The sequence below is a fragment of the Aotus nancymaae genome, unplaced genomic scaffold, assembly GCF_030222135.1.
Source record: "Aotus nancymaae isolate 86718 unplaced genomic scaffold, 86718_ANA_hifiasm-v0.15.2.pri h1tg000046l, whole genome shotgun sequence".
Taxonomy (NCBI): Eukaryota; Metazoa; Chordata; class Mammalia; order Primates; family Aotidae; genus Aotus; species Aotus nancymaae.
Window position 1 is genome coordinate 6,525,959 of NW_026988460.1, and position 72,089 is coordinate 6,598,047.

At 46.3% G+C, this 72,089-nt stretch overlaps 1 non-coding gene and 1 pseudogene across 1 annotated transcript; both read left to right on the forward strand.

The window, feature by feature from the left end:
* The first annotated feature begins 20,823 nt into the window (after positions 1–20,823).
* LOC135268909 (small nucleolar RNA U13) lies at positions 20,824–20,938 on the forward strand (annotated as a pseudogene).
* A 3,644-nt stretch (positions 20,939–24,582) lies between these two features.
* On the forward strand, positions 24,583–24,746 carry LOC135268912 (U1 spliceosomal RNA). Its single transcript, XR_010337255.1, has one exon. It is a non-coding gene; the product is annotated as a U1 spliceosomal RNA (small nuclear RNA).
* The last annotated feature ends 47,343 nt before the right edge of the window (positions 24,747–72,089 follow it).

The window sequence follows — 72,089 nt, forward strand, 5'->3', positions numbered from 1 at the left end:
TCCAGAGGCCTCACATCCTGTCCCGGCCACCACCTCCTCCCTCCCCATGGTAATAGCTTCCTTGCTTTGTTGAAGATACCTAAGCAGGCATCCCGAAACCACAGAGCGCTGTGCTTTGGAAAACCTCTTGATTAAAGTGTACTTGATGTACAGTACACTGCACATATTCAAGGTATGGTTTTAAGGTAGATATTATTATTGTCTTTGGTCAGATGAGGACAGTGAGGTCCAGAGAGGGGAGGCTGACTCTCCCAGTGCCCCACACCATCTGCGACGCTAATGGTGGCCTGGGCAAGGCTGGGATGGGGGCAACTGGGATGAGCTCCAATACAGCCCCGAAAATGTCTGGGAGAAGAGCAGAAAGGAAGTAAAGAAGTAAGCTCAAGCCTGGGCTTTGTTTCCCAGACACTCCCATCAGAGTGCGTTAAAACCTCCCCCTTCCCAATCTGTTTCCCTTTCCCCCTCCCTAGCGCTCCTCATGGAGATAGCTGGATAGAGTTGCTGTGAATGGAGGAGAACTCCTGTGGCTGAGAAGCCCAGGGAAGAATCATTCAGCTCCTCATTTTCCCAGCTAACAGCTTATAAAAATCTGTTAGCATTTCACTAACAGTCGAGTGTGTGGAAATGCACTGGAAGTCCAGGATCATCCCGATTCAAGGCATGCGCCCAGAGAGGCAGCAGACCACAGGGGGAAAGGGCAGTCCTTGAGGTCACATCCTGAGCCTGGCTCCGTCTTTCTAGGGTCCTTGGGCAGGGTCTTTTCCTCCCTGATCAGCGTCTCTTTCTCTTTCTAATGTGGGGTCACAGCAGGCGCATCTGCGAAGATAATGCCTGTAAAGCACTTGGTACTGCCCCTGGCACAAAAGAAGGGCTTCAAAAATATTAGCTATGGTGGTGAATAAAAAAATAACGCACATGACAGAGGTAGAAAGCCTCTGGGTCTCTGTAGAAGCTCTCAGGATGTGCCTTTGTTCTGGAGCATTTGAGGCGGGGACTCCAATGGTACCAGCTTCAGAGGGGGCCACGCAGCCCTTGGTGGGGCTCATCAGCATTTGGAGAGGGTCCCGGGGGACCTCTGCAGTGAGATGGAGGGATGCAAGGAGCAAAGAGCCGCCTGTCACCAGCGCGCCCTCCCCATGCATCCCATGTGCATGGCTTACAGCAGCCGCCCTGCTGGGAGGCATCTGGCCTCAGTCAGTGTCCCCAGGGCCAGCCTAGGGCTGCCTAGGTGCCAGGGGCTCAACCACAAGGCTGCATCCCTCACTAGGGGGCTTGCTAGGACCAGGGTGTGAGGGGCAGACACACTCAAGGAAAAGGGTGGAGAGGTAATGTCATGATAGGCACCTACGGCCAAACCCTCAGAAGAACAAGGAAGTCCAGGGGCAGGTACTCTGGGGACAAGCAGGCCGCAGTCTCTGCTCTCTCTGTGCCACTGCTTTGGTTTTCTCTCTCCTCTCCTTCCTGCTTTCACTTTTGCTTTCTTTCCTTGCCCTCCCTCCTCCTTCTCCTGTCCTTTCACTCTCTCTCAGGATGAAATAGATTCCTAGGGCTGCCATAGCAAGCCACTGCAAACTGGGTGGCTTCAAACAAAAGGATTTTGTTTTTTTATGGTTCTGGGTGCCTCAACTCCAAAATCAAGGTATTGGCTGGGTTGCTTCCTTCTGGAGGCTCTGAGAAAGAAGCCTCCGTCCGCTGCCTCCCCCAGCTTCTGGTGGCTTCAGCCATCCTCGGCATTGCTGGGCCTGTGGCCGCATCCCTCCAGTCTTGGCCTCTGTGTTCACAAGGCACCTGTCGCTGTGTCTCTGGGAGTCACATATCCCTCCTTTCACATATAACGACACCAGTCATTGGATTCGGGGCTCATCCTAAATCCAGGATCATCTCATCTCTAGATTCCAAACTCCATTACATCTGCCAAGACCCTGTTTCCAATAAGGTCTTTTTTCTTTTTAAATTCGTATTTTCTTTTATTTTCTTTCTGGTTCTTAGGAAGTGTGCACCAAGTAAGGTCTTATTCTGAGGTTCTGGGTGAACATACCTTGGTGGGGAGGAGGGCACTATTGAACCAACTAAACTCTTTCCCCTTCTCTTCACACCCCACTCTTTATTCCCGCCCCTCTCCCAGGACGTTTCTCTCCTGCTTTTCCCTCTCCTCCTTCCTTTGTCTCACCCTCTCCCCCTTTCCCTTTTCCTCTTCTTCTCTTTCTCCTCTCCTCCCTCCCCTCTTCTCTTCCTCAACTTACTTATTAAATAAACTTCTGTTTTGTGCTGCTCCATTACTTAGCTTACACTTATCATAATCCCACAACGGCTATTCTAGATTTTTTACTCTAATTTAAAACTCTGGCAAGAACAGAGTTGATTGGCTCAGCCTGGTCAAGTGTCCAACCAGCTGTGGGCAGAGGGGTGTCAGAAAGTGAATACTGGGTTAGAAGCAACCAACTGTGTCTGCTGTATCTTCTTAGGTGCATTCCTCAGTAGTGTTTTCTTTCTTTTAATTTTCATTAAAGAAATTTTCAAATATGCAGGAGAGAATAGCACAATGAACCCCATGTACCATTGCCCAGCTTCAACAACCGTATTTTGCTTTTTTTTTTTTCTTTTGAGACGGAGTTTCGCTCTTGTTACCCAGGCTGGAGTGCAATGGCGCGATCTTGGCTCACTGCAAGCTCCACCTCCTGGGTTCAGGCAATTATCCTGCCTCAGCCTCCTGAGTAGCTGGGATTACAGGCACGCGCCACCATGCCCAGCTAATTTTTTGTATCTTTAGTAGAGACGGGGTTTCACCATGTTGACCAGGATGGTCTCGATCTCTTGACCTCGTGATCCACCCGCCTCGGCCTCCCAAAGTGCTGGGATTACAGGCGTGAGCATTTTGCTATTTTTATTTCATCTCTCTCTCTCTCTCTCTTTCCCCCAACCCCTTTTGCTTCCCTCCTTGGATCATTGAAAGCAATTGTGCTGAGGCTGACAGATCACTTGAGGTCAGGAATTAGAGATCATTCGGGCCAACATGTTGAAACTCTGTCCCCACTAAAAATACATTTAAAAAATTAGCTGGAGGCCGGGCACAGTGGCTCACGCCTGTAATCCCAGCACTTCAGGAGGCCGAGGCAGGCAGATCACCTGAGGTCAGGAGTTCAAGACTAGCCTGACCAACATGGTGAAACCCCATCTCTACTAAAAATATAAAAAATTAGCTGGGCATAGTGGTGGGTGTCTGTAATCTCAGTTACAGGCTAAGGCAGGAGAATTGCTTGAACCTGAGAGGCAGAGGTTGCAGGGAGGTGGAGGTTGGAGTGAGCTGAGATTTCACCATTGCACTCCAGCCTGGGGAACAGAGTGAGAATCCATCTAAGAAACAAAACAAAATAGGTCAGATGCAGTGGCTCATGCCTGCAATCCCAGCAATTTGGGAGGCCAAGACAGGCGGATCACGAGGTCGAGAGAGCAAGACCATCCTGGCCAATATAGAGAAACCCCATCTCTACTAAAACACAAAAATTAGCTGGGCGTGGTGGCATGCACCTGTAGTCCCGCTATTTGGGAGGCTGAGGCAGGAGAATTACTTGAACCCAGGAGCTGTGAGCCGGTTGCAGTTAGCCGAGATTGCACCACTGTACTCCAGCCTGGTGCCTGGTGACAGAGCAAGACTCTGTCTCAAAACTAACTAACTAACTAACTAACTAAAAGCAATTGTATAATAGACTTTATTTTTTAGAGTAGTTTCAGGTACACAGCAAACTTGAGCAGAAAGTACAGAGAGTTCTCACGTACCCTCTGTCCCCACAGGTGCACAGCCCCCCCCACACCTCCAACTATCAACATGTACCAGAGTGGCACATTTGTTACAACTGATGAATCTACACTGACACAGTGCCATCACCCACAGCCTATTTGTGGGGCTGCCTATTGACAGGTGACCATTTCCTTTTTTTTTCCCTGAGACAGGGTCTCACTCTGTCACTCAGGCTAGAGTGAAGTGGCAAGATCATGGCCCAGTGCAACCTCAAATCCCTGGGCTCAAGCGATTCGCTCACCTCAGCCTCCCAAGTAGCTGGGACTACAAGTGTGTGCCACTGCACCAGGCTAATTTTTCTTTATTTTGTAGAGACAGAAGTCTCACTATGTTGCCCAAGCTGGTCTTGAACTCCTGGACTCAATCTATCCTTTCCACCTTGGCCTCCCAAAGTGCTGAAATTATAGGTGTGAGCCACTGCATCTGGCTCATTTCACTTCCAAATACTACAGTGTATTATCTGTGGCAGATACAACCTGATATTATGACATTAGAAACCTCCCGATGGGGTGCGACGGAAAGTACAGGGCACCATTTGTAAGGGTCTTGCCCCTAATACTGAACCCCAATCTCGTCAAGCCTCTGGAGCTCATCATTAGTTTACAGGAAATACGACAGACTCACAATAATAAAGATGCCTTCCAATTCCACAGAGCTGCTCGACTTTTTAAAGTACATTCATATGGATTATGGCCTCCTTTTATAACCATAGTCACCTAGATTTGGGTTGAGAAAATAAGTTTTCTTATTCCCATTTCAGAGACTGAATAATTAAGGTAACAAGGAAGTGCAATGAGAACTTAATTGAGCCACCTCAGCCTTGGTTCCAAGTCCTGGCTCTACCACTGATTACTTTTGTGACCACGGGGAAGGCTGGGACCCCACAAGGTTACAGTTAAATTGACCATGCATCCAGATTTGCCCAGGGCAACCCTGGTTTACACCTGCTGAACTTGTGCGGTTATCACCTGAGTCTTCTTTTCCTCTAAAATGTGTTCCAGGCCAGGAATGGTGTCTCAGTCCTGTAACCCCAGCACTTTGGGAGGTCGAGGTGGGAGGATCACTTGAGCCCAGGAGTTTGAGACCAGAGTGAGACACCCACCTCTACAAAAAAAAAAATGTAAGAGTTAACCAGGTTTGGTGACATACACCTGCAGTCCCAGCTACTCCAGAGGCTGAGGTGGGAGGATAGCTTGAGCCCAGGAGTTTGAGGCTACAGTGAGCTCTGATCTCACCACTGCACTCCAGCCTGGGCAACAGAGTGAGATCTTATCTCAGAAGAAAAAAAACAAAACAAAAAACCACCAGATTTGGGGGCTGTGCCCTAAGTTGCTGGAGAAAAAGAGGACCAGACTGAGCCTAACCCTATGGAGGCTTCCAAGTGTCAGCCTGTGTTTTATATGGTGTCACCTGAGGTCAGTTTCCAGGAAAGATACCAATGTGTACTGTAAGAAACCACCTTGATATGTGGGGGCTTATGATAAGCCTTTGTTATTGCTCTGAAGTCTATTTCTCAAATTAGGTGTGTCCACTGATCTGGGTCAAGCGGACCTGACCTCCACTGGGCTCACTCAGACTTCTAATATCAGTGACAGGTTGCCTTGGGCCGTCTAGTCTTAGATGGCCTCACTTACACATCTGGAGGCCAGCAGGCTGTTGGTTGGGATGATGGTGAGGTTTCAGCTTTGTGTCTCTCACCATCCAGCAGGCTAGCTCAGGCTTGTTCACATGGCAGCAGTGCAGTTCCAAGGGAGGGAGAAGAAACATGCAAGGCTGCCTGAACAGATGCAGTCGGCCACACTTAATCAACTGCATATTATTCATGGGGGTGCCAGCACTGACTCAAGGGGTGGGGAAATAGGCCCCATCTCTTGATAAGGACTTGCTGCAAGGAATGGGATATCATGGCCATTTCTGAAAAACAATTTACAGATTGGTTTATGGAAACAGAAATATAAAACAATAGGGACAAACAATAGATAAATACAGAGAGTAAAGGAGAGGAGGTGGGGGGAGGAAGAGATTATTTTAAATGCCAAAACACTAGTTTATTTATTTGTTTATTCTTTTAACAAATACTCAGTGAGCATCACTGTGGACCAGGCACTGTGCTGGCCCTGAAGTTATAATAGGAGGTAGACCCTGCTCTCATGGATCTTACAGTTTAGAGCAGGAGACAGAAACGGAAACCCACCCTACAATTCACAATGGTAAGTGCTATATTAGGGGAAGTGTGGGCAATTTTAGGGACTCACAGTAGGAATACCTAACCAATCTCAGATGAGAGAAGGACCAGGGAAGGCTTCAGTTATAAACTTTGAAGCAAAAACCATGGCATGAACCATGCCAAAGAGGAGCTGGGGAAGAGAGAAAAGCAACTGAGAAAATGGAATCCCAGGGACAAGAGAGCATGGCTTGTGGATTTTGTATAGCTGGAGTAAAGAGCTGGAAGATGAGTTGAGAGAGGCAGATGGAGACTTATGCAAGAGAAGCAAAGGAGGCCGGGTGTGGTGGTTCACACCTATAATCCCAGCACTTTGGGAGGCCGAGGTGGGCAGATCACTTGAGGTCAGGAGTTTGAGATCAGCCTGGCCAACATGGTAAACCCCTTTCTCTACTAAAAATACAAAAATTAGGCATGATGGTATGTGCCTGTAATGCCAGCTACTCGAGAGGCTGAGGGACAAGAATTGCTTGAACCCAGGAGGAGGAGGTTTCAGTGAGCTGAGATCACACCACTGCACTCCAGCCTGGGCAAGAGAGAGAGACTCCCTCTCAAAAAGAGAGAGAGAGAGAATCGAAGGAGTTAAGACTTCACATGGAAAGATTTTTAACTTGCCAGATTAGATTGACATGTTACAAAGACCACTTGCTCATCTTGGTGTGGAAGATGGACATTTTAGGGACAGGATTTTTGGAGGATAGGGAAAGATGAGATTCAAGAAATGCAGTTAGGAGACTCTGAGCAATTCAAGCACAAAATCATGGCTGAACTAAAAGGAGACTAAAGAATTACAGAGTGGTGAACAGATTGGAGAGAGCCTTAAAAGGAAAATGCTCCAGGATTGTGTAGGGGAGGGCAGACTTTCCCTTTGCCCTCTGGGGGCGTTGACAATTGCATCTATGAAATCAGCTGATAGTAGGCAGATGAACAGGTGATATAGTTTGGATGTGTGTCCCAGCCCAAATCTCATGTTGCATTGTAATCTCCAGTGTTGGAGGTGGGGCCTGGTGGGAGGTGATTGGATCATAAGGGCAGATTTCTCATGAATAGTTTAGTACCACCCCCTTGGTACTCTCCTCAAGATAGAGACAGTGAGTGAGTTCACGAGAGACCTGGTCGTTTAAAAGTGTATAGCACCTCCCCCCTCTCTGTCTTGCTGTTGTTTTCACCATGTGACCTGCTGACTCCCCTTTGCCTTCCACCACGATTCTAAGTTCTCTGAAGCCTCCCCAGATGCCAAGCAAACATCAGCACAATGCTTCCTGTACAGTTGCAGAATCGTGAGCCAATTAGACCTCTTTTCTTTATAAATTACCCAGTCCCAGGGTGGTGGTGGTGGTTGTTGTTTTGTGGCAGGATCTCGCTCTGTTGCCCAGGCTGGAGTGCGGTGGCACAATCTCTGCTCACTGCAAACTCCGCCTCCTGGGTTCAATCTTTTCTCGTGCCTCAGCCTCCCAAATAGTCAGGATTACAGACGTGCAAAACCACACCCAGCTAATTTTTGTATTTTTAGTAGAGATGGGGTTTCACCATGTTGGCCAGGCTGGCTCAGGTGTTTCTTTATAGCAATGTGAAAACTGACTAATACTATAGGAGAAAAGGTAAACACATTTATTACATGCACAAAGGCATTACATGAAAGAATAGTGAATACCCCAAAACCCAGTAAGAAAGATCTAGAAGCTCAGATCCTGTCTTCATGTATGACAGGGGAGGGGGGCATACGCAACTTAAGGGACAATAGATGATTTTGGGGAAAGATGAATGGGCCCTCAGCAGAATACGTGACAACCTGTGACAAAGTCTGTCTCGGTGTGGCATCGACCTCCCATCCCCTCTCCTGTGATAGGAGCCAATCTTCCCTGGTTGAGATTCCAGGGGAGGGGATCCATGACCCCTGAGTTTCTTTTGGAGGAGTTCTCTTCAGGCAGATAAAGGGAGCCCAGAGAAAGCTCTACCTGTATTGCTATTCCCCAAGTGCCCTTGTGTCAAAGCAATCAGAATACCAAGGCAGCATGTTTTGGGGTGACATGTCCTGAATGTCTTCATTTGGTAATTGCTGCAAGAAGGCAGAAAATTCTAGAATGTTGTCTGGAATTTCTAGCTTCAGTGAGACAGACAGCTGGTGGTACTATTCAGCAAGATAGAAAACCTTGCTTAAGGAAAGTCACCTTCATTGAACACAAAATTTGATTCTTAGCTTCCCAGCAGCAAAGGCAAAAGGAAAATAAGATAAATGACCTCATCTGACCTCATCACAGGGTTCTCTAAAATGAGCCACACCAGTGCACTGTAGAAACCAAACTTCCTCACACAAGGGGATTGATGGAGGGGATCTCCGTAGAAAGGACTGCGAACCAAATAAAAGACAGGCCTGTGGCAGTAGTTCAATAAAAGATGCAGAAATGTTCTTTGCAGGCCTGTTCTGTATATCAGTATCGACCCCTGATAAAAGCCAAGAGCAAGATATTAAATCACAGCTCTGTAGAGTCATTTGTTTAAAAAAAGTCAGTGTAACGGCCTCTGGGTACCTCACTTGCTAAAGAGTTTTGAGCTCCCAGCATCTAGAAAAGTGAGAGACTGGACAAATGAAAGGAACTTACACTCATTAATACATTTTAAAAACTTGAAATTAGGAGTTCAAGATCTTAGTGTGCAAATTAGTGCCCCAGGATAATTTTAAAAGGAGAAATATGAAAGTCCCAATTCTAGCAAATACCATTAACAACACAATCAAATGACTTAGGGCTTCATTTTTTAAATGTTGAAGCAATTAGAATCCATTGTGGGCCAGGCGCAGTGACTCGAGCCTGTAATCACATCACTTTCGGGAGGCCGAGGCAGACAGATCACTTGAAGTCAGGAGTTCAAGACCAGCCTGGCCAACATGGTGAAACCCCATCTCTACTAAAAATATAAAATTAGCCAGGCATGGTGGCATGCACTGTAATCTCAGTTACCTGGGGGGCTGAGGCGGGAGAATCGCTTGAACCCGGGGTGCAGAGGCTGCAGTGAACCAAGATCGTGCCACTGCACTCCAGTCTGAGCAACAGAGCGAAGCTCCATCTCAAAAAATAATAATAATAAAAAAAGAATCCATTGTGAGTTTTTTTTAATTAAATTTTTTTCTGATTACTAAAGTGGTTCAGGTTTATTATAGAAATTGGAAAATTTCAGAGAAATGGAAAGAAAAAAGTTACCTCTAATAACAGCTAAGATATCTTACTGCTGTTAATACTGTGGCATATATATATCTTTCCAATCATTTTTCTAGGCCTACATATAAGCAAATACTTTTCTCTTAAAAGAATTAGGATAAGGCTGGATCGACTGTTTTATATTCTACTTTTTTTCACTACATTTTCTAATGACAAATAGAAGCCTTTGTTTCAAAGGAATTTAATGTTCCAACGACCTCTCTCAATTTCTCAAAATTTGTGTTTCTGTCACTTGTGTGGACTTTGGTGTAGTAACTCTGCTTGTTCAACTAGCTTCCTGAAAAACAGAAGAGAGGTTGGTGAACTTGACTTTTTCTTGCCAAGGACTTAATCGTGTCATTTATAATAGAGATCTTGGGGCCTGGCATTTTAGCACATAGAGAAAGAAATATGCTAATGCACTGTCCTTCACAGAGAGCACAAGAATAATTAGCCACCCCAGGGCCACTCCTAAACAGGTTGTTGCAGCCTGCTGCCTCCCTTCCTGGGGAACTTTCCAGGGGGCAATTCTTCCCTGGTTACTATTCTACTGGCATGCAACCTCAATGCTTCCTTTCTCTTCCCTGCAATGCCATTGTGGCAGATTGTAAAAAGGGACACAATGCTACTTCTCTCATCAGAGATTAAGTTTATTTTCTTAGCCCTTGAATCAGGGCTGACCTTGTGATTTTTGTTGATCCCTAGAAGTGGCAGATGTGACAATGTGTTGGTTCAGAGCCTAGGACTTAAGAGGTCTTACTATTCTTGTTGCTCCTTTCCACCAACATGCAAACAAGCCTGGACTAGCCTGTTGGGTGAGAAAAAAAACACGTGGAGAGAGGCCCCATTCATTCCAGCCAAGACCATTATAAACCAGCAGCCCCACTGATCATGGGGAGCCCAGTGGAAACTAGCTAAACCCAGGCCAGACCAGAAGAACTGAAACTGATGACTTACTAGACTGAGAGCTAAATAAATAGTAGTTGTTTTGAATTAGTAAGCTTTAGGGTAGTTGATTACACAAGAAAGGCTGGCTGATACAATCACTGAGCATATCTGAGGTGGATGTAAGTGCATTGTTGTATGTAAGAATTTGAGAAGCTGGGTGCAGTAGTTCACATCAGTAATCCCAACACTTTGGGAGGCCAAGGCAGGAGGATTGCTTGAGCCCAGGAGTTCAAGGCCAGCCCAGGCAAGATACCAAGACCCTATCTAAAAAAAAAAGAAAAATTAGCCAGGCATGGTGGTGCATACCTGTGTTCCTAGTTACTTGGAAGGCTAAAGTGGGAGGATTGCTTGAATTCAAGAGGTTGAAGCTGTCGTGAACTGTGATTATATCACTGCACTCTAGCCTAAGCCACAGAATGAGACTCAGTATACACACACACACACACAAACACAAAGAACTTGAGAGTTGGAAAGTTTCACTGAGGACGCTGGGTAAGACACACAAAGACAAAAACTGTATCTATTTTGATTATGGGCACTAGTAGGTGATCCCTAAATGATACTAATGCCATTTGTTAAACGCTTACTATATACCTGGTGCTATGCAACATGCCTTTACACTAATTGTTACTTTATCATAAACAGAATAAAGAAACCTCTGTCCCCCACTCCCCCACAAAAATGCGCACATTTCAATCCCCAGAACCTGTGAATATGTTATTTTACATGGCAAAAGGAATTTTGAAGATGTGATTGAGTTAAGGATCTTTAAACGGAGAGATTATCTTGATAATCCAGGTGAGCCCAATGTAATCACTAGGGTCCTTATAACAGGGAGGCAGGAGATTCAAAGTCAAATAAAGGAGATGTGACTATGGAAACAGGATGGAGTGATGTGCTCTCAAGATGGAGGAAGAGGCCACAAGCCAAGGAATGCAGGCAGCCTCTGGAAGCTGTGAAAGGCGGGGAAAAGAATTCTCCCCAGAAAACTCCAGAGGGAACCATCCCTTCTAATACACTGATCTCAAATTTCATACTACTAGCACTGCAAGAAAGTAAATTTGTGTTGTGCTAAGCCACAAAATTTGTTACAGCAGCAATAGTAAGCTAATAGAGATTTAATTCCCATGAAACCTTATAAAGTACACACTGCTGTCATCATTTCCATTTTACTCATGAGAAAACGGATCCTCAGATCAGCTAAGTAACTTTCCCAGCAGTTAAGTGGCAGCACTATGTCTAAACTGCCTCCTAAAGTTTATACTCTAGAACCTCCCACTGGGTCAGAGAAAGAGTACTGGATTTGAAGTCCAGATAGGTTGCACCTCTATAAAAAATGGGAATGGGGAGTTAGATCAGATGATTTCAAATGATCCCTTCCTGTTCTAATTTTCTATGACTTTTAAACACTGGCTTATCATCTCTCAGTGCCAGATTTCCAAACTTGCAAGAGGAGCAGGTAGGACTCAGAGGGGCTCAGTCACGCGTGAAGAAGGAGTCAAAAGAAATCTCCAGAAATGGCATGGGGACCATATCAAACTAAGACTTTTAAAAAAGATAACAGCTGTCAGAATTTTAGTAGATAGTTCCACGGTCCCCTGAAATCCACAGAATGAGCACTGTGGTGGCCTCCCCACCCTCCACCTGCCCAGCTCTAATGCAGCTCAGGTTTTGCAAGGAATTGACCCAGCTCATCTCCAGGATGGGCTGTGATTGGCCCAAGCCCTTCACTGTAATCTCATCTCCCTTGCCACAGTGATGAATAAGAGTGATATTCAGGATTTCTGTTCAGTGATTGGAGAAGGAGAGCTCTCTCTTATTCCTGAGCATATAGGATGCAGATATGAGGCCTGGGACAGCTGTAGCCACTTTGTTACAATGAGGGAAGCCAGTCTGAGGATAAAGCCGGTGCACAGAGAAGGGAAGAATGGAGAAACTTACAGAGAAACTGAGCCACATCCTTGATCAAACTATTCCTGAAGTCTAACCTTCCTCTGAACCTTCAAGCAATAAAACCTAATAAATTCTCTTTATGGTTCAAGACAGTTTTAGCAGCTTTGTTTTTTATGCTTGATTTTCAAAGCAAAACTATCCTAACAGACACCGACCAGTCACCTCTAAAGTACCTAAGTAGAGAGGCAGATATAGGCAATTTTTCTCACAGTTTAGCTTCCTGGGGGGACCACTCCTGGCCATCTCTCTCCTTACACCTCTTTTCTTCCCTACAATCAACCTTAGCTTCCTGTGTCCTTAAGCACCTGGTTTGATCCTAGCTAGCTCACGCAGATAACTATTTTTCGGTTTTATTTCAGCCTATATTTCTTTGCCCTCTTCTCTACTATTGGCCTCATTGTTATCTTGAGTTTCTTTATCATAAATTCTGGTCTGTCTGATATGCCAGTCTCGTCACCCACGTATCAGTGGTCAGAAACTCTGGGCCCAATCCACCCTTCTCGGAGGACCAGGGAAGGCATAACCTTCCCACTACTTGAGCCCTCTGGGTGAGGAAATGGCCGCAGGGACAGAGGCTCCCGCTGAACTGCCCAAAGTTGGATGAAGTGTCAAGCAGCTAAAGCAGTGAAGGAAGGGTTCTGGATCTCTGATCATCACCAAGCAGAGGCTATACTGACTCACCCGGGGTGTGGTAAGGAAGGCTCCTGACCAAGGGAAAGAGCCAGAGGCGTGAAACTAAAAAGATCTGAATTCCAGTCCCAGCTCTTTCACAACAGGGCTCTGAGGCCTGACCAGTTTGCTTACCTTCTCCGGGCCTCATTTTCTTCATCTGTAAAAAGGGGTTTCAATTGGTTTAGGGATTTTGAACTTGAAATTCATGTAGGAATTTCAGGTGGCCAAAGTTTTCCAGAGAGATTGTCTGTAATTTTCATTATATTTTCCAAGGAGGATATAACACAACATTTTTAGAACTACAGGCCTACATTATCTTAAAGGTTCTTCCCAGCTTTGGCAATCTGTCATTCTAGATGCGCTACTACGGTGGATTCACCATAAAGAATGTATTCAAATGCAGGTGTGGAAGCTGCGAATCATGTAAGTCAGAATTGCCCCAAGCCTTCCAATTTTATGTAAAACTTAGAATTGTATATAAATTCTGATTGCATATTCCCTATACAAGAACTCTTACATACACTAACGTTTGAGAATCATTGAGCTAGACCAGAAGAAGACACAAAGAGAAATTCTGCAGGCTTGTATTTTGGGTACTCAAACCACTCTCCTTTAAAAGAATTATCATCTAGACCCCCAAACCAAAAACTGCACTGTAAAATAAGGTTTATGTCATTCCTAGGCTATGCAAAGCGCTGGTGGAACAGAGGAGAAGCAATCAACACTGCCTGGAAGGGACAGGGGAAGCTGAGGAAGGGTCTGAGAAGGTGATGTCAGGGCATGGCAGGGTGTCCTGGGCAGGGGGAGGGCATGTGTAGAGACCTGCAGGCTCAGGTGCCAGTGTTCAGTGTGCAGTGGGGACTGGAAGGCATGTGGAGAGGTGAAATGGTGGGAGATGGGGCTCGGGAGAAATTGGGGCTGGATTTTCCAGGCTTTGTGAGCTTTGTTAAGGGCTTAGCGCCAGCACTGGCAGGCAGGGCAGAGAGTATATACACACAGGTGGAACGTCAAACAAAGCTCTGGGCAAACACACCCCTGAGCCACATGGAAGAAGAGCCTGGCTGGGTCTCAGGTAGTCTGGGAACAGCCCCCTGGCACATTCCCTATATCTTAGCCCAGAAAACTGGCTGGAGAAAAACAAAGCCTTCTTGGGGAAGTTAAGCTCACTTTGTCCAGGGGTGGCTTATTAGGTTAATAGTGGAGCCCTGCAATAAATGAATGGAAACTGACTATTTACACATGTATTAGTTAACTATTGCTGCATAACGAACTACAGTACCCTTAGGTTCCACATTTGTGGGTTTAACCAACCAACGATGGATCAAAAATATTCAAATAATAATAATACAATACAAAGAATACAAATAAAAAGAATACAGTGTAACTATTCATACATAACATTACATTGTATTAGTAATTCAATGTATTATAAGTAATTCTATATAATTCAATTCATTGTATTATAAGTAATTCTAGAGATGATTTCTAATATACAGGAGGATGTGCATAGGTTATATGCAAATATTATACCCTTTTTAAATCAGGAACTTGAGCATCCACGGATTTTATTATCTCAAGGGGTCCTGGAACCAATCCCTGCAGGTACCAAGGAACCCTCAAATTTAGAGGCTTCAAACAACACACATTTATGATCTCACAGTTTCGTGGGTTAGAAATTTGGGAGCTGATTTGCTGCTATGTGGTTCTGGCTCAGGGTCTCTCATGAGGTTGCTCAAATATCACTGGGGCTAAAGAAAGCTCACTTGGGGTGAGTGGGGCCTCCAAGCTGCTCACTCATATGGCTGTGGGCAGGAGGCCTCAGTTTCTCACCACCTGGGCCTCTCTGGAGGGCTGATTCAGTGTCTTCACAACATGGCAGTTGACTTCCCTCAGAGCAGATGATCCAAGAGAGAGCCAGGAGGAGGTCACAACACCTTTTATGCTCTGATCTTAGATGTTACAAACTGTCAGATCCTCCACACTATTCATTCTAAGTGAGTCTCTAAGTCCAGCCCACACTTTTTAAAGATGGAGTCTTGCTCTGTCACCAAGGCTGGAGTGCAGTGGCGTGATCTCAGCTCACTGCAACCTCCACCTCCCGGGTTCAAGCGATTCTTGTGCCTCAGCCTCTTGAATAGCTGGAATTATAGGCAACCGCCACCATGCCCACCTAATTTTTGTATTTTTAGTAGAGACAGCGTTCTGCCGTGTTGGTAGGCTTTATCTTTTGAAGGGAGAAGTGTCAAAGAATATTGGACATATTTTTAAGCCACCATAAGCCAATCTAAAGTAATAATTTTAGGAATATTCTCAGGTGTCTAGGCAGGCACATTCCTAGGTTAATGATTATCAGAGTCATTGTACATACGAATCATCTGCAGGGTGCTTGGCAAAAGTAAAGATTCCTGTGCCTACTTCCAAAATATTCTATATTAGGAGCTCAGGAGTAGGGTCCAGAAATCTGCATATTTTGCTAAGTTGTCAGGGTATTCCAACACAGATTATTGAGGTCCAGGAATCTGCATTTTGACAAGTCCCCAAGGTTATTTAGTGCTGGTAATCTGTAAAAATACTCACCCTAGAATTGACAATAATTGCCAATTGGTATGGCAGAACTGGAAATTCCAATACATTTGGAAATAACTAAGTGGTTAGAAGGTCGGCCAAAGGCTAAGGCCAGAATAAAGTAGCACATAGGCACAGCTCTCCATGAACACCCACAATGGACAGAGCTCAGCAATCACAACACGTTTCTACTCTCCTTGACCAAGCCCCTGGGAGCTTCTCAACACAGCACTCCAGGCAGCCACCTCTAACCATTCAGAGTTGGCATAGGACTTGAAACCTATTTGAAATCCTTGACCTGAGGCCACACACCCGGGAATCCACTAGTTCTAACACATGACAGTGCTTTAGCGTTCTGGCCAGACAGAGATCTCTTCAGCATGCACAGAGAATGAGCTGGGCACAGCTATGATCAATTTTATAATTGAACAGGGACGATGGGGGTAGGAAGGGGTGTAGGATCTTGGTGGGCGGGAGGCTTACTTGGCTAGCACTCATCCCTGGGAAACTTTGGTCCAGTTCAAATGTTGGGACACTCAAGTAACAGGCTAAGGACAGAGACCTGTACTTCCTCCTGATGAGGAACAGGGTTTAGGAGGTGGCCCAGGGGATGGGCCTTTGTTTAGTTAGCTCTGTCTGGTTCTTCATGGAGCTTTCAGGACGATTGCCAGGAGCCTCTGTGAGTTTCCAGCCATTGTCTGGGCCCCTCTTGCCCTCTTTTTATGAGATGGTTTATGTCTGCTCCTCAGTCCTGGGAGGGAACCAGCACAAGAGTTGCTAAGCAGCTGCTGGAGCCTTTCTGTCTTAAGCCGGGACACTATTGTCTCTCTCTTTATTTCCCATAAGGAGCCGTGACCCAGGTGGTTACTGAACTGCCGCCAAGTCTGCAGTGCTATTGGTCCAGAAAAGGGCAAAGAGTGAACAGAGCCATCAAACAGCGTGAGGAGCAGGTGAGGGGTATGAGGGCCCGGCATTAATAACTGCGGTAAAGCCTGGGCCTCACGCCCTCATAGGCACACAAACGCCCTGCAAGTTCACCTCCACTGCTCAGGGTCTGATTGCCCGCAGGATGGGTGTGGCTTCTCCTGCAGGGACCCGCAGGCTCAGACGCATTTCCCCAGGGCCTTCTGTGGGCTGGAGAATCAGGAAAATGGTTCCCCAAAAGGCTTGACGTGGTATTGTGTTGAACCCCTGGAAAACTGTATCCCCCAAACCTTCCTCGCTTCTGCTGCTTGTCTCTAACTGAGCCGTTTCTAAGGCAATTGTAGCTATATAATTTTCTATTTTTTCCCCACACTTAATCATGCTCCTTGTTTTAAAATAATTTAGAAAATAAAGATGTGAATTAAAAAAACACCCTGTACCCAAAGATAACCACTGTTAGCATTCTGAGATATTCCTTCTAGACTTTTCCTCTCTCTGCATGCATGTGTATGTGAGTGTGTGAGTGTATTTATATATGTGTGTATATATATAAAATCAGGCACTATTGATATTTTGGGTGGGATAAATCTTTTTTTGCAGGGGGCTGTTCTGTGAATTGTAGAATCTTTAACAGCATTCCTGGCCTGCCTACCCACTAGGTGCCAGTAGCACTCCCCACCCCCACTTGTGATAACTAAACATATCTCTAGATATTGCCAAATGTCCCCAGAGGGACGAATCCACCCTCTGTTTAAAATCACTGCTTTGGCCAGGCATCGTGTCTCACTCCTATAATCCCGGCACTTTGGAAGGCTGAGGTGGGAGGATCACTTGAGGTCAGGGGTTCAAGACCAGCCTGGCCAACATAGTGAAACCCCATCTCTACTAAAAATACAAAAATTAGCTGGTAGTGGTGGCATGCGTGTGTAATCCCAGCTACTTGGGAGGCTGAGGCAGGAGAATTGCTTGAACCCAGGAACTGGAGGTTGCAGTGAGTCGAGATCACGCCACTGCACTTCAGCCTGGGCGACAGAGCGAGATGCCGTATGAAAAATTAAAACTAAAATTAAATAAAATCACTGCTCAGACACAGACACACACACACACACACACTCTCACTAAATGAAATCAAATTGTAAATACTTCTTTGTCTTTTAAAAAAATGTACCATGCCACCAACTCTTTCTGTTGTCAGCTATTAGGAATCTACACACCATGATTTGCAATGGCCGCAGAGCCCTCCATCAGTTGGGCTCAATGTGAAGTGATGTACATCACCAGTTCCGTTTTTGGACACTGCATATGTATACTGCACAGCCTGCCTTATAAGCTGCTTTTTAAATTTAAAATATCATGAACATGTTTCCATGTCACAGCTATGGGATGTTGACCAAGCCGTTTCACCTCTCTAAAGCTCCATTTCCTCCTCTGCGGAATGGGGGGTGTACCATGAGAATCCACGACCAGGACGAGTGTCCTGCGCTTAGCACAGACCCTGGCACGGGGGCACCCACAGTAGAGGGCCACAGCTATGTCTAATGTCCTCATTATGGTCCCTACGTCATGGTTTTCCAATGGCTTTTTATGGTCGTCTCTCTTATGCAGACACCATACATTATTAAATTAGTCCCTAATAGTTGGACTTTTAGGTGGTTTCCAAATTTCCACTATCATAAATCACTCTACCATTAATACAATTATGTATCGTTTCCACTGATGTCTGGGGAAATTAGCAAAAGTGAATAAGCCAATCCACCTATCCTAACCTGGGACTTAGGAAACAAAAGACAAATTATTTTCTTAATAATCCAGTTTTAGACAAATTGTATCCCCTTCTTCCTGTTAAGCCCCTCTAGCCCTGCATGTTTATCTGGTCCTGAGTCATGTGCTAACCAGCACCGTAGGACATGGTCCCTAGGCTAAGCCCAGTTTGGTGTTTTACTGCTCCCATGTCAAGCTCATGTCCCCTTCCTTCTGCCTTGAGACCACCCGGGGTTGTATTCAAGTGCCTGCAGGATTCCTCTTCTATTTGGTTTTTAAGTTACGGGTGTGCAATATTTGATGTATATAATGCATGTGTACAGCTTAAAGAGTGATAATAAAATTAATATCCCTGGACAGGCCTGGTGGCTCACACCTGTAATCCCAGCACTTTGGAAGGCCGAGGTGGGGGAGGATTGCTTAAGCCCAGGAGTTCAAGACCAGCCTGGGCAACATAGTGAGATCCCATCTCCTCACAAAACAAAACTAAAAAAATATTAGCCGGGTATTATGGCACATGCCTGTGGTCCCAGCTACTTGGGAGACTAATATGGCAGGATTGCTTGAACCTGGGAGGTTGAGACTGCAGTGAGCCATGATTGTGCCACTGTATTCCAACTTGGGTAACAAAGCAAGACTGTCACAAAAAAATAAATAAATAAATATATATATATATATATATATATATATATATATATATATATATATATCTCCAGGCCAAAAAATAAGAGTCAATACCCAAAACTTCCTAACAGCATGCATCTCTCCTGCTTCCTGGGCGTCTAGGATGGAAGAGGAGGGTCCACTGGGAACACTCCAGCTGGCCTCTTATTGGCTTTGTAGCCTTGGGCACAAGTTAACTCTGGGAGCTAACTGATACAGGAGTGTCCTCTCCTTGAGATGAAAGACTGACCTGCAGATTAAATGAGATGCTTCCTTTGGTAAACCCTGAACCCAGAGCTTGGCACCAAGGAGGTGTCCAAAGCACAGTAGCTAATTGTTTTTGCTATGGTGGAGAGTTTCTGGACAGGGAATTCAGGAACATGGTTATCACTGGCTATGCCAGCCCCTTCGCTGTGTGATCCCAGGGAAGGCAAGCCCTGGGCTTCAGTTTTCTCAGGTGGGAAGTGAAGGCATTGGCCTCACCAGAAAATCTCAAACTTCCTTTCCAGTGGTGACCTGTTGTACTTCTACTAACCATTAAGCTGAGGAAAATGGGTTACAATGAAGCAAGAACTTAATAGAGGGTCACTGTTTACACTGCCTTTAGCTGGCTCCTAGGAACAGACAGTGTGACTGGCCCAAGAGCACATTGCCAGAAGATAATAATCGGGTGAATAATGACAATATTTCCAGCACTTTTTCTGGAGGACCCTGTACTAAGAGCTGCATATATGTCCTTTTATTTAACTCTGAAGTTGAACAAATCGATCTGATAGATTCTATTTTTGTGCCTATTTTATGGAAGTGGAAATTGGGGCTCAGAGAGGTTCTATGGCTTCTCCAAGGTTACGGAGCCCTGGCCTTGTCCATTTGTAAGCTTGTGCTTACGCCAGCACTGCGCAGACCTTCACATGCACCTGCGTCATGCTGGGATCTTGTGGAAATGCAGATTCCAATGCCACAAGTCTGGGATGGAGCCCGAGATCCTACATTTCTAACACATTTCTGGGTGGTGCTGATGCTGGGGTCTTCTCATCACCCTTTGAGTACTGAGACTCAACCACCTATGCACTTTCTGGGAGCCAAGCTGAGCAGGGACTCAAGGTCTGAGACTCGCTGGTTTCAGTCAGCATCAACTTCCTGGCTATTTTTATCACATCCCCAGAAGAGAAAACTATGGGCATCACATACCACACAGGACTGCTTCTGGGTCAGACATACCAGAAGGGAAACGTTTCCTGTTGACAACAACGTTCTAGTTTCTCACTCTGGCAATGTTTACTTTTCCAGGCTTTTGTTGAAACCTCCGCTTCATGTAAGATATGCCCTACTGAGGACGATGACTCAAGACACAAACTCACAGCTGATTTCAGCCATATACCTTCACGCTAGGGTTGGGTGTTCAGCTCATCCCAGGTGTGCTGTCAGATCCCAATCACGGCACCACATTTCTTTTGGCTAACTCTAAGGGTCGATGCTTTATCCTGTTAGTCATGCCCATCAAGTCGGGAAGGGAATTTATATATAGACTACTCCCAGAAAGGAAGCCTTACTTGAGAGTCCAGAGGGAGACACATTTCTTTTTCTCCACAAGTCATCATTTAGTCCATAAAAATGGGCATTTGGGAACCTGGTTCTGGTCTCCCTGGATCCCCTCCTCCTGTCTCCCCAGTTCTGCTGAGGTCCTGGCATAATTTTTCCATCTCTCTGCTCTCCCCTCCCAGGGTCCTGGCTCCATGCTGAAATAGTGGCTGCCAGCCTGTCCTCCAGGATCTTCAGAGGGAAACATACAGACAGGACAATCACGTCTTTCTCTTCCAGAACTGTGATGCGTTATTCTGCCAAGTGGGGGATAGGCAATCTCATCTTCTGATTCTGCTGATACTGCGTCTGCAATGCTCCACGCGGTGTGAGGCTGAATGGGGACATCATGGGATGGGAACAGGGTCCAGCTTGCCCTGAGTAACAAGGAAGGGGAGTGGCCTCGTGTCAAACCAGCCCGAACAGAAGAGGGCGGTTACAGCACGCATGAGAATGTCTGCGTGATGCCGGTGGGAATGCCTCCCAGGTCTGACATTGTGCTGCGAGATGACAGAGTGAATATGTGACAACTGCAGATGCATTCGTAAGAACTGCAGAGATCATGAGTGTGATGATCAGGTGCTCACACACATGTGTGAGATGTGCTCCCCTCGGACCTCATTTCGAAGTCAGCACATTATCTGTCTGACATGCAAACAAACCAAAAAACTGTAGACGCTGTTCTCCTGAGGAAATAATGAGGTATAATGGTTGCTGACCAGTTTGGCCTGGGGCTAAGTCTTTCCACCTTCATTTCTTCCCATGTGCCACAAGACCAAGACTTTAGTCAATACTCGCTACTTCAAAGTTCAGAAAGGCCTTCTATGAATCCAGGCTGCACGCAAATACCCATAGAGCCAGTGTCACAGACTTATGACCCGAGAAGTCACATGCTACAATGCTCTGCCCACACCCTCTGGAAATTCACAATAAATTTTGAACGAGGGACCTACATTTTCATTTTGTATCGGGCCCGGCAAATTACATAGGCAGTCCTGAATTCCAAGGATAGCCACTGGGTTCTCAGACCTCACTTTCTCATATAATGTTGCGATTATAGGCATGAGCCACTGCACCCAGCCTTCCTTCAATTAAAACAGTTTCAAGTCTGTTGCAGTCTGCTGGTAATGGCAGAACCATTTGAAGTCAGGAATTGGACTCAGAGCTGCAAGCTTGGTCTACCTAGAGAAGGAGTTCCTCTCCCTAGGCCAGGACCCTCTGGAAACAGACTCTAGAGAAAGGAATGAGGGACTGTGGTGGGGCCCAGCTCTGCATCTTCAGCTATTTTAACTAGGAGTCAGGGAACCCTGCCATGCCCCACAGTCCGGTGGCAATATTTGTCACTCTGCCAGAAGCATGACTTAAATGTCTCTATCTTCCCATCCTAGGGAAGCTATTTCATTCTGATCAATTTGGCCTGCATTTAATGGATAGTCCCATGTTCAGAAGGGTGTTGTATGAGGCCCAGTGACAGAAGGGGCTAGCGGTAGATTGTGAAGACACATTGTCCCACAGCTCTCAGGGACATTATTGGGACAACTGGGGCAATTTCAGTATAGAATGTGTATTTGACACTATTCTTGTATCAATGTCTGTTTTCTTGGGTGTGATGATGGTGGTTGTGGTTATGTGGGAAGATGCTCCTTGTTTTGGTAGACACATTCTAAAGAATTTACAGGTGAAATTCCACAAAGTCTGCAACTTACTTTCAAATGTTCTGGAAGAAAATGACATATGTAATATATATATTTACATGAGAGTTTTCCTCTGAAATCTCTAGATTCTAAAGTCTAAATATTCTCTAATAATGGATTTAACATGAATTGTGCAACATTGGAGCTTCAAGGTTTGAGAAATCTCTATTTCATGCTGGCTCTATTCCATGTTGACTGTGGAAGTTGGCAGTCATTTCTTTATTAATGAAAACTGACAAATGGACACTATTACCACCTTGTATTGATCAGATTTTACCAGAGGAAATCCAGGATGCTTTGCATGGACAACTGTGTCAATAAAAACAAATTCCCTCTGAGAAAATAAAAATAAATAAAAAAGACTCAGGCTGGGCATCGTGGTTCACATCTATAACCAAGCAGTTTGGGACACTGAAGTAGGAGAATCACTTGATCCCAGGAGTTCGAGACCAGCCTAGATGACCAAGCAAGACTCCATCTCTACAAAATATAAAAATAATTTTTTAAAAATACTCTCTTTCTCACATAGTTCTATCTATATAATCGATCTCATCTATCTATTTATCTATCTATCTATCTATCTACCATCTGTCTATCTATAAAGAGAAAGAAGAGGAAGACAGACAAATAAAGCCAATATGGAGAAACATTATTGATTGACGAGACTGGCTGAAAGTGTATATATTTTTTTCAATATTTCTTTGGCTCGAAATCCTTCTAAATAAAATGTTGGGAGGGAAAATGCACTATCTCTCCCGATGAGGTTGTCATCACTGGGAGATAAGATGTCTATCGTCTTAGTCTGGGTTACCCCAGAAGCAGATCCGGAGATAAAGTTTCAAGTGCAACTTGCTTACTCAGTAAGTGATCCAGCAAACACCAGTGGAAAAGTGAGGTGGGAGAAGGCGGCCAATAAGGAGGATATCATCAGGTCTCTGCCATCTCTGAGAGTCAAGGGAACTTCACACCTGGGAAACTGCAGTCACATAGAATGTCTCAGGTGAGAGCTGGGGTATTTACGCCCAGTGTAGTCATAGTATGGGGGCTGCCCCCATGGGTGTGGCAGCCAGAGAAGACCCCGAGCAGTAGGCATTCAGGCCAGGCAACTAGTAAGTCCTGGCGTCTGCTCCACAATCTTCCATCCATTCATTCAACTGACTTCCACCTAGCGGACCCAGGGCCAGGCCCTCACTAGGCTCTGGGGAAATAGTCCTCATGACAGATACAACCCCTGCTCCCACAGGAGAATGAGAACAAGTAGGGAAAACAAACAAAAACCAGGTAAACAAGAATCGACAACAGAGAAGAAATTACAATTCACTTGGTCATCTAATTGTTGAACTTTTAGTAAGCACCTATTGCATGTTGGTGAGAATTCTAGACATAGGGAATATATAAATAAGAACTGTAGGTCCTCAAGCAATTCATGATTTTTTTTTTCTTTAAGGAAAACAATCTAATTAAAGTTCTCACTGCTCCAGAGGGGTGAGACACTGAAATCCAGCTGCAAGGATATTTAAAGAACAGGCCCATTGCTTACATTTAGCTAGAAAAGCCCCTTTCTTACCCCATCCACCATCCTCCCAGGGTGCTAACTCTAGCCTGAGAACTGACCTGGAGAACTGTCCTTCAATTAACTGAATTTGCTTCTGAAACAATGGCAGCAGAAGGGCACACTCTGGGCTGGGCACAGTGGCTCACGCCTGTAATCTCAGCACTTTGGGAGGCTGAGGCAGGTGGATCACTTGAGGCCAGGAGTTCGAGATCAGCCTGGCCAATATGGTGAAACCTCATCTCTACTAATACTACAAAAATTAGCTGAGGATGGTGGCACATGCCTGTAGTCATAGTTACTTGGGAGGCTGAGGCAGGAGTATCGCTTGAACCTGGGAAGTGGAGGTTGCAATGAGCCGAGATCATGCCATTGCACTCCAGCCTGGAAGACAGAGTGAGACTCTGTGTAAAAAACAAGCAAACAAAAAAAAGGATGCACTCTGTCTCTGTTCTCAAGTCCCAGGCTCTTCTGTGTTTTGTGGTGCCTGTTAGAGCCCTGATGTTCCCCAGAGGAAAGAGGGGCACCTGGGGTCCACCTGTGAAAATCACACCACCTCCCTTCTGCCTGGCTACCTTGGAGACTTTCAAGCATTGTCCCCTTGTCATTTAAAAGTAGAGACATCCACAAAATCTGGTTCAACTCCCTCCTGAACACCAAATGAATAACTGGTACAAGATTCATCATTTAACTGATGATGGCAGTTAAATATTGTGGGATTTCAGCATCAAACACATTGCACTCCCATCATCGTGCCCATCGGGCAACAAGGACAGAGATGAGGTTACATCTCATCTCACGCCTCTCAGGGGTGACACATGCATTACAAACATCAAACGCTGAGCTTTGGGTAGCTGCTGCTGTTTTTTATTTGTTTTGTTTTTAATTTCAGGCATGGTGGTTCAAGCCTGTAGTCCCAGCTACTCTGGAGGCTGAGGCAGGAGGATCTTTGAAATCCTTGAGCCCAAGAATTTGAGGCTGTAGTGAGCTATGATTGTACCACTACCCTCAAGCCTGGGCAATACGGTGAGACCCTATCTCTAAAAAAATTAACTACCTCAAAGGGGAGATACTATGATCATAAAGGTGGTTTCCCCAGGGCAAGTCTTATCCGTTGCACTCCAGATGTGCTGACTCCTGCAATTTCCCCAAATGTGGGAAATTTGACTACATAATTTGTGGTAGTGTGGGACTGTGTTCACGCTCTCCCCAACTAAAAAATAAAAAATTAAAAAAATAAATAAATAAAAATTACACTAAACTAAAAGCAAACAAACAAAAAACCCAAAAGGCAAGAATTAGAGCTTTGGGAATTGCAGACCTATGATTCTGAGCTTGTTTTTCCAATGTGGCATGGAGTGAATCCTTTCCTTTCCGTCAAGTCTCTATTGCTTTCCTGTAACTTGGGTGAGGGAGAACTCACACTTTTTAAAAGGAAACCCTAGGAAAACTATCCATCTGGGCTGTGTGTTGGTTCCTGAATGGTGCCAGGCTGGCAGTAGAAGAAGCTGCGGCCTGAAGGTTGGCTCAACCCCACTCTTCATTGGGCCAGCTCTGGGCAACCCACACCCACACACTGCATTGTTCTGTGCTCAAGAGCTTCCTTGAAGCCTCTCTTCTCTTTCTCTCTCTTGTTTTTTTTTTTTTTGAGACAGTCTTACTCTGTCACCCAGGCTGGAGGGAAGTCACACAATCTCGGCTCACTGCACCTTCCGCCTCTCAGATTCAAGTGATTCTTATGTCTCAGCCTCTGGAGTAGCTGTCTACAGGCCTGTGCCACCACACCAGGCTAATTTTTCTATTTTTTGTAAAGACAGGGTTTTGCCATGTTGGCCAGGCTGGTCTCAAACACCTGGCCTCAAGTGATCCACCTGCCTCAACCTCCTAAAGCGCTGGGATTACAGGCATGAGCCACCGCCCCCGGCCTCTTTTCTTTCTCTTTTGCAAATACTCTGTCTGAGGGCCCTGTGGGCTCTGCATCTGTCTAGGCTGTGCTCCTCATAGCTGGCCTCCAGCCTCTCCACACAGCAGTCACAGGGAGCCTCCTAAATGCACATCTACTGATGGGGGCTTCTCTGCCAAGGCCATCAGCTGCTCCCTGTGCTCCTTGGGAGGAGGGAGGAAGCCTGTCCTCCTTCACACAATGTCAAAGCCCCCACCAGGGCCCCAGCTCTCCAACCCCAGCCCCATCTCTCCCTTCCTCCAACTTTGCATCCAGGCAAAGAGAATTACCTGCTGTACCTCTAACAGTCCGAGACACCTGCAAATGCAGTTGCTTCCACCTGGAAAGGACTTCTTCCTTTTGCCTGCTCACCTTCCCAAACCCCTCTTTTCACATAACCCATTTTTCCTCCTTGCTCTAGACTTTGCTTAAATATCACCTCCTCTAGCTGGCCTTGCCTGACCCCTGATACTTGAGTGAGATGCTCCCCATAGGCTCCCCTATCACAGTAGCCAGGGATGGGTTTGCCATTTTACCTGTGCCTCACAGAGCTACTGGTGTGGAATAAATGTGTGAAGGATACGTGGATGAGTATGCGGATGGACGTTTGCTAGGCACTCGGTCAGCCACTGAAATGGGATTCCAGATCGGTGCTGTGTAAGCAGGGGCCACCAACTGGTACTGCTTGTCCACTGGCTATTACCAATTTGCAACAAATTAAGTACAGACATTAGGAGTGTTTTGAAACTTGTAAAGGACTTTGAGTGCTTTTACGTCTGCTGAATCTAATAATAAAAAACACTGAGCTTATATTTTGTATGCCTTGGTTTTATATTATTCTATTAAATTATGTCAATTGTATTTTATTGTATTGGTCTGCAATGGATTAGAAATCTCAAAAACTGGCTGGGCACAGTAGCTCGTGCCTGTAATCCTAGCACTTTGAGAGGCAGAGGAGAGTGGATCACTTGAAGTCAGGAGTTCAAGACCAGCCTGGCCAACATGGCAAAAGCCCACCTCTACTAAAAATACAAAAATTAGCTGGGCATGGTGGCGGACACCTGAAACTCCAGCTACTCGGGAGGCTGAGGCAGGAGAATCACTTGAACCCAGGAGGTGAAGGTCACAGTGAGCCAAGATTGTGCCGCTGCACTCCAGGCTGAGCGACAAAGCAAGACTGCCTCAAACAACAAAAACAGAAATCTCAAAAACTGACCCTTTACCCCCAGAAAATTTGAGAAGCACTGTTCTACACTGTTCCTAGGGCAACAACACAATCTGTGTGGGGTCTCGGTGTGTGTGTATGTGTGCATGTGGTGTTTGTGGAGTGGGGTACAACAGGAAAGCGAAGAATTAGAAGATAAACTTGGTTGAATCTGCATTTGCAGGGAAGCTTTTCCATATGATAATGTCAAAAGACTTTCTCCAAATCAAATAAGCCAGAACAAACAGCTTATAGAATGGTCTTGTGAACCTGGTGCCCCTAAAGGGAGACTAAATTGCAGCTATTAAGATCATCCTATTCATCCAACTGACCCAGACAGCCCCATGCACGAGGGGACCCATGCCATAAGTGTCCCTCTCAAGCAAACAAACAAACACCAAAATTTTAATAAATGGTTATTTATCTTGAATGCAAAATAAATAAATAAAGCACCTTTCTCACTCACTTTGGAGACATAATTTTTAAATTTGTTTCCTAACTTTCCCCAGTCTGGTTTCCATTAGAGAACTATTTCCCAAATTAACCTCTGTGCCCTCTCGAGTAAAGAATGCAAGAGATTTCTACCAGCTATTTTCTCCCATTTCGAACATGCCACGTGTGTTTAACAGGAGGCAGAGATTTCCAGGCTGGAAGTGGTAGCAAAGGGATCTTTTAGCAACTGTTCTTTGAAAATCGGCAGTTTTATTTTAATGAGAGGCACCCCTTTTCTCCCCAAAAGGTCTCTCACGTTGCTATCCTGAGGCAAATGTTTAATTGATGCTAAGGAATTTTACGTTCAATCACCTGGCAAGTGCTGAGCAAGTAGAAAAACGAGTTCAATAGGCTATGTGATGGGGGACCAGGGTAAAGACTGAACTTTAACTGTGCTCGTGAGGAGAGATCAGATAAGTCACCGGTGGCTTCAGCAACACTGAGTTATCATTCTCCACACTTGTGAAGAAAAAGGTCAGAGCACAGGGTGGTGAACATGCATTTGGGGCCCCAGAAATGGTTTTCTTAGCCATAGTTTCTGGAATCAAACACACTGGGTTATTTCTTTGAAGGCAGAGTTAAATGCATGTAGTGGAAAAGTTCAGGGTTCAAAGTGTAATCTCAAAAACAAAGAACCAAGTTTCCAACTTAAGCATCTAGGTAAATGGACATAGGCCACGAGCTGAGAAGCAAAGGCAGGCACGCCTCTTCTGCACAGACTGCCAAAATGCCGCTGAATCTGCCTCCCGAGAACCATACGCCAGGTCCACACCCTCTAGGCTCACTCTGGGCTCACTGTAAGACTTGATTCCATTGATGGGAAAGCAGCAAATATGGCCAAGGCAGAGTTTTTTTTTTTTTTTTTTTTTTTTTTTTTGAGAAAGGGTCTCACTGTGTTGCCCAGGCTGGAGTGCAGAGGCACAGTCTCGGCTCACTGCAGCCTCAACATTCCAGGCTCAAGTAATCCTCCCACCTCAGCCTTCCAAGTAGCTGGGACTATAGGTGTGGGTCACATGACCAGCTCATTTTTCTATTTTTCATAGAGATGGAGTTTCACCCTGTTGCCCAGGCTGGTCTCCAACTCCTGGGCTCAAGCGATCTGCCCACATTAGCCCCCAAAGTGCTGGGATTATAGGTATGAATCATTGTGCCCAGCCCCCCAAGCAGAGCTTTGAATAGTACCTGTACCTTGGCACTTGCCCTTGTTTGCTGCTGTTTGGAAGCCTGAGTTAGCCACCTGGAGGATGAGAGGCCACATAGAGCAGAGCTGAGTCCTCCCACCTGCAGCCCTTCAGGACCAATTAGCCTGCTCAAGGCCAGACAGGTGAGTGAGGCCATGCTAGATTGTACAGCCTCAGCTGAGCCACCAGCTGCCACAGAGATAGGTCACATACCCCAGACAAGAGGAACCACCCAATCGACCTACAGAATCATGACAAATAATAACTGTTTGTCATTTTAAGCCTATGAAGAGGTAGTTTGTTACACAGGAAAAGCCAACTGATATGCATTCATTCATTTATTCATTCATCCATTTATTTATTTAACAAATATTTATTGAGTGCCTTCTGTTGGCTCATTATACTAGGCAGAAAGGCAACTGAAAAAGGCCATGAGCTCTTTGAAGCCAAGGATATAGCTTATTTCCAAGCCTGGCACACTCTGGCATATAGGAGGTGCTCAAAAACTTTATCTAATAAACACATGAATTGGAATTAATCCCAAGGGGACAATTATAGATCTCAAGCTTTAAAAGTACAGATTGCTTGACTCAGCAATTCCACTTCTTTAATTTAATGTAAGGAAATATTTTCAGGATGTGTGCAAAAAATTTAATTACAAGAATGTTCTGTCTTAGCCTCAATTTACAGTGGCTTCATTGGATTTGGTTGAAAACACATTGGTGGCAATAACAGTGTAGTCTCTGTGACAATTTGGTTGAAAAGAACGTTGCAATCATGGGTGAGGTAATTTCCATCCCCTGTGGAGTAGCTTTATGACCTTTTGTTTCTTTAGACAAAAAAAATGTAAATACCTTTCAGAATTTGGGGGATTTTATTCTCCTCTACTTTTAAAATTTCTAATTCCCTTTTAGACAGTTAAATATGCTCTGGGCTGCTAATAAGAAGAAGCAAAAAAATTGTTTTATGTCTATCAGAGAGTTGGTTAAAGGACAGGACAAGCACACGATGGGTGTTTCCCATTTTAGGGGATCTAGGAGAGACAGGATAGAGATGTATGCCTCTGTTTACATCAAAAAGTGGTTATATGTTCATCAGCATTCTCCAGGAAAACAGAATTCAGAAAGAGAGAGAGAGACTTAAAGGAATTGGCTTATATGATTGGCGGAAACTGTGCCAAGTCTGAAATTTGTAGGGTAGGCTGGCAGGCTAGAAATTCAGACAAGAGTTGATGTTATAGTCCAGTCTGAAATCTGTAGTCTGGCAGGCTGGAAACTGAGGAAGATTTCCATGTTTCCTCCTCTCCAGGAAACCTCAGATTTGGCTCTAAGACCTTCACATGATTGGATGAAGCCCACCCACATTATCAAAGGCAATCTCCTTTATTTAAAGTCAGCTGATTGTAGATACTCATTATATCTGAATACCTTCAAAGCAGCATCTGGATTGGTGTTTGACCAAACAACTGTGCACCATAAACTAGCCAAGGTAACAGATAAAATTTAACTGTCGCTATCATAAGTTGGAAAAAAAAATCAGGCTATAAAATAGAGTAATTTTGTTCTATTTTTAAAGAGGAAAATTATATATCTATAGAAAAGAAATTAGGAAAGGTCTGCACCAATATATTAACCATGACTGTCTCTGGGAGGGTCTGACTGTTGGTCTCTCTCCTCTCTGCTGGTCTGGTTTTTCTGTTTTGCCTGAAAAGAGAAAGCCTTGCTATTGAAAGAAAACAAATAAATAAAAGGAACAAAGAATTAAAGAACCTTGTCAATGCCCTTCAGCCAAAGACCACCCAGGAACACACCTGTTGTTGAACAAGTTGGTTTTGCTACTGGTGGAAACTAGAGAGCATGAATACCATGGGGAACTGTGGGAGTTTCCGTAGAGGGTGTTAGAATCTAGTGCAAGATTTGGGCTTTGGTTTCGTAATTTGGGGGAAGACTTAAGGAAACAGGCTCACTCTAGATTCAGTGCTGTCAGAAACCAGCCATAATTCTAAAATTCAGTACCACAGTAAGTCTTAAGTATACGGAAGGCAAACTCAATCAAGGATAAAGCTGTAATTGACAAAGAAGCAGCAGTCACTCATGTTAAGTGAGAAAAAGAGATGTTTGGTATTTTATGGGTTACACAACGACCTTCTCTTCAGTTTACTTTATCCTGGTTGCAGAGTGACCTTGTCTGTGGTCTGTGAGATTGTGTCTGTCTAACAGCAGAACACTACAGCCCTGCTATGAGTATCAGATCGGTTCCCTGGGTGCCAGAGGTTACTTTTTTCTTTTCTCTACCTGAATAGGGATAATAGTAGGAACTTTACTTACACTGGAAAAAAAAAAAAAAGTTTGGAGGGGCTTTATTTTCTGTAACTGATTCTCCTTCTGTTTACTTAGCCATGTTTTCCTGAAAGTATTTATTTAGCAAATTGAACCAGGATTAGTTTTTCAATCACTGGTGCACATATCATAAATTGTGAGCATTCTATCCAAGACATGAAATGGTGAACACCAGGGTCATTTCCATCTTTTAGGCAATGGTTGCTTCAGTTGCTTCCTTCCTAGTCTAATCCCAAACCAGGGCATAATTTTTTTTTTTTTTTGACAGTCTTGCTCTGTCGCCAGGCTAGAGTGCAGTGACGCGATCTTGGCTCACTGCAAACTCTACCTCCTGGGTTCCAGCAATACTCTGCCTCAGCCTCCTGAGTAGCTGGGACTATAGGCTTGTACTGCCATGTCCAGCTAATTTTTGTAGAGACAGGGTTTCACCATGTTGGCCAGGATGGTCTCAATCTCTTGACCTCATGATCCACCCACCTCAGCCTCCCAAAGTGCTGGGATTACAGGTGTGAGCCACAGCACCTGGCCTTTGTTTTTAAGACAGCATCTCGCTCTGTTGTCCAGGCTGGAATGCAGTGGCACAATGTTGGCTCACTGCAACCTCTGCTTCCCAGGTTCAAGTGATTCTCCTGCCTCAGTCTGGCAAGTAGCTGGGATTACAGGCATGTGCCACCAAGCCTGGCCAATTTTTGTATTTTTAGTAGAGATGAGGTTTCGCCGTGTTGGCCAGGCTCATCTTGAACGCCTAGCGTCAAGTGATACACCCACCTCAGTCTCCCAGAATGCTGGGATTACAAGCGTGAACCACCGCGCCCAACCACCAGGGCATAATAGGAAGGTCTTGAAAAGAAGAAAACAAAAACTTTAGATTTTTCAAAAATGATGATTTGGATGAAAGATGCTTAAAAAGTTGGAAAATCATTCCAGGCAAAATTTCCCATTGGCAAACAAAAATTTCCTCTTTGTATAAACATAATGACTGAGAATTTTCATTATCAATGAATTCAGCATTCCGACCATACTGACAGCTTAATCAATTTGCTTTTGGCCAAATTGCTCCTGACCAAATTGTCTGCTATGATATATAACCGTAAAACATTGGAAATGACCTAAACATTCAACAAGAAGCTTACTGAAGAAAGTCAAATAAATCATGGCTCATCAATACAATAAATGTCATACATTCACTTAAAGCAACATACATATACATTTCTTTTGAAAGGAGTAAATGAATGCTTCTAAACATTTAGGGAAAGAGTTACATTTACAAATAAGCCCAATTTAGGTTTGGTTGTTGTTTTTTATTGTTTTTGAGGCAGGGTCTCATTCCATCACCCAGGCTGGCGTGATCATAGATCACTGCAGGCTTAAACTTCTAGGCTCAAGTGATTCTCCTACCTCAGCCCCTCGAGGAGCTGGGACCACAGGTGCACACCACCAAACTCAGCTAATTTTTAAATTTTTTATAAAGCCAAGGTTACACCAGGTTGCCCATGCTGCTCTCAAACTCCTGGGCTCAAGCAGTCCTCCTGCCTTGACCTCCCAAAGTGCAGGATTACAGGTGTGAGCCACCACACCAGCCCCAATTTAATTGTGACCATACAGCAAATTCCAGGAATTTGACCAATAGAGACAGATCCTCTTTTCTCTTAAATATAACCCACCTTTCACTGTTTGTTCAGTTCATCAAATAATATTTCCTAACTATCCTTTGCTTGGTTTTTCAGAACATAGGTATTAAGTGGAAAGCAAATCTACTCAGTTCTAAACTGGCAGGGGTGGCTGGGTGTGAGGTCTCACGCCTGTAATCCCAGCATTTTGGGAGATCAAAGTGGAAGGATTGCTTGAGCCCGAGTTTGAGACCAGACTGGGCAACACAGCAGACCCTGTCTTCATTTGTAAAATAAAAAATAAAATCGCAGTGGTGATCCCAACGATATAGCACCTGGTCTAATGTCTAGGAAGAAGAGGCTGAAATGTCAGCTCATGTCAACCCAAGAACAGAGCACTTTCTCCCTGAGAAAGATTTTACTCTTTAAGCCATGGTGTCTTCCTTCTCCTGGACTATAAAATGTTATTTGAACAGCTCTATTGAGGTATAATTAACATACAGTAAACTGCACATATTTAAGGCATGCAATACAATGAGTTTTGATTTACTCATATATCCATGTAATTATAATCACCATCAAGGTAATGAACATAGCCATTTCCCCCAGAAGTTTCCTTGTGCATCTTCTAATCCTTCTGATATGATTTGGCTGCGTCCCCACCCAAATCCCATCTTGAATTGTAACTCCCACAATTCCCACATGTTGTGGAAAGGACCCCCGACCCTGCAACCGTGGGAGATAATTGAATCATGGGGGCGGCTTCCTCCATACTGTTCTTGTGGTAGTGACTAAGTCTCATGAGATCTGTAGGTTTTATAAAGAGAAAGCCCCTTCACTTGGCTCTCATTCTCTTTTGCCTGCTGCCATGTAGAACCTGTTTTTCACCTTCTGCCATAGTTGTGAGGCCTCCCCAGCCACGTGGAACTGTGAGTCCATGAAACCTCTTTTTCCTTATTAATTAACCAGTCTTGAATATGTCTCTATCAACAGTGTGAGAACAGACTATACACCTTCCTTTCCTTTCTACCTCTTCCCAACCTCCCCTTTGGGCAACCACTGCTTTGTCACTATAGATTAGTTTCCATTTTTTAGAGTTTCGTATTGTTACCAGCATTGGAAACTTATTCCTTTTGACTGCTGAGTAGTAAGGCACTGTATGGATGCACACCATTTTGTTCATGCATTCAGCAGTTGATGGGCACTCAGATTGTTTTCAGTTTGGGGCAATCACACATAAAGCTGCTATAGACATTCAAACATTCTTGTGCAGGTCTTTGTATGGACGTCGACTTTCCTTTCTCTTGGGTGAATATCTAAGAGTAGCAATGGCTGGATCAAATGGTAAGTTTAACTTTTTAAGAAACTGCCAAAATGCTTTCCAAAAGTGCTTGCACCATTTAATGTTCCCATCAGCAGTGAGTGAGTGCCTGGACTTTTTCAACCCAGACAGAAGCCTAAGTTCTAAGGACCCCAGAACCTGGGTGCTTCTGAGAAGGGCCACACTTTACATAGGCATGTTTAGGAGAGGACCCTGGAAGACGTGGGAGACACAGCACTTGGGTGAGGATCAGTCACAGTCCACCAGGAAATGGGAAGACCAGTTTCATCTGAAAGCCAGTGGGCTCTGAATCTATTCCACGCTTTCTTTGTCCCAGCCTGGGGAGTAAGGGTGGAAGTAGAGGAGGTAAAGAATTTCAATGAGCTGCTTTTGACTTGACGGAATTTTGTTGGTTTCAGTAACTATTTGTTGAATTAATCTGTGCCAAAGGAGGCCAAAAAGAGAAGCATATGGCTGAGGTTTAAAGAGGAGATCCTGAAGAGTCCATAGAGGAGGAGGGAGAGTGGGAGAGGCTTGGCAGGGCAATGATTCTCATTTTACAAAATGCCTAGTATGGAGATTGCTGTAGAATTTTCAGGGTTGGGGAAACAGCATTGCTGAGCCTTGCATTCTAGATCCTGCAAAAACAAATTGCCCTTTTAAAGTCTCACTGTTAAAGAGATATTTGGTGTCTCTTGAACATGTGATCAGAGGGTTTTCTGATGGAAATCCTTGGTTGTTTTTAACAAAATAAGCCAGATGCAGAGGCTACGTGACAGGACCTGACACCTCTCAGGCTATCTTCTCACGGCTTATCTTCTTTCCTGGCCTAATTTCTAGACTCTCTGCACCTGTGGTCTTTGTCTGACTCCATCACCTCCTCAGCCTCTGCCATTAATTGCACTCATTGAATGCATTGGGCTCATGCCAGCTTCCTAGTTGCTGAATCCAATGGTCCTTTCTCATATATTGTTCTCCTGCTCTCATGGCACCATTTTGATATGGAAGGCGGGCAGGGAAGTGCTGGAAAGAGAAGGGCATGGTCCCTGTCTAGGGCTCCACGTCGGAGCCTGTTCCCACGGACCTAGGTGAGGACAGGCATTCCTGCCATCGTGCACAAATGTCGCATTTCCCAAGACCACTCTGGCTCGCCATGCCCCCACCCCGGACCTATAAAAACCCTGAGACCTTAGTGCGTATGCACAGCAGCAGCACTGGACATTGAGAGGAACACACTGGCCGAAGAACACAGAAGCAGCTGGACGTCGAGAGCATACTGGCAGGTGCTGGCAGGCCCTCCCCCAGCGCCACTACACGGAGTTTGGCTGGGGAGGTTAGAGGGGAGTCCCACCACTGAGCGGCCCGAATCCAGGGGAAAACCACCTTTCCATCTCCCTTCTGCCCCCCTCATCTGCTGAGAGCTACTTCCACTCAATAAAACCTTGCCCTCATTCTCCAAGCCCACATGTGATCCAATTCTTCCAGTACACCAAGGCAAAAAATCCTGGGATACAGAAAGCCCTCTGTCCTTGTGATAAGGCAGGGTGTCTAATACAGCTGACTAGCAAAAGCCACCTACAGATGGCAAAACAAAAAGAGCCCCCTGTAACACATGCCCACTGGGGCTTCAGGAGCTGTACGCATTCACCTCTAGATGCGGCCACAGGGCCCGAGCCCCACAGCTTGCCCATCTGCTTGCTCCCCCGAGAGGTTTGAGCAGCAGGTCACCAAAGAAGCAAGTCACACACGCCCTGTGAGAGGACAAGGGAACTTTTCCCATTTCAAGTTCGTCTTCCCACCCAGCTCCTTCTTTTGGATAGCTCTCCTGCCTAGATCTGTAGCACGCTGTTCTCCTACCTAGCTCTCCTGCTACAGGTAGATTTCCCGCAAAAGCTGTCTCTGAGATGGAGATGATCAGGGAGTGCTGTCAGCATCACTCCATGGAAGGCAGAGGGAAGCAGAACTGGGAGGGAGAAGCAGAGTTGTGAAACAGTTGCAGCAAAGGCTGCAGCCAGCTCCACAGGGACAGGCATTTGGGGCACTGAGTTGGAGCTAAAGGGTCAGGTCTTTACGCACCCCATTGATCAGTCACTGGGTATGGGCTCCTACTGAGCACAAGCTCGACCCGAGAGACCCCTGCCCAGGCAGCACCAAAGGAAGTGAGAGGCAGACACCCAGATAGAACAGCAAAGTGGATCTATCCGGGGGTCCGGCAGCTTTCCAAACTGAGAGCCTCCAGGGCTGACAGCATTCCAGGCTAGAGGCTCCAAGCAGAGGCTGATCCACGTAGTCTGTCTGCACAGGTGATTATTATTAACAAACAGGTGTTCTGTATTTTCTCAACTCAAAAAACATACCAAGCAGGCAGCTGTTGCCCACTTACCACTGATCACAAACTAAAAGGTATTCTCCACGAGGAAGCCACGGGGGCAGGGTCAGATATCTCAAAGAATTGTTGTAACCGGTGTATGATATTTATACATTGTCCTGCCACTTTGGAATGGTTTTCCACTGAGGGGACGGGTGGCCTTGTTTTCCCTGCCATCGTTCTTCCTAGCTAACAATATATTCTATCATACACTCAGTATTCATCAATATTCAGAAATTTAGTATTTCTCAACAGGCTCCTGGAATTAGGCAAGGCTTTGGGGAAGGGTGTGTTCTTTAGCCACAGCCCATTCCAACAGCGTTCCCAGCAGCTGGGGGATCAGTCCGTCCTCAAAAGGGGATCTGGGCAACACGCTAGTGTCCACCACACCTTCCTTCTCTCCAGCCGCTCCTTCCCCGGCGCAGCTGACCACTTTCCTCTGGCCTCAGGCGATGGCCTTCTGCTCTTCTCTATTTACAATCTCTTTTGTGAAACACTAACAAAGTATTTTACTTATACTTTATACAAGAACAGTAACTAACATTTATTGGGTGCCTCCTATGAGTGGATGCCAGGCACTGTGCTAGGCACTGCCGATATATTATCTCATTTAAGTTCCCAGAAACCCACTGGCATTAGGGAGTATGAAAACTCCTATCACAGCTAAGGAAAATGCCAAGAGTCTTCTCAAAAAAACAAAGTAAAACCCTCTTTCTGCCATATCACCTCCCTCCTAGCTCAAGGACATTTGATGGCTCCCAATTACTTCTGGAATAAAAGCCCAGACTCCTGACTCAGCATATGAGGGCCTCCGCAACCTGCCCCGAGCCTCCCTTTTCCACTCCTGCCGAACCGAGCCCTTCACTAGGACCTTCCCCTGGCCTGCTCCAGCCTGCTCCCAGATGAGCTCAGTTTACCTCCTAACTATGCCTGCCCCTTCCTTGAACACTCATCCATTCACATATCCACTTCTCATTTATTGCAGACCTAACATATGCCAGGTTGTGTGCTGGGCGCTGGGGATACGGCGTTGAACAGACACGGCCTGTCCTCCCCTTCAGAATCTTAAAATAGTGCAAGAAAGATGAATGTGATTCAAACTTGTCAAATTTTCAAAGAGTTATTTATTATTATTATTTGAGATGGAGTCTTGCTCTGTCACCCGGGCTGGAGTGCAGTGGAACAATCTTGGCTCACCACAGCCTCCACCTCCCTTGTTCAAGAGATCCCCTGCCTCAATCTCCCAAGTAGCTGGGATTACAGGTGCCCACCAACACGCCCAGCTAATTTTTATATTTTTAGTAGATATGGGGTCTCACCATGTTGGCCAGGCTAGTCTCCAACTCCTAACCTCAGTTGATTTGCCTGTCTTGGCCTCCCAAAGAGCTAAGATTACAGGTGTGAGCCACCTGTGCCCAGCCTCAAATAGTTATTTAATTCCAGCTTTGACTCAGTGCTAAGAGGGGAGCATCAAGGTGTGTGGAGAGCTTAAAAGGGAGTGCTGAGGACCCTCGGAGAGCCAGGGGCTCTTCCAATGCCCATGGACGTGGCTGTGTATCTCAGTCACTTCCCCTCCTTCTTTGCGGGGCCTGATGTAAGTGTTTCTCCTTTTCAGCTCTCCCCTTTCTCCTCTGAATGTCTACATTGCCTGTTGTCTAAACAATTCAGTCCTATGCAGCTTTGCTTTCTTATTGTAAGCGCTGTCTCTCTCAGGTACATTTTCAGTCTTATGAATGATAATTATCACTGATTTGAGGATGTATCCTGTGCCAGGCAGTCTCTGCTCTCACACTGTTCAGCAATTACAATATCCCCACAACCATCCCTCTTGCTCTCACCATCTCATTGCCTTAGTCCCCCCAGAAGCAATCCTGAGACAGGGATTCAGAGCACATGGTTTACTTGGCAGTCTAAAGAAACACAGGCAGGTCAGTGGGGAGGTCAGGGAAGGGAAGGTGTACTATCAGGCAAGTTCACCCTGGGGAAAACCAGAGCCCAATCCCGCTGGGGAAATTTGGGGAAATTCTGGTAAATGGCACAGGACGCAGGTCTCAGAATCACTGCACCCAGGGGGTGAGGGAGTTGGGGAGTTTATTCACCAATTCCCACTGGACACTGGTTGAGGGCTGTGTGTAGGTGGGAATGGCACTAATTCCTGGGCTCTGCTGGCACCTGCAAGGGCTGGCAAAGTGGGCATCAGCAAGTGAAGAAGTGGAGGTGCCAGGGTGCACTGACATGGTGAGGACAGAGGGCCTACTATGCCCATATTACAGATAAGTTAATTGAGGCTTTGAGAAGTCGGTCCAAGGTCATATGGCGAGGAACTATCAGAGCCAGGATGAACTGAAGTCTTTCTGGCTCTAAAACAACATAAAATGCCCCTTGAAAGGCATTATCTTATCTTATCCTTCAGTAACCCCTATAGCTCTTTGCACAGGGCTAAGAACCCAGCAAAGACCCCTGCCTCCCGGGTTCAAGCAATTGTCTTGCCTCAGCCTCCTGAGTAGCTGGGACTACAGGCGTGCACCACCATGTCCAGCTAATTTTTGTATTTTTAGTAGAGACGGGGTTTCAACATGTTGGCCAGACTGGTCTCAAACTCCTGACCGCAGGTGATCCTCCTGCCTCAGCCTCCCAAAGTGCTGGGATTATAGGTGTGAGCTGCTGTGCCGGGCCAAAACCAAGCTTTTAAATGTGCTTCCCTTCTTTATAATAGCAGGTGTGATCACCTAGTTTCTGAATGCGTTCATGTGTGTCTCAGATCCCTTTTGACCTGACCACTTCTTGGACTTGTTTGAAAAGAGGAAAACTGAGGCACACAATCAATGACGGCCGGCTTCCCGTCACGAAGCTGAAGCCAGCACTGGAGTCGCTACTCTTGGGTCTTCAGCAAAAATTCAAATGCCCATGCAATCCTTTTTTTCCTCTCCATGAAATTCCCCTAACTCGATTAAAGAAAAAAAGTCAATCAATTTACATGGTAACAGAAAAGGACAGGGCCCGGTATAAAATATTCCCCCGTCAGCACCAGAGGGCACGGCCTACATGCTTCAAGAGCACAGCAGAGGCCCCGGGGATTTGTTTTTCTTTCCCTGACCCGGGGACTCTGATCTCTCACTTAACCTCTGACCTCTTCAATTCAGATAACAGGGAACTGGCAGCTGGGCTGGGGGTAGCTCTGAATGCCACTCGATTCTGCCTGGGCTCATTCTGGCCACGGAGACAGAACAAAGGGAGGTGGCAGCCCCCATCTCCACCCCGTGAAGAGCCCCAGGGCAGCAGCCAGTCCTGTGGGGGCCCCCTGCTCAGGTGCCCACACCGGGGAGCATGCAGGGTTGCCTCATTACAGCCAATGCCATTTAGAGCCTACTTTGTGCAGAGAAAAAAAAAATTAAAGCAACATCAAGACCTTGCTTTGACTCCATTTAAAAACCTCAGACTGAAATAGGCCTCACCAAAGATCCATGCCCCTCCCCGCAGAGCAGCCTTTCTCCCCCTACCTTAGGCCTCATTTAAAACAGGGCTAGAGCCTGCATTTTAACAGCAGCTATTTAGAGGTGGGTATGAGCCACTTGTTTGAAATTGAATCAGCCATTTTTATTAAGCCATATATTTTCATTCTTACCAGTGACGCTGGGAGATGATTTTCCAGCCTCTCTGTTGTACTTTCCAGTGTATTTTCATTGGGAGGAGAGCTGCAAATCCAGGCCCTGCAACCTCCAATTACCCTGCTCCAGCCCCACGCTGCTGGGTTGGACCCAACCGTGTGCAGCAACCTCAAAAACAATGAATTTTAACCCCCTTCCCCACCACCAAAACAAATTCATTTCTAAATAAGGAGCCCGTTGGCTCCTTCATACCTGACTACCCAGCCCCCACCTCCCAACCCTAGTTTCCAGTTTTGTGGCTGCGGCTGCTCGCTGGTGACTTGGCAGCTCAGCAGTGACCACCCACGGTCGTGCCCTAGGGCTGGATGACTACTTAATCTCTGCTAGGAGTTTGGCAAGAGGCTATTCACTGCCTTTAGACAATTAGACATCTTGAGGGACAGACATTTTTTTGGAGCCTCTAGTTCCCAGCTGCATGTGGGTGGGCCTTTTATTCATTCATTCATTCACTCACACATTCATTCACTCACTCATTTATTCATTGACTGCTTTAGAACAGCACCTGACACAGAAGGATGACAGCCTGTCAGTAGCTGTCATTCATATCCACAGCCAACATTTATCAGGGACCTCCTACTATGTGCCAGGAACAGAAGATGAAAGAAAGAAAACTCAGCCTCTGCCTTGGTGAGATGATACTATTGGAATGTGGTTTTGCACACTGGGATCGCTCAGGAGCTTTTAAGAAAAGCCGATACTAGGCCCGACCCACAGAGATTCTGATGTGATTAGTCCATGGTGGGGCCGAGGTATCTGCATTTTGTAAAGGCCTCTGCGTGTTTCTAACATGCAACTAGGGCTGAAAGCCGCAGCTCTAGAAGGAAGGGCAGATGAGGAAACAGCTCTGCCCCAGGGTGAGGGGGGCAAGAGTAAGGTTCTGTGGATGCAAGGAGCGATGGACCCTAACCCTGCCTGAGGTCAGGAAGGCTTTCTAGAGGAAGGAGACCTGAAGACACAAGTTAGCACAGGTTGGGCCAAGGTACTGGGAAAGGAGAAACCGGGAGAAGATTCCAGGAGATGGGAACAGCAGAGGCAAAGGCATGGGTTGAGGGCAAGCATTTTAAGTAGGACAGTTTCCAATGATTGCATATGGGGGGAGTTGTGAGTGCAAGAGGGAGCGGGAAATGAAGAGACAGCTGGCCAAGCAGCCCTGCAATAGAACCAGCAGGGTGTTTTGTCATCCCTGTAAGGGGTTCGAACACTGCCTAAAAGCAATAGGGAGCAGAAGAGGGAGATGATTAATTTTGCATTTTATTATTTTAAAATTAATTTACTTATTTATTTTTGAGATGGAGTCTTGCCCTGTCTCCCAGGCTGGAGTTCAGTGGCAGGATCTCGTCTCACTGCAACCTCTACCCAGGTTCAAGTGATTCTCGTGCCTCAGTGTCCCCACTAGTTGGGACTACAGGTGTACACCCCCACACCCAGCTGATTTTTTTGTATTTTTAGTAGAGACAGGGGGGTCTCCCTCTGTTGCTCAGGTTGGTCTCGAACTCCTGGCTCAAGTGATCCACCTGCTTCAGCCTTCCAAAGTGCTGGAATTACAGGCATGAGCCACCGCGCCCAGCCAATTCTGCATTTTAAAAAACTCCTTCAGCTATAGAATGGACTGGAGGGCAGCCATTCAGGAAACCAGGTGAGAAATGACAGTGACTGGACGTAGGGACGTATCAGTTTGACTTAGGCTGGGCTCCCCTATACCTTGAGATAGTCTAGAACAGGAGTCAGAATTGTCCCACCTAAGGAATGAAGAAACTGGCATATTTGCCCACCAACCCCCATGTGGTGTTGACCAGGGCTTCTCCTGGGGGTGTTAATGCTCCAGCATTCTGGCCTGCCCACCCCACTCTCCCAAGCATGCTCCTGGCCAAAGCAAGCTCCCGGGCAGAGAGTGACAGGCACCTACAAGGACACCATCCCTGGCTGTGGGAACAGTGGTGCCCAGTGCATGTGTGCAAGGCTGCAGCAGAGACTGTGACTAGGTTTTTACCCAGTGATGTAGGGCATGAGAGACTGAGGCCAGGAAAAGACTGGTGAGTGTGGTGACATTGACAGGTGCAGATGGGAATGAGGAGGCAGGGGGTGCCATCCAAGGGAGCATAGTGACTCTCCAGCACGTTGACTGAGGGCACGAGCAAGTGAAATCTTTAATCCCCAGGGTCAGATCAGCACATATACAGCCATGTGCCGACCAACAATCTTCTGAGCGTCCATGCAGGGCAGGATCATGGGGTTCTGGTTGTTTGAGCTGCACGGACTTTTGGTTTCCAGGAGAGAGGAATTTGCAGTGTTTGTAGCAGGCTTGGCTGTAGGCACATAAAAAGGCCTTAACAGGCTTTAATTCTGGGTCACCCCTGCCCCCAACCTTGTGCTCCTCCCTCTCCTCTCCCCATGATAAAAATCTCTGATGTCATCCTTGGTACATTTCTCTTCCCTCTCCCCTATCCAACCAGCTGCTGTGTTGGCTGTGAATTATTTGGAGGCAAGAAATCCACTCAAACAAATTCCAGCCCAGGAGGCCAATTTTGGGGAAGGATAGGAGAGCTGGGGAAGAACTGAGGGCAGGAAATATACCAGGCTCCTTCAGGTTCAAGAGCAGAGACCATGAAGACCCCAGGGGTAGAGACAAGGCCTTTCCTATTTTTTTCTGAAGCCACCTCGTCTCTCATCTTTCCTATCTTTTCATCTGTTCCCTCTCTCTCTCACTTTTCTCTCTGCTATTTGTGCCTGGCATTTGTGCCTAGGTGAGCACATGGGCACTCCAACCTGGCATTCTGTGGCCTCTTAGTTTAAGCCAGTATAAATCGGCTTCAGTCTTTATGTCTCAGTTCCTAATTCACAAGGGAGAATACTGGATTGGTAAGTATTAGAAGACTCAACTCAAACTGGCTCTAGGAAAAAAAGCAAATTTATTGGCTCAAGTAAATTAAAAGCCAATGGTAGGCATCAGGCATTGCCGGATCCAGGGGCTTAAGCTCTTACATGGGGAATTATGATGCTCAGGCCTCTTTTGCTCTGTGTTGGTTTCCTTTTCAGGCAAGTTCCTCCAGGATTAGATCCTCCAGTTTAGCAGTCCCAGTAGAAAGGGGGCTTCTTTCTGCAAGAAGTTCCAATCACATTCCTAGGGTTGACTCTCTCTAAGCAACGTGGATCACAGCCCCGTTGCTGAACCAGTTGCTCTGTGCAGTGGATGGAAATGCTGATGGGCCTGACCTGAGTGACACTACCCTGGAACCAGATGGACTAAAAGAGGAGAACCGCCAGGCGCAGTGACTCATGCCTGTTATGCCAGCACTTTGGGAGGCCAAGGCAGGAAGACAGCTTGGGGGGAGTTCGAGACCAGCCTGGGCAACATGGCAAATCCTTTTCTCTACAAAAAGTAGAAAAATTAGCTGGGCCCAGTGGTGCACGCCTGTAGTCCCAGCTACTCAGGAGGCTGAAGTGAAGGATGACCAGAGCCTGGGGAGGTCGAGGCTGCAGTGAGGAACAACAACAACCAAAAAGCAGGAGGAGAATTTTTCCCCAAAGAGATCAGAGTGCTGATATAAGGAAAAGGAAAAGGAGGCATGGATCCGAGCAGGGAAAAGTAAACAACCAGCACGTCGAGGGGTGGCATCACCCCCTTCCACCCACCCCAGAGAGCGCTCAACAAAGCAGGTTTCTTATGACAACGTGGGAACCAAAGCAGTCACCACGCTCTCCTGTCAGTGTTATCTGAGCAATCTCACAGGCATCTGCTTCTGCCTTTCCGTGACCCGGGCACCAGCCAAGGCTGACCATCAGCATGTGTGCACTGATATGGCCACCATCGTTGTTTAAGTACTGCACTATTTCCATTGCCTATTGCTAAATGTCCACTGGCCTGAGTCCCTGGTTTCCCCGACCCCGGATACCTGGGCCCTCTGGTGAATTCCACAGATTGCCACAGGCTAGCCACTGAAAGGTTAATGCTGAGTGAGTGCAGCAGGGCCTCCAAGACCCTGACTCACTCCCTTCTGATTGGTTGATGCTTATGACCTACCAGTTGTCTCATTGATCTGGTGCCAGTAGTTAAATATTTTGAACATCATCCTGGCTGGCAACAGTTTTCTATCTACTCTCCTTCATTCCCCTCTGTCCCTCGACCCCCACAGTCCTCCTTCACACAGCCTTCTTAAACTCTGATTTGCACCACTCACCAGCCTTCTCATCACTCTCCCGTGAATTAAGTCCTGACTCCTTCACAGGTCTCCGGCTGCCCCTGTGAGCTGGTCCCAAATGCCTTTTCAGCCTCACCTTCCCACACCCACATCCCACCCAAATGGCTTGCTTTTCCAAACACGCATGCTTCCTCATGCTTCTCTGCCCTTGCCCAAGCCGTTCCCTTTTTCTGATATTCTTTACCCAAATATTAATGGAGGGCCTACTATGTATGTGTCAGGTACTGGCTTGGAGGAATAGACTAAGCAGGAAAGGTGGAGAAAAAAAAAGACAGATAGATGTTGTGAAATATCTACAACAGAGAAGCTCAGCCTGAAAGCAGAAAGGGGCACTTAACCTCGGGCCCCATCCTGGAGGATGAGTAGGAGGCCGGGAGGTCTGGGGCACGGCAATGAAGCCAAGGAAGCCAGCCTGCCATGCTGTGATTCCAGGGCTCCAGCAATCAGCTTCAGTGTGCCCGATGTCTGAGCACACCTCCCACTGGCTGAGCACTTTCCATGTGCCAGGCACTTGCTGACCTTTCCATGCTTGATCTCACTCAGTCCGCACCACTAACCTGTGAGGTAAGGTTGTGCAGAAACTGCAGCTCAGAGAGAAGACTCACACAGCTTGTGAGCAACAGAGCCACCATCTAAGCCCAGGCTGCACTCTGTTCACCACCCCATTCCCATGCCTCCCATTTCAGGGCAGAGCACCTGCTCCACACCCATCATTAGCAGCAAGCTGGGCCTACAAAGAATAATCTGGCTTCCCCACAGCGCTCTGTGTCCACAAAGACAATCCTAGAAGTAGAAAACCAGGGAGGGGGTTGTAAGCCCTGCTCTTGGCCACTAGCAAGCTGATATTTGATGCAGTTTAACAGGTGACCTGCCTCCTTGGCTCAGTTGCTTCTGCATAAAATGGGGACAGAAATATCTCCAGGCACTAAACAGGATAATACACAGAAAGCCATTAGCACAGTGGCAGGCACGTGGACAGCCTGCAATAAACGTGAGCCACTACGTCACCTACTCTTTCAGGACCAGATGAGAAAATGGGATAAGAAGGAAAACAAGGACTCATGCTTAGGTACCCTCGGCACAATTCCCTCCTTCCCAGACAGGGAGGGAGTCTGACTACATACCTCCTCTCTCTCTCTTTGCAATCAAACACATCTGGGTTGGCCTATCTGCTGTGTGATTTGGGTAAGTCACTTAACTTCTCCGAACCTTTTCTATCTTCACTATAGAGATCATTATGGGGCTCTGTTTTCATTCACTCAGCAAGCCGCATGCAGCACCTACTATTTACCAGGTGTGGTAGTAGAAGCTGATGATGTAAATAAGACAAGCCCCTGCACTCATGGAGTTTATATTCTAGTGGGGAGATATAGACCAACACACACATGAACCCACACACAAAGGCTTCCAAATAGTGATAAGCATTCAGAAAAAGATAAAACAGGACGATGGTGCAGGAAGGAGGAGACTGCCAGTGACTAAGCCATCAGGGAGGGGTTGTCTGTGGAGGTAACCTGGAATCTGATTCCCAGTTGCAGGGGAGAAGCCTGGCAGGCAAAGGTCTGGGGAAGAGCTGTTCAGCCAACAGGAGCAGCAAGTACAGAAGCCCTGGGGCATGAAGGAACTTGGTCTATTTTAGGTACAGAGAAAGGCTAGTGGGGCTGGAGTGTGCCGATCAGAGTGAGGGACAGTGGCAGGAAACTGGTTAAAATTTAAGATGAGGCCCTGAAAGGACTTGCACGGCCCCCTGGCACATGCCAAGGGCTTCATCAGTCAGCTACTGTGCCTGTGCTGTCCTCCAGCAGGGGCAGCAAGTTGGCTCACACCAGGGAGTCACTGGCCACCAGAAGGCTGCTGCTTATACACAGGCAAATACGGTAATTATTTTCCTCCACCTCCCAGAAGTAGCAGCAGCAGCCGGGATATGAATTGATTGTCAGAAGCTGTTTAAGAGCCTGTGATTGAGGAGATGATCTGAGGTAAGCTGCTACAGTGAAATAAAGGCCAACAGCTGCCTGGTTCCACATCAGCGCTGTGCTTTTCTAAAAGGCAGCTTTGCCTTCCAGCACCCACCCCCACTCCACCCCCAGGAGGCAAGGAGCATTCCCTTCATGCTTTGGGGGAGGGAGATCCTATTCAGTGACAGATGAGATGTTGGGGACTAAACCCGAGGATGCTGAGAAGTGTAATGGCTGTGGCTGAATATGTCAGTTTCCTGTTCTTTGTGGGCGGGGTCTCAATTATGAATAAGGATTTCATGGCAATTTTGGGAGGAAGAAGGGAGGGATTGGGGGAGAATCATCCCATCTCAAATTGAAATCTGTGCATTCCTGAGCTTTCAAGTGGAGCATTTTATACAGAATCAGTTTTTTCATCTGAAATACCCATTCATCCATCCATCCATTCATTCATTCACTGATTCACTCATTCAACAAATACAAAATTCATAAGAGCTTGGGTTTTGATCATTGGAATTTTTAATGTTTAAAAATTATTTTTCTAGAGACAGGGTCTTGCTATGTTGCCCAGACAGGACTCAAACCCCTGAACTCAAGGAATTCTCCTGCTTCAGCCTCCCAAGTAGCTGGGACTACAGTTGTGTGCCACTGTGCCTGGCTTGACAGATGGATTTAATGGGTTTGGCTACTAACTAGCTATGTGGCCTCAGGTAATTCACCTCACCTCTCTGAGCCCGGGGATACTCATACTTACCTCACAAGACTATTTGAGGATTATCCAGACAATGCTCACTAAGGACTGAGCCCAGTGCTTGGCTTCTGCAAGTGACCATTTGCTACAATGTGCCAGAGAGCAAAAGAGGTGCCACAGGGTTACAAAATGAAATCAGACAAAGCCCTTTAAGGAGCTTACAGTCCAGGACATAAATAACCATGCCATAAGGAGCATATTTTAAATCTTCTAAGAGGCACAGAAAAAGTGACATGACAAAAGATTTCTCCCTGTTTAAAAAAAAAGAAGATGACTTGAGGGAATTAGAAGTGGCATTTGAGCTGAGCCTTAAAGCGTGTGTAAGGGGACCAGGTCTTCTTGGGAGGAGGGGGCAATGCAAACAAAGGCATATTCTTAGAACCTTGCAAAGTGTGGTTCATGGACAAGCAGCACCTGCTTCACCTGGGAGCTTACTCAAAATACAGATTCTCAGGCCCACCCAGAACCACTGGATTGCAATCTGCATTTGAACAACTGGGAGGTTTGGGTGCAGATCAAAGTTTGAGGAGCACAGGCCAGATGATCTCTGATGTCTCTGAGAAATGCCTGTCTGGCGAAGGAAGAAGAGATGACCTCCCCACGTGTTTGGGCCAATGACAAGGTCATACAGATATGCCCACCCTGGGACCTTGGCTGGGGTGCTGCAGAAACAGAGGTCTCCAGGTGTGTGGGGAGCAGATACCCAGGGACTAATCTGCAGGAGGGGTCAGGCACCTGGGGGCAGAGGTTGCAAGACAAAATGTTCTCTGAAGCCTCAGCTGAGCCTTTTGGCTCATGGGACTAGAGTGCAGTTCTGGCCACTTATCCATTCAATTCACTCATTCTACAAATACATGCCAGCACCTTTGTGGGCCAGACCCCAGCCAAGTTCTGCTTCTAGCAAGGTCATTAGCCCTCAGGCAAGCCCCTGTTTCTCGGTTCTCAGTTCCTCCATTTGTCAAGTCTGGGTTGGTGTGCTTTCTATAGTACCTGAAGTCACTCCACCCCATTTTCTGGTCCCCTGTCCCTTTCTTTCCTGGTGTTTCCTTCTTTTCTCCATCTTCCTCCCCGCACTACTCCTCACCCCGGTTTGCATCCGCACAGTATGGAAAATCCCAGCACCTCCCTTTCGTAGACTGAGTGCCCAGAAGCAGAGTGGGAAATGGTGTGTGGGGAGCAATTTCACTTTCCTCGCCGTGAAAGTGACTTATTAGGAAGTAGGGCAATGGAACTGGGGAACAAGGAGGCAAACAGAGGGTACCTTTGTCTCCATCCTGCAGGGGAGTACTGGGGACAGTGTGGCTTGAGCCTCAGAGTTGTCCCCACTGGGAAGATCAGGGCGGGGGAGCTGAGTAGACCATAAATTCCCAGGCACTTCCGCTCTCCACTGGCTCCAGCAGCCTGAGGACAGCAACCTCCCCCCAACCCCCACAGAGACCCAGGTGCAGGCTAACAGGAGTGAGAGCTGGCCTTTCTGAAAATGGCAAAGGGACCCAAGGGTGGAGCTCAGGTGATGCACTGACAGTATCTACTAAGTTCTTGTAATAATTATAGGCCAGGCTGAATTGAGGTTCCAAAGACATAATAACACTAGTAATGTCAGACCCAAACCTATCTTTTATCGAGCACTTACTTTGAGCCAACCACTGCCCTACACATGGACTATACATGGGACAACTTTCTGAGGCTTTTCAAGTTTTCTAACTCCCACTCCACCCCAGCCCACGACACACCACTCTTTCTTTGACCTTCCCAATTCCAAACAAAATGATTATTCACGTGTATGACGATTATAGACGCTATGAAACCAGCATGGAGAAAAGCCTTAAGGCAAGAGAAACAGCTGAGAAGTCTTCACCCCACCTCACTCTACCACCAGCCACTGCAGAGGTTGGTAACTGTCTAGAAGACTGAATGATTTGACTTTCCAGACACTTGCATGGAGACTTCCCATTGGGTCCCTTCGTGGGCCTGGAAATGTCTCTAAGAGCTATAGATAACATAAAATCTCATAGACTGAATTTAAGGGTGATTTACAGCATTTTTCAACAGTACTTTGGATTTCCAGTTGACTTTAGAACAGAACCCTGTGTGAAAACGTTAAGTCCACAGCACCAGCGGAGTTTCAACTCACAGAGGACAGAGGCACAGAGAGGGAATCTAACCTGCTCAGGGTCACACAGCTAATAAGAGAAGGTGGCAGGGTTGTTCCTGAGGCACTTAGGTAGCAAATCTGTGTTCCTGATTGCAAGGCCACGTTGTCCCTGAGGGAGAAGGAAGAACACTCAGTGTTTTCTGGAAACCACAAGGGCCCTGGTCACTGAGGACTGTGCGGTAGCAGCCCTCGGCTCAGCCCCTTCTTGGCTCCAGAGAGAGGAGATAATCCCTCATCCATCTTTCACCCAGCCTCTTGTGGTCCCTATTGGCAGCGGCTGCCTGACACTGCCTCTGAAAGATGCCTAAGACTCTGCCAACCCAGTGTTTAATGCATGCAAAGCCTTTTCCAAAGAAGTCACTTAAAAAGATTACACAGGACAGAATCGCCCCTCCTGCCTCCAGCTTAGGGAGTCTTTGCAGCTGGCCTGGAGCTAAGCTAAGGAAGCAGAGTCTTTAGCAGCCTGAAAATAAAGTGAGCCTTCATTTGAGAAATCACTCAGAACACCAGCTGCAAGAGCTCTGCTCACTGACTCATTCAGCAATGCTTTGCTGGATATCTGAGTGGAGGCACTGCACCAGGCTTTAGGGATGGACTGGGGATGTGGTCCCTGCCCTCCTGGAGCTTACACTCTAGGAGAAAGGCCCCACTCCCACAGGAATGCCCATCTTACTATATGATTCTCCCCAAAATGGGGGGTCCTTTCCCTTGCTCGTCCCTGAAAGACAGCTCAGATGTTTCTTCACTCCTGCTGCAAGGCTCAGGATGGAGGTCCTGGGGAGGGGGCCATTCTGGTTTCATTTATTTTTCTCTTTAGCTTCCTTTCTCTCCTCTTTCTGAACACCCTCCTTGCTATCTGGATGGAAGAAGGGGCAAAAAGAGGAGAAGGAATAAAATGTTCATGAATGAAGAGAAGAAGAAATGAAGAAAAAAGTTGAGGATGAGAGGAAGGGAATAGAACCAAGTAAGGCTCTGGAAGACACCTGGGCCAACCCAGCAATGGAGGGTGGGATGAATGTGGAGCCACTGAGGACCTGGATGTCCTCCCCCTTTACCAAAGCCCTTCAGGCACCAAGAGGACTGGGAAAAGGGGAGAGAACCGACAGGAAGAGATTGAGAAGAAACATCAACCAACCTTGCAGCAGCATCCCCCAACCTTGCAGCAGCATCCCCCACGTTCACCAGTCTGCTCAGATTTCTTTTTTCAATATGAAACACAATCCTTCTCACACTTGCCAGTAGCTTATGGCAGAGGTCAGCAAACTGCAGCCTGTGGGATAATCCCACCTGCTGCCTGATTTTGTAAATAAAGTTTTATTGGAACACAGCCAGTCTCATTTCTGTATCGCCAAGGGCTGCTTTCACACTACAACACAGAATTGATTAGTTGCAACAGAGACTGTGTGGTCTGCAAAGCCTAAAATATTTACTAGCTGGCTGCTTACAGAAAAAGTTTGCCAACCCTTGGGTGTTATTTCTAGGCTCTTGAGCCTTCAGAGTTCTAAAATTGCTTATCAATTCTTCAGCGCTTCCTTTAAATCCACTCATCAAATATTTATAGAAGCCTACTGTATTAGAATATTCTCTTTTTGTTGCAAGTGATGACAAACTCAGCTCACATGGGCTCCAGCTAAAAAAAGAGGAAGAGGGTTCTTGCTTCCTGTAACTGAAAAGTCCGGGGATTGAGGGACTCAAGCTTGGCTGAGCCCAGGAGCTGGAGCAGCAGCAGCATGATTGGACAGTTAGAAACAACTTGCTTCCAGCCAACAGAACACAGCAAAGGTGATGAGATGTCACCTTCGTGATTATGTTACAAGAGCTTGTACCCTCCATCTTGCTAGCAGACTCTCTCTTTTGCCTTCTCGGCTTGTACACTCGGATGAAGATAGCTGCCATGTTGGAAGGATCTGCATGGCCAGAAACAGAGGCAGCTTCTAGCCAAAAACCAGTGAGGACTGAGACTCTCAATCCAACAGCCCTTCCAGGAACTGAATTCTACCAACAACTACATGAACATGGGTGCAGATCCTATCTCAATCAAACCTCCCGCTGAGACCTCAGCTATGGCTGACACCTTGCTTGCAAACTGGTAAAAGACCTGGAAGCAAGCAGGGGGGGGCACCTGGCTGAACGGTGCCCAGATTCCTGACCCATTGGAACTGTGAGATAATGAGAGAGAGAGAGAGAGAGAGAGAGAGAGAGAAAGAGAGAGAAAGAGAGAGAGAATGAGTGTGTGTCTGTGTGTGTGTTTAAATATATTTAAATTTTTTTGTAGAGACAGAGTCTCGCTTTGTTGCCCAGGCTGGTCCTGAACTTCTGGCCTCAAACGATCCTCCCAAAGTGCTGGCATTACAGGTGTGAGCCACCATGCCTGGCCATGTATGTTTTTTGTTTTTTGGGTTTTTCTGAGAAAGAGTTTCACCCTGTCTTCCAGGCTGGGCTGTAGTGGTGCAATCTCGGGTCACTGTGACCTCTGCCTCCCAGGTTCAAGCAACTCTCCTTCCTCAGCCTCCCAAGTAGCTGGGATTACAGGTGCGCACCACTATGCCTGCCTAATTTTGTATTTTTAGTAGAGACGGGGTTTTGCCATGGTTGGCCAGGCTGGTCTTGAACTCCTGACCTCAAGTGATCCGCCTGCCTTGGCCTCCCAAAGTGTTGGGATTACAGGCATGAGCCACTGCTCCGAGCCCCACCTATGTTGTTTTAAGCAGCCAGGTTTGTGTCAATTTTCTATACAACAATGGATAACTAATACATACCCTCATCTCTGAGAAAGGCTGGGAAGGTAGTTTTTAGCTTGATACACTGCCATCACCAACAAAATTGGGGTTCCTTACAAAAGAAGAGGAGAATGAATGCTGCTGGGAAAGGCAATATCCGAAGCCACTGAGGCATGCCTGGGAGGAGAAGCCAGTGTCTTGGATCAGGGCAGTGGCAGCAGGAATGGAGGGTAGTCCTTGGATTCCTGGTTCCTGAAGTAGCAGCAGTCTTATTTCTTTTAGAATGGCCTTCCCTTCACTTATTACCAGTTGGCAAGGTCCCCTTAGCTCCTTTCATACATGACCTGGTTCCTACACAGAGTTCCAGAAATGGAGCTCCAATCAGAAACCCAAGGCACTGCAGGAAAAACAGACTGGGCACAAAAGCCACCGGCTAGTTCAAAGTCACATTCTTCCTCTCCTTCCACCCTATTCAGTGGGTTTCTTGTAGGATCTGGTAGTATGGCAAAAATCTCTTTCCTGGAGAATTGAGAAAGTCTGTGATTCCAGATGCAGAAATAAAACTTATCCTTTAAAGTGCCTGCAGAAATGAAAAGAAACCCAGGTCCCTTTATAAACGTTCTAAAAATATACAGTACAGATTTGGGGGTCTAGACATGAACTTTATGGTTAAAAATCCAGCTAACCCAACCCTTCTGAGTCTCCACTTGGGGAGTTTGGAAAATGCATAATTTTAAGGGAGGCTGAATTTATGAGCGTTGTAGTTATAGCAACAGACACTTCAGATTCTGGGAGGCAGGTCCATGAGACTGTTACGTAAGTCAACTTTGTGGTTAAAAAAAAATGCAGGGAACACCAAGGCTGCTAAAAAATATATATAATAGAACCAAAAGAAGAAGGAGATGGCGGGCAAGAGGGAGAAAAATGAAGCCTGCAAAGTCTTTTTCGAAGAAGAACATGACGAATCTTTTTGTGAAGGGGCAGGAGCTTCATTTCGCAGGCTTGCTGCTGCCAGCTCAGGCATGTAGGGAGAAACTCATCAAACAAAAGAGCAGACAAAAACATGGATGCAGCACTGGGGGCCTGCCAAGCTGAGGATCAGAAAACAACAGAAAACACATGGCTCGTGGAGGGGAGAGCTGCCTTCAGAGGGAACCTTGATCCAGGGAAGGCCAAAAGGAAGGCATGGGCCAGGGCTGCGGGGTCCTTTGGACCCTGCAGTTGCTGTTTTCTCTTCCATTTTCCTAATTCTGAGGCAGTTCCTATTTTCCAGGGGAGTTGTCTTTAGGAGGAAGAGAAGTCAAAGATGCATCTCCCCAAGACTTCAGAAATCATGCTCTCTACAATGTAGCACAGTCTCCAAACTGGTACAAGACTGGAACCTCAAGGTGCCCATGGGGTTGTGATGGTGGCACAAGACTGGAACCTCATGGTGCCCTTGGGGTTGTGATGGTGGCACAAGGCTGGAACCTCATGGTGCCCATGGGGTTGTGATGGTGGTACCAGAAGGGAATATCATGGTGGTGTGATCATGGACAGAACAGCCTTTTGAACCAGGCAACAAGGGTCCTGCCCTGGCCTCCTACTTCAAAGGGCCCCCTCTGGCTTTGTGCCTCCTCAAAGGGGCAGATGTTTAAGGAGTCCATGGGACCAAACTGATGTGCCATGTGGGCCCCATTCCCCCTTCTAGACCCTAGTCTGGGTGCCTGGAATCCTTAGTTCTCTGCCCAAGTAGCTGTAATCCTGTTTCCAGAATGCGCGTGGGCCTCCTCCCTTCTTTCTTTGTTCAAAGTCCAAACTTGTCCACCAGCATATGCACCCAACTCTGAGAGGTGACTTAGGGGCAGCTGTCTGCAGGACAATGGGGATGAAGCATGGATATGCAGGCTGGAGTGTCCACAACCGAGAGAGAGAGAGAAGAGGCAGAGGCAGAGAGAGAGAAAGAGAGAGAGACAGACAGAGAGAGAGAGACAGAGAGAGACAGAGAGAGAGACAGGGAGAGTGACAGAGAGCACACATGAGTGAGGGACATTCTTCACAATGCAAAATGGAACTGGGGTGGAACAGAAGGGGAGTGGGCAGGGGTCAGGGGCTGCTCTCCCTGCAAGATCACATTCTGGCGTGGAGGACCAAGGAGCTGGAGAAATCTGAAGTCCATCCTTTTATTGCAGGGCATTGGGAAGATATATTTGTCAAAGTTGGAGGGCAGAACATATTTTACATAGCATTTTGTGGCGGGATGGATACTGTTTAAATACATAGATAGTGCTTTTGCGAGCCCCCACTTGCACTGTTGCCACAGGGGCCAGCCTGAACACGGAGCTTGTGGTTCTGTTCTGCCTGGCTCTCATTATCCTGGCAGGAGGAGGAAAGGCAGTTGGAGATGTCAAACCCTTTCCTACTATGAAGTCAGACACTAAAAGATAATTCTGTAAACTATGAAAAAACAAAACAAAACAACCCACTGGACCCTTGGCTGGGATGCAACAAGGCCATCATAGTCATCCTCCATTGCACATGACACATGATGGCTGCAGAGTCATTATTCTGCTGCTGACATGTGCCCTCTCCCCCAGTGACTTCAGCCAGGGGCCCAGCCTCCTGCAAAGGAACCCCTCACCCTCACCTGCCCTGCCCCTTCCCCGCCTCCCCCTGAGCTGGTCCACATAACTGAAACAAAAAGCCATCTCCTATCTCGGCTTCAGACCCTAGCAAGAAAAATCAATAGCAGTTTGGCCCCTGGCCAGTCCTGTGTCACTCTGGAGAAGCCAGTCTTATTTGCCATCCTCTAGATGAAGCCAGGGCACCGGAGCCTTCAGACAGAAAGAAGCCCAAATCCTCTTCCTGGGATGATCTTGGCATGTCCTGATTTACAACCTCAGGGATCTACTCTGGCCTCAGGTGCCCCCGCCAGGCCATCTCCAGCCCAAGGGATAACTGGGCCTCCCGTTCAGTTGTTCCTAGGCACAGCAGTGACCTCAGCCTGAGCCCCAGCTCTGTCTGGGTGTGCCTGTAAATGGATGGGATGGGCCTCTAAAATGTCTTTCCACATGGGCTCAGAGAGCATCTGGGAGAGGACTCGCCTTACGGGAAAACAGAGCCGGGAGCCTTAAGCTTGGCCTAGTAACAAAGCCTTGATTGTTAAGGAGGGCGCATATACCATGAGGTCTGCTCTTAGATTTTCTATTCCAGCCTGGCTTCCTCTGGACTAGGGTGGGAGGGAGGAGGGCCGTAAAGACTGCAGGGAGAAAAAAGCCACACGTTTTTTATTAAAACTCCATCAGGCCTTTCTGAGGGGGAATCATGTTTAAGCCTCCTTTCCCATACCCACTTCCCTCAGGAAGACACAAATTAATAACAACAACTTTGAGTTAGTGCATATCTTGTGCCAGGCACCGAGCTAAGAACTTAGATCCGTTTTCTCATTTAACTTTTACTACTACAGCCTGATGAAATAGTACATTTTTCATCAAGTACATTTTATGGATAAGAAAGCCAAGACACAAGGAGTGTCACCAAGAGAGTAAGAAGGTCAAACCGGGGTTTTTTGTTGTTGTTGTCTTTTGTCTTGTTTCTTGAGATGGAGCTTTGCTCTTGTTGCCCAGGCTGGAGTGCAGTGGTGCGATCTCAGCTCACTGCAACCTCTGCCTCCCAGGTTCAAGGGATTCTCCTGCCTCAGCCTCCTGAGTAGCTAGGATTACAGGCCCCTGCCACCATGCCCAGCTAATTTTTGTATTTTTAGTAGAGAAGGGGTTTCACCATGTTGACCAGGCTGGTCTTGAACTTCTGACCTCAGGTGATCCTCTCACCTTGGCCTCGTAAGGTGCTGGGATTACAGCTGCGAGCCACTGTGCTTGGCCCAAATCAGGGTTTGAATCTTGACTGTTCCATACAGCCTCTTCTCTTTGCCACTGAACCATACCAATCTGGTCACTGCTGGGATCTGAGTGGATCAGATTTGAAGGAGAGCAGGTTTAGATAATGCATTAAAAGACTGTAATTCATAGCTTCCATATCTTCCATGTAGCCAGCATACACGAAAATATTAGACTTGGGAATCAGCAAGTGGTGGGAGGAATTAAAGGGATCAGAGCTCACCAGATTCTCTTGTTTGAAACTGAATCCACTGCAGTGGTATGAATAGCATCCCCTCTAAATTAGTGTTCACAAGGAACCTCAGAACATGACCTTATTTGAAAATAGCCTTTTTGCAGATGTCATTAGTTAACATGAGGTTGCACCGGTTTAAGGTGGGAGCTAAATACAAAGACCGGTGTCCTTGTCAGAAGAGGAGAGGAACACACAGAAGATAAGGCCATGTGAAGGCAGAGGTAGGGATCAAAGCAATGCAGCTACAAGCCAGCGAGCCCCAAGGACTTCTGGCAACCCCATAGGCTAGGAGGAGTCAAGGAAGTATACTTCCTCCAGCTTTCAGTGGGAACATACTCCTGTCAATACCTGGACTTTATGCTTCTGCCTCCCTAACTGTGAAAGAACACATTTCTGTTGTTTTAAGCCATGCACTTCATGGTGATTTGTTACAGCAGCCCTACAAAATTAATACACAAATTTAGAAAAGCGAGGATGTTCCATGTGGTCCAATTGGGCTACCAGAGTTGTCTGTGTTGCAGTTTGGGGCCTAAGGCCCAGCTACCAAAAAAATGTGACTTGGCTTCCTATTGGTCATTATTTCTCTCTCTCTTTTTTTTTTTTTTTGAGATGGAATTTCAGTCTTGTTGCCCAGGCTGGAGTGCAGTGGCGCAACCTCGGCTCACTACAACCTCTGCCTCCCAGGTTGAAGCAATTCTCCTGCCTCAGCCTCCTGAGTAGCTGGGTTTACAGGCATGCGCCACCACGCCCAGCTAATTTTTTGTATTTTTAGTAGAGACAGGGTTTCTCCATGTTGGTCAGGCTGGTCTCGTACTCTCAACTTCAGGTGATCCGCCTGCCTCGGCCTCCCAAAGTGCTGGGATTACAGGCGTGAGTCACTGTGCCCAAACTGGTCATTATTTCTTGTACATGTATCTCTCTTAGATTGGTAAATAGCCATCTTTTTTCTTTGGCTGTGCAGCATTCATTTTCCATTCAGATTTTTCCAGAAATCTTCATCTTTCATTCTAGATTACTTTTCGGGGAATTATCTCATTTTTAGTTAATGAGATCTGCAGGGAAAGTACTGGTGATCATCTCCCACTGCAGCACTCAAAGGCACAGGCCCTGCCTCTCCCTAGCTTAATGTGTTGGAGAACAGGCCCACCATGTAAGCTCAGGCAATTGGATGTTCTTTCCTGGACTACTGTATAATGAAAGATCAAGACTGAGGCCATTCCATGCAGGGTGGTGTGCTTGCAGAAAGATTCTTGCTTGGAGACTGCTGCGGGGGTTCATGCCATAGCCTCCAACGTTGCCTTGGTTTCTATTCCGATCCAAGTCTTATCTGTTAGTCCAGAATCCATTTCCCACTCTAACAACATCCAGCTTTCCTTTTGGAAAATTACCTTTTGTCATTGTATGAGCATCTCCTATATGTTAGCTAGTGCTGATTTCTGTTGCTTGCAACCACAAACTCGTAATTGATACACTGAAGAGACTGATGGAGAGGGGGCAATTTGGTCTGAGCAGGACTTAAGTTTTGAAGGGCTTCTGGACAAAGAAAAAACCAAACCCCTAATACTATAATACTAAAAAACAAATCCCTAATACTATTTTATCCAAATAACTGTATCACTGATGGGAGTGTAAATTGGTCCAACCACTTTGAAAGCCTGTTTGGCAGTATTGACTAAAGCTAAATATATGCATAGCCTATGACCTAGGAACAATTTATACACATACACATGCACACACACGCATACATGCACACACATATGTATGTATCTCCAACAGAAATGCTTGCATATGTTCACCAAAAAACATGAACAAAGATGTTCACAACAGCACTATTCATAATAGTCCCAAACTGGAAACTACCCAAATACCCATCTACACTAGAATGGATAACTAAACATTGTATGTGCTATATCCATACAGTGGCATACTACACAGAAATGAAAAGTAGAAGCCACAGCTGTATTCATTAATGTAACTATAACTCACCAACATAACATTGAGCAAAAGAAACTAGATTTTAAAAAGTCTGTATGATTCCTACTTATATCAAGTTTTAAAAGAGGCAACCAGAATCTATAGTGTCACAAGTTAGGATATCAGGGCCAGGAGTGGTGGCTCATGACTGTAATCCCAGCACTTTGGTAGGCCAAGGTGGGCAGATCACCTGAGGTCAGGAGTTCAAAACCAGCCTGGCCAACATGGCAAAATCCCATCTGTATACAGAAAAAGACGTAAGTTACAACAAACAAACAAATTAGCCAGGCAAAATGGTGTACACCTGCAGTCCCAGCTACTTGGGAGACTGAGGCAGGAAAATCACTTGAACCTGGGAGGCAGAGGTTGCAGTGAGTGGAGATTGTGCCATTGCACTCCAGCCTGGGCAATGGAGTGAAACTCAATTTCAAAAAAAAAAGAATTAGGATAGAAGTTACCCTGGGGAAGTGGGGCTACCCTTGCTAATTGAAGGGGGCACAACGGAGATTCTACGGTGCTGGAAATCTTCTGTTTCTTGATCTTGGTGCTGGTTATGTGTGTGGGCTCATTTTATGAAAAATCCACAGAACTGAATACTTATGATTTATATTTCTTTCTGTATACATACTACACTTTAATAAAGCTTACCCAAAATATCTTATCCAGATTCCTCACACTGACAGATTATTATACGATATGGAGGATGACACTTGAGCACTCCTGCCCACTGAGGACTCCGGAAAACACAGCAGCTTCAGGTCCTTGAGGGGCACCAGCAAGGCAGAGATGAGAAATCACAGTGCCCTGCGCCAGGCACAATTGTAACCCATTGTGCAGGGAAAGTAGCAGTCGTACCTCATATACCAAGGGTGCCCAGAATACAGAGCCCAGAGCAGGAGAAGGGAAATAGAGTGGTTTATGCCAGGAGATACTAACTGTTCATATTTATGAGCACATATGTGTCACCTACTGACTTCTATAAATACTCATTAGGGGAAGATTCTGTAAAAAGTCAGGGTCCTGCCTTATAAGTGGGGGCAAGAGCCGGCAAAAGCCTGGTACATGTCATTGGGTCTGGTCTGGCAACTCAAGGCAAACAGAACCATCAGAGATCTTTGGCAATGCCACTCCACAAAAGTTAAAGTCAACAATAAAGAAAGAGTTTTGTCAAAACAAAACCTACAGCTTCCAATGGCCCAGTCACTGCAGGTTAAGAAGTGTCTGATATCTTTACACATTTTAGTGCATTTGATTCACCCAGCATCCCTATCTCATAGGGATGCTGGGGGAGAAAATCTTGTCATTAAGTGGTAGGGTATAGCACATTAATTTTAAGAACATACATAGTGAAATTAGACCTGATTTCAAATTCTAACTCTGATAGGCTGAGTGCAGTGGCTCATACCTGTAATCCCAGCACTTTAGGAGGCCAAGGTTGGTGCATTGCTTGAGCCCAGGAGTTCCGGACTAGCCTGGGCAACATTGTGAAACCTCACCTCTACAAAACCTGCAAAAATTAGCCGGGCATGATAGTTTGTGCCGGTAGTTCCAGCTACTGGGGTAGTTAAGGCGAGAGGATCACTTGAGTACAGGAGGTAGAGTTTGCAGTGAGCTGAGATCGCACCACTGCACCACTGCACTCCAGGCTGGGCAACAGAGTGAGACCTTGCCTTAAAAAAAAAGAAAAGAAAAAAAATTAGCCAGGCATGATGCTATGTGCTTATAGTCCCAGCTCCTGGAGAGGCTGAGATGAGAGGTTTGCTCAAGTCCAAGAATTTGAGGCTGCAGAAAGCTACGACTGCACCACTGCACTCCAGCCTGGATGGCAGAGTGAGACCCCATCTCTAGAAAAAATTCTGATTCTTTTTTTCTTTTTTTGAGACAGAGTCTCCTTCTGTTGCCCAAGGTGGGGTGCAATGGCAGGATCTCAGCTCACTGCACCCTCTGCCTCCTGGGCATGTTGGCCAGGCTGGTCTCGAACTCCTGACCTCAAATGATCTGCCCACCTTGGCCTCCCAAAGTGCTGGGATTACAGGCGTGAGCCACAGCGCCAGCCAAGCCTCAATTTTCTCATCTGTAAAATGTGAACAATAATATTGCCTACCCCATTATATGGTTGTAAAGATTAAAGAAGATAATGCATATGAGGTACTTATCATGGTGCCTAACCTACAGAAAGGGCTCAGTGTTACTGTTTCTCTTATTTTTAATAATCTTATTTATAAGAGAAACTGTAGAATATTAAGCAAGAATGGTATTTATGATTTATCTTTTGTAAACTTTAAAATGGAGTCTGTTAGCTACAATACTCTGTAATAAATATTTTTGAACATGCTTTTATTGTCATGTAACGCCTCAGAATCAATGAAGATATTATCAATTCACACATGCCCAGGACATATCTTAAATGCTGGCCACCTAGCCCCACTGGCTCACAACTGCTGGACTCAAATTGTTTCTTTCTGTTAGGATCTTATGTGGACATTAATCCCTACAGCAGGTGGGAGGGAAGGGCATGGCCTTTTTTTCCCCAGAGGTGCCATCAATGATAAGAGGAGAATGAAGACTCCTAATCGATTCCTATCGAGCAGGCTACAAGGGTATTCGAGAGGCAATGGAAAGGTCATTAAGGACACTTTGGGGTAATTTACGGGGTCTCATTATCTTTTCTCCTAAAAATACATAAAATCTGGCAAACAATTCATCTGTTTGGGAATAAAAATATCTAAGAGAATATAATATATCAAGAGGGGCCAACTGGATGTTTTCATCAGCCATGTGGCCCCATCTCCCCTGGAGGTTTTGGCCAGGTGTGGTGGGTCATGTCTGTAATCCCAGCACTTTGAGAGGCTGAGGCAGGAGGATCATTTGAGGCCAAGAATTCGAGACCAGCATGGACAACAAAAAGAGACCCTCCCCCTCAAAAAAAATAAAATAAATTTTAAAAATTAGCTAGCTGTGGTGGTGTGTGCCTGCAGTCCCATCTATTCAGGAAGCTGAGGCCGGGAGGATTGCTTGAGCCCAGGAGGCTGAGGCTGCAGTGAGCCAAGATTGCACCATTGCACTCCAATCTGGGTAATAAAGCAAGACTCAGTCTCAAATAAATAAATAAATAGGAGATTTTCTGTTTGCTAACATCCTAACTTGAATGGTCCATTCGTGAATAAGCAGAAGGTGTAATTACAGAGATATTATGCATGTCTTCTATTTCTAAGGTCGACCATCTCTCAATATGTGCTCTGCACAAGTAACTCAGCAAATAGGGTCCTAGGAGGAGATAAGTGTGAGGACACTGAACACTATTATCAAGGACATTTTGTAGTTGTCTCCCCAGCATAGTTCCCCTACTTTCCATTTTTCTTTGGGGACTCACCCTCCCCTGAACTCTGACTCTAGAATCTGGCTAGACTGTCATCCCTCCTTCTAGGAGTGGAGTGTATGATCTAGGCCTCAGCCAATCAGCAAATCATATTTCTCTACTCACAGTGATTGGTTCAGAGGTGAGTATTTGACTCATTCAGAACCAATGAGACACAGTGAAGTTTTTACAGGGGAGTGCTGAGAAAAAGGCAAATACTCTTTCCCATTGGTTTACCCAGTGAGATGTGATACTGGAGCTGTGGCAGCCATCCTGTGGTCACTAGTTGAGAGCCTGCCTGAGCCTGGAACCAGCACAGAAACAAAATGAAAAACAAAATGGAGAGAAACCACGTGGCAGCTACAAAAATGCCCGCTCTCAAATCTCCTGTGATGGGGAGGGTTAATTCACTAATGGCACAAAGGAGATTCTATGGTGCTGGGAATCTTCTGTTTCTTGATCTTGGTGCTGGTTATGTGTGTGGGCTCATTTTATGAAAAATCCACAGAACTGAATACTTATGATTTATATTTCTTTCTGTTGCTCTCCAAATCTGAATCTACCACCACACTGTGACCAAGACCATTTTTCCCATGGCTACACCCAGACAGTGACTGAGCCCAGCAGGGACACTAGGGCAGATCCATTTCCACAGAAGACAGGCCCATAGCCACACCAAACTGCAAGGGAGGCCGGAGAATATAGCCTTTATCTTAGGCAGTCATGCGCCCAGCTAAAAACTATGAGCTTTTATAAGAAGGGGCAAAAGGATATCGTGAACAATTAGAAATCTCTGCCACTGAGATTTTAATTTTTTGGGCATTATCACAGATGGTTCCTCCCTCTGGTTCCCTTTCTGCCTTCTTCTAATTACTCCTGTGCAGTCTTTCTTTACAATGCAATGTGCTTACCTCCCACCCCCCAAGCCCCCACCAAAGTTCACACTTGGTTATCTTTCTCCTACTGCTGTAAAAATAACTTCTTGCTTCTTCTCTCTCTGCAGAGAATTCATCCTGGCTAAGCCAACCACATGAGGATTCTTTTTTTTTTTTTTTAGAGATGGGGTTTCACCATCTTGTCCAGGTTGGTCTTGAACTCCTGACCTCATGATCCACCCGCCTCGGCCTCCCAAAGTGCTGGGATTACGCTGCTTTGTACACATTTCCTCCTGTTTATTACCACTTAAGCCCCTTGTCTACTGGGGGGAAAGAACAACCTCTTTGGTCTTGTTCTCTGGACTCTCCTTAATCTGGCCTCTTCCTGCCTACTTGAAGCTCATCCTCACCATGACCTGGCAAACTGGGGCTGCTTCTCTTCACCAATATACAGCTACTCACCAGTTGTTGGTTTGTTTTTTCAGGTCTATTATCTGTTGTTTACCCCAGGTCCTCTCTCTTGACCTTCTACTGGACCACTGGTCTTTTGCAGATAAAGAACAGATTTTCATACTACCTCAAGCCATTACTCCAGTGAATTGCAAGGACACATGTAACATACTGATAATAGAGATCTCAAGAGAAGCCAAGAAAGCCGAACTGCTGAGCTTCCTGGAGTCTGGAATAGACTTTGGAATTTGACAAAGCAAGATGGTTTGTTGGTTAAATTGTGGACTTTGGAGTCCAACAGGCTGGGTTTGAGGCTTGGTCCTTCCAATTACTAGCTATGTGACCTTGAGCAAATGAATTAAGATTCCTTTCCACATTTGTAAGTAGGATAAAGATAAAACCACCTCTGTAGGGTTGTTCGGAGGTTAAATGAGATTTTATATATATATATATACATACACACACACATATATATATATGCGCACCACTCAGCCCAGGGCCTAGAAAATAGAAGGCACTCAGTAAATGCAGGTGGGTCTTGTGTTTGGGGTGCACGCAGGAACTAGATGAGTTAGCCCAAACTACACAGAGAGTTGAGGGATCCTCACTCCCTTCCACAATTCTCACAACCCAGTCACTCTGTCTCCATTTCTCTGTGTCTCCTCTAGCTCCTTTACTATTTACTGATTCTTTCCTCATATTTCAGCTTCAGTCCTTTTGGATTGGCACTGCTCACTGTAGCATCTCTTGGGTATAGCATTTCCTGCCCGGCTCTACGTCCCTGAGCAGCTCCTATTGGCTGTCCGTTGGTTCAATCATCCCTGGGTCAAAGGAGAGATGGTTCCTGCGGGGAGACCATGGACATGAAAGGGTTGAGCCGCTGGGTATATGTGGTGTCACAGACGCCTGTTCTGCACTTCTACTTCCTAAAGCACAGATGGGAGGAAATGGATGTCGTCTGAGATCTACCCTGTACCCGACTGGGCATTTACACAGAAGCCTCACTCATTCAGGACTGCATTGGCACTCTCATGTCTAGGTTGGCCATCACTTCATTTAAAAAGAAATAAAAGTTGTATTCTATGACTGCATTGGCAAAAAGAATATAATCTAGGCTGGATTCATTATTACATATTGACTATTTTTATACATATTTTTTCTTCTGTTTTTAAAAGAAAGTAACAACACTATATGTACCCCAAACAGCATCTGGGCCTCAGGAACTGTCTGCCAGGCCTAATGGAAAAGTAGACCCCGTACCCCCCATTCGATAAATACGTACCGAACATCTACTATAGGCCAGGCACTGCTCTAAGTACAGAGAGTACAGAGGTGAGGAAAATAGAGTTCCTGTCCTCATTGGCTTCATTTTCTAGTGTAAGCTCCAGATCATCCCTCAAAACCTCAGAACACAGTATGGAGTTTTCTGAGGCGATTTCTCACTAGTAATTATGGGGAACTGGGATAAAAGGGCCCTTCTTTTGTTGCTTTAACACTTGGACTTCGTAGGAAAAGATAGTCACCGGCATGGTAATTGAATAGGCTGTGCCTCAACAAAGACAATGTACAGTTCATCTAAGTTTCTGAGAACAACGAGAGGTGCTGCGCGCTTTCGTCCTGCGCTGCTCCTTTGGAGGGTAGACTCCTTTGAGGGGCAGTGCAGGGCAGTGGTTAAGCAGCAGGCTCTGGAGTGTTCCAACTCCAGCCTGGGCTCTTCCTGGCTTCATAGCTTTGCATAGGTTATCCTCGCTCTACCTTAGTTTCCTCAAATGTAAAATGTTTCTGCAGGACTTTTATGAGGATTACAGGAGAAAACTTACTTGTGGCATGATAAGATCTCAATAAATGTGTGCTATTAATTAATATTAGTGGCTGCCAGAGACTGTGAGGCCGTCTGCATGCTGGGACAAGGAGTGGCCTAATCCAGCAGCGATGCTGGCCAAGGACAGCTCCTTTATTCTGTATCTGCTACCTCGAGAGCAGACTCAGGGGATAAGACCAGAGCACCAAGGCAAGGGCAATAGTGACAACAGCCCCCATTTGCCGAGTGTGCCCTGTACATGGGATTTTTGCTGCTTACTTGAATCACAGTATTTCATTTAATTCTCTCCAGTCAAGGGTAAGATAGGCATTACTGTCCTCATTTTCCAGTAGGGAACGTGGGCCTAGGAAGGTAAGTAGATGGGATGGCAGAGGGAAAACTGTAGCCATGGGGACTGTCCTCCCTTGGGCTCTTACCTTTTAGCCAGGGTTGCAGGTAGACGTAGCCCCCAGTGAGGCTGCAGGGAGGACCTGGCCTGGTGCTAGCATCAATTAAGTCACGTATTTCTCAGTGCTGGTGAGCAGGTACTTTGTGGATAAATCATCAATTCAGGGAAGTGGTTTTCTGGCTACTGCTAAAATGGAATCTAGGACTTCTCAGGCACGCAACATTTCCCAGACTCGGGGGAAGCACTGGAAAAGCTCTGAACAGTGTTTAGCCCTTTCCCCTCTTTCTTTGAGCCAATGAGGCCATTCAGCGTTTGTGTTCACTAAGCCTCCCGAGACTCTGCAGCTGCTGAAGACAATAATAGCAGCAGCCATGGGGAGATTTATAGGGGAAGTTCACTTCTTCACCTCTCAAAATTGTAAGTAAATGCAAAGCTCCCACAAACCACATGGTACGTTGTTTAAATCCCTGTGCGGACTCCCTGGGTCTGGCCCCTGCCCACTTCTCCCAGTGCTCTCCCCACTTCTCTCTGCCTGGCCTTTGCTCTCTATTAATATTTAACTGCCCCTAATTCCTCCAGAGCCCATTCTGATTCTCCTATGTGGTTTTCCAAGATGCACTTCTCCATGGGACGCTGCTCCCCACCCAGAAATCTACTTTTCTCCTCTCTGCCTCATTATCCTTTCTACCAGAAACCTTTCTCCTTCTATCAGTCATTGTGTAACAAACCACCCAGATTTAGCAGCTGAAAAGTGACTATTCTTATTGCTTATGGTTATTTGAGGTACTGTGAGTTGACTGAGCTCCACTCAAAGTTTCTCACATGGGGTCTCTCAGGCAGTTGCAGCGAGATGGCAGCCAGGGCTGGAGTTATCTGAAGGCTCAACTGGACTTGGCATCCAACATAGCTCCTTTACACACCTGTCCCATGGGCTACTGAGATGGTATTTCTGTGTCTTCTTGTGATGCCTTCACGTGGCTAGGTTGGGCTTCCTCCCAGCATGGTGGCCTCAGCATAGTCAGACTTTTGACGTGACAGCTGATTTCTCCCAGAGCATGCATATCAAGAGACCAAGGTGGAAGCTGCAAGGCCTTTTATGACCTAGCCTTGGAAGAAAGACCTAGCCACCTTTTTATTGTTTTTTTTTTTGAGACAGAGTCTCACTCCTTCACCAGGCTCCAGGCTGAAGTGCAGTGGTGCGATCTTGGCTCACTGCAACCTCCGCCTCCCGGGTTCAAGCAATTCTCCTGCCTCAGCCTCCTGAGTAGCTGGGACTACAGGCACGTGCCACCACGGCCAGCTAATTTTTTTGAAGTTTTAGTAGAGACAGGGTTTCACCATGGCCAGGATGGTCTCGATCTCTTGACCTCGTGATCTGCCTGCCTCGGCCTCCCAAAGTGCTGGGATTACAGGCATGAGCCACCACGCTGAGCCCCAGACCTAGGCACTTCTATCACATTCTGTTGGCTACACAGGCCAACCCAGAGAAGGGTCTACACAAGGGCACGGATGTCAAGCAGTGTGTCTCACTGAGAGCCATCTTGAAGACTGGCTACCACATCTTCCGGTCTTTCTCTGCACATCACCTACACCCCTACCTATGCATTTATCTTAGGACATGACAATTGCTTCTCTTCTGCCTCCCTGCTCCATCGTGAGTGCTGTTGTTTAACTACTTTTGAGCCTTCAGTGCCTGGTCTCGTGCCTGGCACTCACTAAACACAGTATCACTTTATAGAATTGAACCAAACTGTGACTTAGAGCTCCCCCAGCCACAAAGCTCCGATCAGATGGCTCCCTCACCTCCAACTGAAAGAGTAGCACCCCCAAACTTGGACACAGTCCAGGCCTGTTACCCTGCAGACAACACAAAACAAAGCACTTCTCTTTTTTCCCTCTAGGACGACAAGTTAATTCAGTTCTTGAAAAAGATGCCAACTGACAGCCCCACAGATTGAGAAACATATGTCTTCCTCCAGAGGGGCCTTGCGTGTGGAGAAGCATGGGCAGTTTCTGAGGAGGGCAGCTGGGCGTGGGCATGCGTGGAGACCCAGCCGTGGACCTCTACTCTCAAGGGCCAAGCCTGTTCCACTAGAAACAGCCAAGGTGGGGAGGATGTTTCCTTAACAAAGATATCACCTCCGGGCACAATCTGACAATCTGCCCGGCTTCAAGCTTCAGTTCTGCCTGAGTTCTTCCAGCTTTGTTAGATTTGAGGTGGCTTGGGGTAGGAGGAAGAATGAAGAGGAAACACATCTTATCTTGATAGTGAAGACCCAGGGAATGAATTCAAGGGAAGGATGATGGGATGAAGTGGAAGAAAAAGAAGAGAAAATATCCTTCCTAGATAAAAGAGAAGTGCTCATTCATTCCTGCTCTCATTACATTCACTCACCTTTCTCCAAATCATGACCTAAACCTTCTTCTTTATTAAAAATAATATAACAAGCATTATCAATAGTGCTTACTATCGGCCAGGCACAGTGCTAAACGCTTTATGTATATTATCCTGCTTAATCTGCACTCTTCTGGGAGATGGTTTTCTTGCCTGTCCCTCCGCGCTCCACCCCAGCTAAGCCATCCCATCCCCACAATTTTATGGAAAAGAAAACTGAGGTTCAGCAAGGTCAAGTAATTTAGCAAAGATTACAGCGCTCAGGCCAGACACGGTGGCTCACGCCTGTAATCCCAGCACTTTGGGAGGCTGAGGCAGGCGGATCGCCTGAGGTCAGGAGTTTGAGACCAGCCTGCCTAACATAGTGAAACCCTGTCTTCACTAAAAATATAAAAATTAGCCTGGTGGGGTGGCACATGCCTGTAATCCCAGCTACAGGGGAGGCTGAGGCACAAGAATCACTGGAACCCAGGAGGTGGAGGTTGCAGTGAGCCGAGATAGTGCCACTGCACTCCGGTCTGGGCAATAGAGTGAGACACCTTCTCAAAAAAAAAAAAAGATTACAGAGCTTATACATGGTAGAGCCAAGCTCCTTACCCTGGTCTGTCTGCTTCTAGAGCCTTGATACTCAAAGTTGGTCAAGCAGCATCAGCATCACCTAAGAGCTTATTGGAAACACATGTCAGGACCCCCCAGGACTTACTGAATCAGAATCAGTATTTTTATAGCATCACCAGGTGATTATTTTACACTGAAGTTTGAGAAAAGCTGTTCGCTGTCCTAGAGCTTGTGTGGCCTCAGCCTTTGTCTGCCAGGTAGAAGCAGTCCTGAGGCCACTGGCTTCATGCACAGGCATTGACAGATCCTGGGCTGATCGGTGGCTGTTGCCCAGTGCAGATCAGCAAGAGTACATGCAACTGACCATTGTAGAATGGGGCTGAAGACATATCCAACCCCAGATTGCTGCTATCAAGCACAGTCACTGGGATGTCCCATTCTGCAGCCCGTCAAGACAACCTTACCAGTGGAAAGAAATTCTTTTTAAAAACGTTTACCTTTCTACTACGTATAATTTACATTCAACTAAATATTCAAGTTTTACTTGTATAATCACCACCCAGATGAAGGTCTCAACATTCCCAGCACCCAGATGGCTCTCTCCTACTCTATCTGCCTGAAAATCAAGCCCTCCAAAATGCACTATTCTGACCTCTATTATCATAGATTCCGATCACCTGTTTCTAAACTTCAACTAAATAGAATCAGCCTGAATGTTTTCTTTTGTATTCATGTAGCTATGACATTCAGCATGTTATCGTCTATTTCAGTATTTCATTCTCTTTCATTACTCAGTAGTATTCCACACGTGAACACACCACAGTTTCTGTGTTGTTTCTGTTTGGGGCCATTAATAATAAAGCTGCTATGGATTTTTCTGTACGTGCTTTTGGGTGGACATGCACACTCATTTCTCAAAAGTTCACAAGCATGGAATTGCTTTTATTCAGCATATATTAAGTTTCTGTTGTTGTTGTTGCCGTTGTTGTTTTTGAGGCAGTTTCTATCTGTCACTCAGGCTGCAGTGCCCTGGCACGATCTCATGGCAACCTCTGCCTCCTGGGTTCAAGAGATTCTCATGCCTCAGCATCCCAAGTAGCTGGGATTACAGGTGCACACCACCTAGCCCAGCTAATTTTTTTGTGTTTTTAGTAGAGATGGGGTTTCACCATGTTAGCCAGGCTGGTCTCAAACTTCTTATCTCAAGTGATCCACCTGCCTCGGCCTCCCAAAGTGTTGGGATTACAGGTGTGAGCCACCGCACCTGGCCCAGCATATATTAAGTTACGTTAGCTACTGTCAAACAGTTTTTCCAAGTGATTGTACCAATTTATACTGCTGCCAAAAGTGTGTGAGAGTAGGGACTCCTTTTTAAGTCTAGCCCCATAATTAGCCAGGATTCCATTACTCTTCACTGAGTTGCTCTCCTTTGGAAAGGGAAAGAGAGATTTTCTCATTTCTTATCCAAGAGATGATGGCATTACACACATCTGAAATCAATAGATTGTCACTACCTGGTTGTTTGCCTTCAGATATCAGGTACAGAGTCCTTTTATGACACACCAGAAAAGACATTTGGTCCCAGTGAGCTGCAACAATTGCAACTATATATTAATAGCTTCTGTTCACATTAGAAAAAATGTCCCAAAGATGTTATCAACCTTTACAAACATATGGGGCAAATTTCAGGGCAATGCACAGGGAATTCATGGCACAAGTCACATTAATGATAACCTGAAATAATAGGGTCTCTGTGAAATTACACCCCTGAGGTCTTCTCCACATCAGAGGCCATATATTAACACTCACACCTCCCTCCTGGGACCCTTCGGTTGACTGGAAAGAGGCGAGACTTGGGTCTCAGAAGTCCAGTTCAGGGCACAAAGCCCACACTAATTGCTCACTGACCCTTGGCCAGTCATTTAGCCTTTCTACAACTCAATGTCCCTTCCAATAAAATGGGCAGCCTGACTTCCAGACTTTCCTTTTTCCCCTCCCTCCTCTTAGCCTGCATTTTCTGTTTCTTCGTTCATGTTTTAAGACCTTTTATTTGAAGTAACTTACGGAAGAATTGCAAGAATAGAAGGAACTCCTTTCAACCCCTTGCCCAGTTTCACCAATTAACATTTTACCATATTTGCTGTATGCATTTCCTTAAAAAAGAACATTCTTTTATATAAAGGAAAACAGAACTGTATTTAATATCAATGTTTGGCTGGGAACAGCACTTTGGGAGGCCAAGGTGGGCAGATCACCTGAGGTCAGAAGTTCAAGACCAGCTTTACAAACATGGAGAAACCCCTCTTTACTAAAAGTACAAAATTAGCCAGGCAAGATGGTGCATGCCTGTAATCTCAGCTACTTGGGAAGTTGAGGCAGGAGAATCGCTTGAACCCAGGAGGTGGAAGTTGTAGTGAGCTGACATCACGTCATTTCACTCCAGCCTGGGCAACAAGAGTGAAACTCCATCTCAAAAAAATAAATAAAATAAAAGTTTATTTTTCCACTATGTATAATTTACATTCAGCTAAATATTCAAGTCTGTGTAATCACCACCCAGATGAAGGTATCAATTCCCAGCACCCTAGATGGCTCTCTCCTACTCTCTCTCCCTCAAAATTAACACCCCCCAAAATGCACTCTTCTGACCTGTTATCTAATACATCGTTCATATTTAAATGTTGCCAATGGTTTTGATAACGTCATTTGTGCTATCCTGCTTCTTCTCACCCAGGGCCAGTCTAGGACCAGGCATTGCATTTAGTGTACATGTATGTATCATCTCTTTTCATCGAATACTGGTTTTTAGCCTTTCCTTCTTTTTCATAATATTGGCATTTTGAAGAGTGCAGACCACTGGTTCTATAGAATGCCCTTGAACTTGTCACTCTGTAAACTCTTACCACCCTCAGATTTGCAAATCCTCAGAAATGAAATGTTTTCTCCCTGCCACGCATTTATTCGCACAAAACCCTCCACCTGGAATTCCATTTCCTTTCTCTTTCACTTGGCAATTTCCACTCAACTTTCTGATACCCCTCTCCGTTTTTTTTTTGTTGTTGTTGTTGTTTTCTTTTTTTTGAGACGGAGTTTCACTCTTGTTGCCCAGGCTGGAGATTGTGCAATGGCATGATCTTGGCTCACCACAACCTCTGCTTCTCTGGTTCAAGCAACTGCCTCAGCCCCCTAAGCAGCTGGGACTATAGGCACGTGCCACCATGCCCAGCTAATTTTGTATTTTTAGTAGAGACGGGGTTTCTCCATGTTGGTAGCTGGTCTCGAACTCCTGACCTCAGGTGATCCACCCACCTTGGCCTCCCAAAGTGCTGCGATTACAGGCATGAGCCACCGTGCCCAGCCTCTGATACCTTTTTTATGGCCCCCTAGGAGTAGGATGAAAGCCCCTCCTGCAGGCTTTTAACACCCAAGCTTAGCCCATCTGAGCATCTGTCAAACTCTACTGTGCACAGCGGCTCACACCTGGAATCACAGCAACTTGGAAAGCTGAGGCAGGAGGACTGCTTGAGCTTGAGAGTTTGAGACCAGCCTGGGCAACATAGCAAGACCTTGTCTCTAAAAAATAAAACCTAACTGTACTCTGCTGTCACTGACCACTGTCCCAGCCAAGTCTCTCACTTCTGCCCAGTTCTGGCTCCCCTAACAAGTTCAGCTCTGAAAGCCCAACATCATCTGCTACATGTCCAGGGTCCCTCTTTGAGTCATGGGTAACCTGGGGCATTGTAGAGTAGAGTGCACCTGATCTGTCAGGGGTGGCGTGGCCAGTGTCACCAGCCAATACTGCGGAAGCCCTCTGTAGATGGGGCCACCCTGCAGATGCCTGCAGACCACATAGAGTACATGTGATCATAGCAACCGCAGCAGTAACAGCAATTTTCACAGCAAACGCATAGCACTTACTTGGTGCCATGTCTAAATTATTTATGTATATTAAGTCATTATTGCTATGAGGTAGACATTTCAATAGTGTGCACCTGGAATAATGTGAAGGCTCCTTCACGCACAAGCCTGGTGATTGATGCCGGCTGTTGCCTGAGGGCCGAGTAATGGCCATCAGCCGGAATGCCCGGATGTACCTCCCCAGGTGGCCTCAACTTCCTTAAAATATGGCAGCTGGGTTCCAAGAGTGAGTGTCCCCAGGTAGAGACAGAGAGCCAGAAAGACCCTAGATCATTTATGACCTAGCTTTGGAAGTCACATAGAATCCCCTCTGCCACAGTCCTTTGGTCAGGGGAGTCACAAGCCCCCACTCATATTCAGGGAGAGGAGACGCAGACACCCTCCTCTGGTGGGAGGAGCGGAAGCCACATTGTGAGAAGAGCCCATTGTGGGATGAGCTGTGGCATCTTTGGAGGATGCAATTGGCCTCTGCTTGTTGGTGGGGAACCAGGGATTTGAATCCGCATGGCCAGGCTCCACAGTCCATACTCCAACCAACCCGCGCACTTGCTCCAGGGCAGGCGACGCCAACCGCTGGGAACACTGAGCCTGGGACCTGTGCCCTTGCAGGGCTCCTTCTCTTGTCACTCATCACTGTTTGAACCCCTTTTGTGGACATCCATCCCAGGGCCTCAGGCCCCACTCCAGCCCCTTCCAGAACCTCTCTTTTACCTACACCCTCAGCCTTCTCTCTTCTTTCCCGGTAGACCTGGGGAGCCACTGAAACCAGCGCCCCATCATCAGCTACCAGAAACCTAGTT